Raw genomic sequence first — 72,089 nt, forward strand, 5'->3', positions numbered from 1 at the left:
GGGATTTCTTGGTGTTTGATTGCTCTGGGTTAGATTGCTAATGGCTGAATAGGAAAGACACGCCTTCAATAGGAAAGACACGCCCCCTCATTAACATACAGTTCATGAAATACACCCTTGGGGAAAGCAGCTTGAAATGCACATTTAAATGTGTATTTAAATGCACATTTAAACGTGCTTTTAAATGTGCATTTAAATGTGTATTTAAATGCGTATTTAAATGTGTACATAATTAAAACACATAAATACATTTAAATATGCATTTCTATATTTCTTTGCCTATTTTGTATGCATTTAATCATTGATTTATACATTTCTTTGCATATATTTATTTATTTTTGCACTTATTTATTTATATATTTATTTTTAGTTATGGCAGTTTTAGCCCTCCATACTACTAGGCTACTACAATGAGTGAGTCATGAGTTTGTGACACGATGTGCTTGCGCGCCCGCAGATCTTCCCTTCATGCAACGAACGTTGGTTCTATAAACGGCAGATGCACCATGCGTTGTGGATCTGTCGTTTAATGGTTCATAGAACGAACGTACCGGTAGTACCGGTATGCTGTTAGCTTGTTGCTAATGGGACCCCCCCCCCCCCCCCCCCCCCCCCCTCTCTCTCTCTCTCTCTCTCTCCCGTTGATTTTTACAGTCTATGGTTGGATGAGGATCATCACTGCAGTGTTGCACTGTTCTGATTTGATATTACCGGTATATGAAATAGCCTATCATACATTTTATTTGTATGTTATTATTTGCATCTGAACTTGTACTGTGGTAGTCTATCTCAGTTGAAGTTATATACCGGTATAATTGTGACCAGATTTGACTGAGGGACTGCCATTGTATTTTATTTTATTTTCATGTCATATGAAAGCAGGGAATCATATAGCTTCAAATGACAATGACAACCTGTCAACCTTGATTCCAATGACAATGTATTAATATCTGTACGCTATAGACATTTTATTTAAAGACATCTTTAATTTTTTGACTAAAACTGGACTAAAACCTTTTACTAAAATGACTAAAACCTTTTACTAAAATGACAAACTGACTAAAACCCTTAGGAGTTTCCGTCGACTAAAACTATCCAGGATAGAAATGACTAAGACTAATTAAGCATTTTTACAAATGATTAAGAGTGACTAAAACTAATAAGCATTTTGTCCAAAAGACTAAGACAAAAGACTAAGACTGACCAAATAAAAAAAATGCCTGCCAAAAACAACACTGGTATACAGTGCACAAAGACGTGACAGAGAAAGAGGACAATGATGCATTTATGCTGGGGGAAGGTGTGGGGAAATGTAATGTTTTGTTTTTTAAACAAAAAAAGATAAGATCACAATAAACTATTACAGTAGTCAGTATTCTATCATGTTCAGGTTCAGGTTTATTTGTCATGTGTGTATAGATACAGAGTATACATACAATGAAAATTATTTTGCTCAGAGCACTCTCAGTCTTACATACACAGGACATAAACAAACATCTATAGTGAAAGAAAAAGACAAAAAACAGGAAAAGAAAAGAAGTGCAATACAGTTCAAGGTCAGCTGTTCAGCAGCCTGACTGCCTGGGGGTAAAAACTGTTACTGAGACGGGTGGTACGAGATTTGATGCTCTGGTAGCAGTAGTTTGAACAGGGTATTTGCGGCTGGTGGCTGGTGTCTTCCATGATGTTATGGGCTTTTTTCATACAGCGAGTGGTGTAGATGTTATGGAGACTGGGTAATTCTGTAGTGCCGATGATTTTAGCTGCTGTTTTAATGGTCCTCTGCAACCTATTGCAATCCTGAGCGGTCATGTTACCGTACCACACTGTGATACAGCCAGTTAAGACACTTTCAATTATACAGCGATAAAAGTTCACTAGTCCTTTTGTACTTAAGCCAAAAATGTTAAGGCGCCTCAGAAAGTACAGTCGCTGCTGCGCCTTCTTGAGGATGTACTCGTTGTTGAGTGACCATGTGAATGTGTCTGTGATGTGTATGCCCAGGAATATAAAGTTATCAACTATGTCGACAGATGACCCTTTGATGGAAATGGGGGTGTGGATACCTTTGGACTTCCTAAAGTCTACAATGATTTCTTTGGTCTTATTGGTGTTAATTGAGAGGTTGTTGTCATCGCACCATAAAGTTAGATCCTCTATCTCCCTCCTATAGGCCCTCTCATCACCGTCGGTTATTAGTCCGATCACTGTGGTATCATCCGCAAATTTAATTATGATGTTATTCTCATATCTGGCGACACAATCAAACGTAAACAAGCTGTACAACAGAGGACTGAGGCAGCAGCCTTGGGGCGCACCGGTTCTGGTGAGAATTGTGGATGAGCTTCTCTCTCCTATGCGAACACACTGGGGCCTGCCCGTCAGAAAATCAAATAGCCAGTTACAGATGGAGCTGCCCACACCAAGGCCACTGAGTTTCAACACTAATTTAGATGGTACAATGGTGTTAAATGCGGAACTATAGTCTATGAACAGTAGTCTGACATAAGAGCTTTTCTTTTCTAGATGTACCAGGGTAGTGTGTAAAGCAAGAGAGATTGCGTCATCCACAGATCTATTTGAACTGTAAGCAAACTGTAAAGGATCAATACTAGCAGGAATGATGCTCTTCATATAAGAGATAACCATTTTCTCCAGGCATTTCATGAGAACAGAAGTCAAGGCAACAGGTCGATAATCGTTGAGACAGGTAAGAGGCTTTTTCTTGGCAATGGGTACAATTATTGTTTTTTTAAAACACAATGGCACCACGCACAATGACAGGGACAGGTTAAATATGTCTGTGTAGACCCATGACAGCTGGTTATAGCATGTCTTAATGACACGAGAGGCCATCCCATCTGGCCCTGCAGCTTTATGAGCATTAACTTTTTGGAACGCTTTACTCACAGTCCTCTGCGTCACCTGCAGGTCCACCGCCTCATGTCATGTTGATATTGTCAGATTGTGTAATTCCTCTGCTTTTGCATCATTGGTCATCCTGGATTAGACTGACTGATCATATGTCTTAAACTAAAGGCTTTCCACCTGTATGAGTCCTCATGTGTACATTTAGATCACCCATATGAATAAAGCCTTTACCACATACTGTACAAGTATAGGGTTTTTCACCTGTATGAATCATCATGTGTGTTTTTATATTACCCATCCGAGTAAAGCCTTTACCACATACTGTACAAGAAAACGGCTTTTCACCTGTATGAGTCGTCATGTGTCTTTTTAGATCACCTGTCTGAGTAAAGCCTTTACCACAAACTGTACAAGAAAATGGCTTTTCTCCTGTATGAGTCCTCATGTGTATTTTTACATGACCCGTATCAGTAAAATCTTTACCACAAACTATACAAGAAAACGGCTTTTCCCCTGTATGAGTCCTCATGTGTATTTTTAGATCACCAGTGTGAGTGATACCTTTACCACAAACTGTACAACAAAACGGCTTTTCACCTGTATGAGTTATCATGTGTACTTTTAGATTTCCCTGGCCTTTAAACATTTTGCCACACTCTGTACAACAGAAAGGCTTTTCACCTGTATGATTCCTCATGTGTCTTTTTAGATTACTCGTCTGATTAAAGCCTTTACCACAAACTGTACAAGAAAACAGCTTTTCCCTTGTATGAGTCCCCATGTGTCTTTTTAGATTACTCTTCTGATTAAAACCTTTACCACAAACTGTACAAGAGAAGGGCATTTCACCTGTATGAATCCTCATGTGTGTTTTTAGATTACGTGTGTTAGCAAAGCCTGTACCACATACTGTACAAGTATAAGGCTTTTCGCCTGTATGAGTCATCATGTGTGATTTTAGTTTTCCCTTTTGATTAAACATTTTGCCACACTCTGTACAACTAAACGGTTTCTTCCCTGTACAACTAAAAGGTTTCTTCCTTGTGTGAATCATTGAGTGCCTCTTCAGATGTTGCTTTAATTTAAACATTTTGCCACACTCTGTACAAGTAAAAGGTTTCTTCCCTGTGTGACTCCTCATGGAGTCAGTTTGTTTAGATGATTTCAGGTCCTGGGACAGCTTGTACTGTCCTCCCATATTCTGTGTGTTTTGTGATTTCAGTGTGTTTAAAGCTGACTGATCTCCCCTAGTCTCCTCCCACTCATCACTGTCTTCAGTGTCAGATTCAGAACAGTGTGAAGAGAGGAGCTGCTCATCACTAGTTGGTTGTGATGTTCCACAGTCCTCTACATCAGCTTGTGTTTTCATGTTTTCAGTTGAGGTGCCGGCTACAGGCTCTGTATCTCTGTTTTCATCATAATCATCTTCACCTTTCACTGCTAGTAATGTCAACGTTGACCCACTAGCCTCTTCTGCTCTTTGAAGTAGCTCCTCCTGTTCTTCTTTAATCTGTGGAGATTGTGGTTCCTCCTGGACCAGACTGGAGCTCCTCTCCTCTTCAGGTGGAACCTCCTCTTTACACACAGGGACGTGCAGAAAGTCTAAGAAAAATAATACAAAGAGACTCTATAAAAGGTTTGAATTTTCAACCTTCGTACCTCAGTGCAGAGTAGTGGATGGAAAATGTATCAACAGAATACTCTTTGTCCACGTATTCCACATTTTAAATGTGATTGTGTGCTGACTGACAAAACAGTAAACTTGGATGGCTGTGTTTTGCCACCAGGCACGTAAGGGCCATGACGCAGACAGCGCAATTTAATTGGGGCACACGGCCGCCCACCGTGCCGTCAGTCAAATAAATGTATAAATACATACAGAGATGCAAAGACTCAACTCAACTCAACTCAACTTTATTTATATAGCACATTTAAAACAACCATAGCTGCCACAAAGTGCTGTACAATACATAGGTAAAAACAGTAAGTAAACACATAGACTAAAAACACAGAATACAAAGACAACACACAAAAACAAGAAAAGGAGGGGGGGGGGAGCAAGTTCAGGAACAGAGGTCTCATGCTGTGTTAAAAGCCAAAGAATAAAAGTGCGTTTTCAGTGAGGTTTTAAAAATGGCCAGAGAGGGGGCCTGCCTTGCAGGGGAAGGTCGTTCCAGAGCTTGGGGGCAGCGATTGAAAAAGCTCTGTCCCCTCTAAGCTTCCGTTTCGCCCTCGGGACCTCTAGCAGCATCAGGTCAGCTGACCTGAGGGAGCGGGCGGGAGAGTAGGGGTGGAGGAGCTCAGAGAGGTATGGAGGGGCGAGACCATTTAAAGCTTTAAAAGTAAAAAGCAGAACCTTGAACTGGATTCTAAAGTTCACTGGCAGCCAGTGGAGAGAGGCGAGGATGGGAGTTATATGCTCTCTCTTACACGTGCCAGTTAGTAGTCGGGCAGCCGCGTTCTGAATTAACTGGAGCCGAGCAAGGCAAGACTGACTGGCTCCAAGGTAGAGGGCGTTACAGTAATCCAGCCGAGATGTAATAAAGGCATGGATTACTGTCTCAAGGTGCTGAGTGGTTAAAAAAGGTTTTACCTTTGCCAGTTGTCGCAGATGAAAAAAGCTAGACTTCACCACTAAGCTAATTTGGCGATCTAGCTTAAAGTCGTTGTCCATTTTAAAACCTAGGTTGGAGACTGTTGGCTTCACAAACTGTGCCAGGGGGCCTAGATCAAAGGGAGGGGGGTTTCCAGAACCATTTGGGGCGAACACCACCACCTCAGTTTTCTTGTCATTGAAGCTTAGAAAGCTTAGGGCCATCCAGGCTTTAATGTCATCCAGGCAAGAGAGAAGAGCTTTAGGATCAGCGTCTTTCTTCTTTAGGGGAACATAGATCTGACTGTCATCAGCATAGAAATGGAACGAAATGCCATGTTTTCTGAGGATGGACCCTAGCGGCAGGAGATATAAGGAGAAGAGCACTGGGGCTAAAATAGAGCCCTGTGGAACACCATACGACAACGGCGCCGGGGAGGATTCTGAGCCAGCAGCGCTGACAGACATGGTTCTGCCCGTCAGGTAGGACCTGAACCACCCTAGCGCAGTTCCACATATACCCACTAGGTGCTGCAAGCGCCATAGCAGGACGTTGTGGTCGACTGTGTCGAACGCAGCCGTCAGGTCCAGCAGGACAAGAATGACATAGTCGCCTGCATCATTAGCTATGAGGATGTCGTTAAATACCCTAACTAGTACTGTACTATGCCGGGTTTTGAAGCCAGACTGGAAAACCTCAGGGATCTTATGCTCCTCTAGGAAAGACTGTAGCTGGGCATAGACAACCTTTTCTAGTATCTTGGAGATAAACGGCAATTTAGACATGGGCCGAAAATGAGCCAACACAGTGGGGTCGAGGCCTGGCTTCTTAAGCAGTGGTTGCACTACAGCATGTTTAAAACACGTGGGAACAAGACCAGAAGAGAGACAGTTGAGTTGACCAACGTCTGGCGGAGCCCAACAGCTCTGGTGGAGTGTGTTGGCTAATAACAGTTTAAGGGCCTCAGACGGAGGTCTCCGTCCTATTAATTAGTACGGTGTGATGCCCTGGACGGAGCCCAATCGCCCAGGACGAAGTTCACCATCCTTTCAATTAGTAACACCCATCGCGCCCAGGACAAAGTTTGATCCAAAAGACTAAGATTATTGATATGAAAACTGATCGCATCACTCTAAGGCAGGGGTGCCCATTACGTCGATCGCGGTCGACCAGTCGATCGCAAGCGCTGCGCAGGTAGACCGCATGGCCCTGCCATGAAAAAACCCCCCAAAAAAACAATACTCGCCTCGGGCAGGCGGCGGCGCGGCGGTGGCTTTAAAACCCCCCACAATGCAGTGCCTTGTTTTCAAGTGTGGGGAACGTCGGGTCTGTTCTGTTGTTAAACAAACAAATTAAAAGGATATCTATCCATCATTGTTCATATAGCAAGATGCGCGCGGCAAAGAAGCCTAAAACATATCACTTCCATGCAGAGTGGGAAGAAGATTATTTTTTCACGATGTCACATTCCAAGTCCAACTGCGTTTGCCTTACTCGAGCCCATCACTACATTCATGTGCTTCCCATTCAGAAGCTGATGTTGATTCCATTGCCTCGAAAATAGCAACACTTTTTAACATGAACTCTTCTGCGTTGGAGAATGAGATCATGGCACTGCAGGCTGACATACAGTTAAAGTTGCGCGCCCGCGATGGAGTTTTGGAAATTACTCGTGGAGGAAAAGTATCCAAACATCAGGACTTGTGCAGCCTCCCTCACAGCGTTATTTGGCTCCACATATTTATGTGAATCAGCGTTTTCCCACATGAAGATAATTAAGTCCAAATATCGTTCCACGTTGACGGACGATCATTTGGAGGCCTGTTTAAGACTAGCTGTCAGCAGTGACTGTCCGGATTACGCAGCGCTGACGGACTCCATTCAGTGCAAGGCTGCAAGCAGTCATCTGATTAAAGGGATAGTTCAGATTTTTTTAACTTAAATTGTATGAAATACTTTCCATTAATATAGTGGTTGCAACTGTATTAATTGATTGCCAGAGTCCTGTGGTGGGAGTTCTGCTCTGGTTGAGTTGAGTGGTGCATTATTCCTTCATATGATTGTGTATGCTTTTTATGTGTGATACTTTTAATATTTGTAACATTTTATGAGCAATATGTTATTACAAATTGAAATTGATTGACGTTATTACAAAGAGTAACTTTAACAAAAAATCTCTTCTTTGCAATGTGGGGTAACTGAAAAGGTAAATAAATATAATTGATTTTGAAACAGTCCTAATGCCTTAATGTTATTTATTTTGAGTATTTTAAGCAATGGGATGATATTTTTTTGGTTGGTAGATCACCTTGAGCTGGCAATTTTAAAAGTAGACCTCAAGTCAAAAAAGTGTGGGCACCCCTGCTCTAAGGCCTAGGAGCGCCTGTTGCGCAATTCTCGATGTTGCACAACAGTGGGACGTCATCGAAAATGTTCCTCCCGGTTTAGCCAACGGCAACGAAAATCTTTAAATGTTAATAACTCGCGATCTAAATCATCCCGTCCAATTCTAAGAAAAGATAGTGTGTTAGACGGGCCCCCGCTGTCCAGTAAGAGTGTTTTGGCTACATTTAGCTGCTCCAGCCACATCTGGTATAACTTCCGGCCCGTCTGTAAAATTGCTCCGTTGCTATAAATCGATTGTGCACTATAATTGAATGGATTAAATAACCCCGGGCCATTAGAGTGTTTAATAGGACGGAGATTATTGATATCAAAACTGATCACATCTCTGTGTCTGTTGTGCAACATTGTGTCTGTTGCGCAACATTCAATGTTGCGCAACAGTGGGATGTCATCGAAAATGTTCCCCCCCTGTTTAGCCGACAAGACCGAAAATCTTAAAACGTTAATAACTCTTGATCTAAATCATTCCGTCCAATTCTAAGCAAATAGTATGTGTTAGACGGCCCACCGTGGTCCAGTCGCTAGTCGCGGTAGAATTAATCACACCTCCCGTTGTTGTCGATCAGCTCTAGAGTGTTTTGGCTACATCTAGCTACTTCAGCTACATCCGGAATAACATCCGCTATGACCAGCCTGCGTTGTTACGTCGCTGTTCGCCACGTATCGCTGCAAACTGAGGTAGGCTGACTAGGCTACTGTCTGCTTCAACTTCACTTATATCCAACTGTGATCTAGTTGGAATCTACAAGCCCACAAGGCATCATGGATGTGCCATGCTGTGGGCTTGTAGATCGACTGCGTTTGGCGTGACACCGTCGTACGACCAGGCACGAATCAGGAATTACAATCTTTGAGTCGCACTGCATAATGTGCCAATAATCTCAGTACTAAACTGTCACTGGGCCCTGACCCCAGAGCAGGCCATGGCTTTGCTGAGTTAACAAAGAGGTGTGAAATGGGACACATCGAGTAGAAGCACCAAACTAAAACTACTACAAGTAGTTACAATGTCTAATTATTGTAAAGCAGTAATGTCATGGGTTGAACTGATCTATAATCTTGAAGTACAGTCATACAAAGGACTATGAGGGGGTTAAAATGTCCTTTCTCAAGGAGCTTTCCCAAACCTTGCTCACAGCGGGGGATCTGATAAGGAACAAGGAACTTCCTCTCACACAGGCCAACTCACACAGCGGGGGTGGGCACATCTCCACTGTCCACATGATCAGCACACGGCGACCACATGTGAGTGGATTCACTTCCTTGGTACCACAGCCCAGGCTTCCTGGAGCTGACAAACAGCCAATCACAGGAAGAGCTGATGCAGACTGTTTAGACCCACCCTGGAGGAAGGTCTAATAGAACAGAGGTTTTAAAAAGGGCTTGCAACATGTATAATGCCAGATTCTACCAAAAAGACGAGCCTCCCAGTACTCAACTAAGGAAGAAAGGGACTTTGGGCGGGGAAATGGTAAATAATGATTATACTCTGCCTGCTATCTCTGTTCAATATCAATGATTAGAACGTATTAAGGGAATGTAATGTAACAAATGTATATATTATTTGTTCCTATCTGTTTCAGGTTTAATATCTAGCCATGCTAGCTATGCTAACTAACTAAGCCACTATGCCTACAACTAGCTAATATCTGACACTAACATCAGTCCAACTGCCTATAATTGGTTATAATAAGACACTTTTCACTGTCGTAAATAGCTCAATTAATCTGTTATTGTGACAATCTAAAACCAGGACTAAAGGTCAATACTGTGCAGATTAGTTACTACGGATGTGTTTACTAAATGTTGTTTGTTGTATCACAATGAATTAATAATACATTTATAAAATACACTCTGGTAGAACTTAAGTATTTTGGCGTGAATATTGACTGCGCTCTTCCGAGTGATCCCAAATATGGGCTTCTTCTGCCTTAAGCAAAGCGTGATACCCACGGAATGCTAGAAAGATGTACACACACTGAAAGCAAGAAAATGGCCATGGGCCAAATAGCAGCCGGCGACCTGGTCTCAAAACGTAATGCAACAGCCCCAGTTTAGCAACAGTTTGGCTTTGTGCCCAACGCGAATGGAGACCCAGATGACCTGGACAGGCCAGTATGCAAGGTCTGCTTGAACAGAATTAAGGCTACCGACGGCAACACGTCCAACTTAAAAGCGTATCTAAAAAAGAAACACCCGCTGACCTATAAGAGGATGTATCTCACGGCTCCAACCAACGTGGGCAGCCGCAAAACACCTACTGCAGCTGTTGGATAGACGGGAATCTCAGCTGCTTTTGCCAAATACACGCCATACAGCCAAGACAGTAGAAGGTGGAAGACATGCACCTTAGCTGTAACCAACTTGGCGAAGGGAATGGTGTCTTTCAACACAGTCGGAAAAAAAGAGTTCCAAAACATGGTGGGCAAACTGGATCCATGGTACGAGTTGCCTGATAGCAGGTATTTTTCAAAGACGGCTGTACCTGCCCTATACGGGAACTACCCATAAGTCCCGTTAGTCCGAACATGCACTGCTCCCGTGCTTGCGGTTAGGTTTAGGTTTGCTCCCGTGCTTGCGGTTAGGTTTAGGTTAGGGTTAGAGATAGGGATAGTAATTTCGGAACAATGAACCTTCTGACTAATGACACGGCACCCCCTATAACAGGGGTGCCCAAACTACGGCCCGTGATCCATTTTTAATTGGCCCTTATCAAATTCTAAAAATATAATAGAATATGGCCCGCAGCCCCGCACATGAAACTTGCACTTACAATACTACTGTATTGTATTTCTTAGTTTTAACACTAGGTGGAGCTACTGTCTTCTTCAGTGTCTTGACTCTTGAACAAGGCAGCTCTCCACAAATCCACACACGTGACACAAGTGATACCTAAGACACGTTTTCCCAGTTCCCACTCGAGACCAAAATGGAAAAGAAACGCAAGATAGCAAGTGAGTGCAGAAAATATCAGACACGGTGGAAGAATGAATATTTCTTCATAGAAGTCAAGGGGAAGTGTGTCTGTTTGATTTGCAATGAAACTGTTGCCGTGATGAAAGATTATAATGTACGGCGACACTACGAAACCAAACATCAGACCTACACATCCTACACAGGTGCCGAGCGAGACGAGAAAGTTAATCAAATGGCAGCTAGCCTGCTCGCTCACCAACAGCATTTTGTCCGTGCTAATAAAACACAAGAAAATGCCACAATAGCCAGCTACGAGGTAGCGCAACTCATTGCCCGACACGGGAAAGCCTTCTCAGATGGTGATTTCATAAAACAGTGCCTCACTACAGTTGCAGGAATAGTGTGCCCGGAAAAGATTCAGAAATTCAACGACGTAAGCATGTCCAGAAACACAGTTGTGCGGCGAATTGAAGACTCGTCAGCTAACTTAAAACATCAAGTGTCAGATAAAGCTTGTGCTTTAGATTTTTACTCGATTGCATGTGATGAGAGCACAGACGCCACAGACACTGCACAGTTGTTAATCTTTTTGCGGGGAGTTGACGATAATTTTTGCGTTGCGGAGGAGCTGCTTGATCTTAGTAGTCTAAAGGGCACAACAACGGGTATTTTTGAAGCTATGTCAGATGCAATTGACAAGATGGGACTTAAATGGGATAAGATGTGTGGCGTTACAACGGATGGGGCTCCAGCAATGACAGGCGAGCGCAAAGGAATGGCCTCTATGGTGTGTGCCAAGGTGAAAGAGGCAGGAGGTGTGGCTGTTTAAATGCACTGTATCATTCACCAAGAAGCCCTCTGTGCCAACAAAGTCCAGCTTGACGATGTGATGGACACTGTTGTGAAAACTGTCAACATAATTCGAGCACGAGGGCTCTACCACAGACAATTCCAAGCTTTCCTTTCTGATGTCGATGCTGAATATGGGGACGTGCTCTACCATTCTCATGTGCGCTGGCTAAGCCGTGGCTACGTGCTGCAGCAGTTTTATTCCCTGAGATCAGAAATTGACCAGTTTTTGAAAGAGAAGGACCGACCTCTTCATCAGCTGAGTGACCCACTATGGTTGGCAGACCTGGCATTTCTAGTGGATCTTACTGGTCATCTTAACACACTGAACAAGAGCCTACAAGGCAAAGACCAGCTTGTACCACAATTGATGCGCACATGAAAGCATTCTGTGTGAAGCTGCGTCTCTTTGAGACACACCTACGCAACTTCAATGTTGCGCACTTCCCCACACTGTCCGAAATAAAATCAGCTTTTCCAAAGGCCAACCTTTCTGCTAAAAAGGGGAAATATGTGTCTGTGATCACATCTCTCATGACAGAATTCAGTCAGCGCTTCCAAGATTTTTCTACCATTGAGAAAGAAATCAAGCTGTTCTCGACTCCCTTCCTGATGGATGCAGTGGAAGTGGACAGAAGAAGTGGAAGACAATCTGCAATTAGAACTTATCGAAATGCAGTGTGATAATTCTCTGAAGAATCAACATCAGCTTCTCCTTACCCGACTTCTACCGGAGCTTGGAAAAGGCAAAGTTTCCTCTGATGAGACGCCACGCAAAAAGAATGATGAGCCTGAACATACATATGTAAGCAAACATTTTCTCTGTTAACCCTGAACAAAAGCAGATTGAGAACCAAAATGACCGACAGCCATCTCTGTGATGTCCTTCGCATCTCAACCACCAAACTTACTCCTGACCTGCCAGCCATCCTTCAGTCCAAAGTGCAAGTTCACTGCTCCCACTAAGTGCAACTGCTGTTCCTATTATAGGTGAGTTAAAACTATATTACACAGTATTCGTGTTAACAAGCCCAATTACTTAATAAATTCAGTCAATTAAAGTTGATAACATTTTCTAACACACACACACACACACACACACACACACACACACACACACACACCTGGGTCCAAGATGTCTGTGCATCAAAGCATTGCAAGTGCTGTTAACAAGCCCAATAAATTATTTGCATAAGCTTAAATATACCCATCCCCTTTCCCCTTATTTTTCCCTCTTTATACAGGGCTGTGAAGGGGATCACCATCCTGACTAAGAAGATATGAGGCTGCACACACACTGTCAAAGGTGGCGATGCTCTGTCACAGTGTGAAAAGTCCCACTCCAGGACACACAAACACACACTGAACTTTTCCAGACTACAGGCAGTCTTTTTTTTCTTTTTTTTTGTCTGAGGATTGCTTTTTTTTCCCTTCTGGTCCTCTACCCACTACTAATGCTTTGGCCATATGCTGGATACAAAATAAATGAAAACCCATTTATGGAAAGTTGTGATGTAGGCTGTTTTATTTCTGTAAGCAAATTCAATTATCAAGCATAATTTACCTACATTTGATTGATTTTGCTAACTTTAATACACGACAGGTGAGGCGATATACCTCATCTCTAGTGGGTGGCCCAGCCCTTCCTATATGTTTCTGTATGTGGCCCTCAGTGAAAAAAGTTTGGGCACCCCTGCCCTATACAAACAAGAGAGAGAGAGGACCTGCAGAAGCTCGTGTCGGGATCAGAGTTCTATTCACTGACGACTGACATGTGGTCAGCCCGTAACATGGCACCATATATGTCGCTGCCATTCCATGCCATCACCCCGGAGTGGAAGCTAGAATCAAAGTGCCTCCAAAATAGCTTTTGGGGAAACACTAGTTTCCTCCAAGCCCCAGGGCAAATTGGGGCTTGAAGGAAGAAAAGCTTGTGGCAATAACAACGGACAATGCCAGCAACATAAAGGCTGCCATCTCAAAACTTGAATGGCAATGGTTGAACTGTTTCGGCTACAACTTAAACTTGGCTGTCACCAACTCAGTGGCACAACAGAAAAAGAGTGTGGATCGCACGCTTGTAGTTTGTCATTCAATCACAACTGGAGGCTTACACCCGCCGTGTAAACCACCACACAGTGCTGACCGCAGATTGGTCCGTGTCCGTCTACTATTGACGTCCCCCCGGTCCTTCCCAGTTTAATTCCGCCCTTTTCCTCAGCCCCATCTCCACTGGGCTCGGACCACAACACGCACACACCATTCCTGTCCCAAATAACAATAACAAAACGACATGACTCTTATCACTCCTGTTGACACCCATCCATACACCCTCCCAACAATGATAGGCAAAAGGAATCCCCCTACAGTAAACATCCACCATCACCCCAAACGCAGCGCCAAACTCCACCATCTACGCCCACTGAGCCGCGCCATTTCACCATCATCATCTACCAAATTAAACCTTGCATTACTTAACATACGTTCATTAACTAACAAATCCTCAGTCTGTACATTACATTATTTGTGAAGAGCAACTCGACATTATTTTCCTTAACTGAGACATGGCTTGGCTCCGATGGATGCTGTCATACTAGCCCCAGCATGTCCTTCGAACTATAGTTTCACTCACTCAATACATGAAGCTAAAGAAGGAGGTCAAACCTCTGACAATTGGCAGCTTTAGATCTTTTGAATGTCATGCCACTATACTGGAAAATAAATCTCCCGTGCCTTTGATTAATATCTATCGCCCCCCAAAGTCTAGTAAAGCCCTATTTTTAACAGAAATATCAGAACATTTATCCATTTGCTCCACTGACTATAACAGAACTCTCATTACTGGTGATCTAAATCTGCATCTGGACATTGTTTCCAACACCATAACTATGGACTTCATACAAATATTTGATTTTACTCAGCACGTTGTTGGACCAACACATAAGCATGGCCACACCCTGGACGTGGTAATATCTAGAGGCCTTAATATTACAATGGACAAGATTATGAATAGACCTGAGCTATCAGACCACTGCCTGACACCTGTTGTGTTTTAATATGACTATCTCTGGCTTAGAGAAATACAACCCAGAAGTTTCTGTAAAAAGAAAAGTTTTTTTAAGCTCATCTGTCAATGATTTTCCCCATCATCTTGCTTGTGCACCCCCCCCCCCCCCCCCCCCTGCCTGTTAACAATAGGAAGTCTGAAAAAATTTCACTCCTACTCAGTCTGGCTATTTCGGCCAAATCGACCGATCTCCCCCACTGTCTAAAGATCTTCAAAGTTCACACCTCCCTCTCCAGCTGGAGACGACATTGTTGTCTGCACGCACACACTTTTCTTTTTTTCTTATATATATTGTCATTTTTATATAGAGGGGGAAACATTATAGTAATGTAATTCATATATATTTGATTGATTGTGCCAAAGAATCGCATCGGGTCAAACCGGGAGGCATACTATGATCCGAGGTGCGCTGCGGGTCGGGAGAGGGTTGCGGTTAGGTTTAGGTGTCTGCCCCGGGGGAGGTTAGGGTGAGGGTTGAGGTAGGTTGTCGTTCGGACCAATGCTCCGTCGGATCAAAGTACTGCGCTCGGTCAAACCGACCATGCAAACGAAAAAGTTTGCATGTTGTTTTCGATTGGTCCTAGAGTGCCTTTGTCCTCAGGTTTCACGCTCTGATCACCGCCCATTAGCGTGCTTGTGTGTTTGTAAACACAGAATTATTCTACATGGCTATAGTATGGAGGAGCATTTGGGTTATACTTTAGTTAGCTAGCTGTCTGTGTGTTGTGTGTTCTTTTTTTCCCCTCCACCCCTCTTTTCTTTAAATCATAACTCGCTCATTTTTTGCTCATTTAAAAAAATTCAAAATACCATGTAAACTACGAAATTCGGGCTTTCATTTGGTATATAGATCGGTTGTGTAGGCCCTCTCTACGAAACGGTATCAAGTGAAAAGGAAATGTCGGGAAATCGGTTTATTAGTGTAAAAGATTAGATATCAAATACGGCCGTTAGCACTGTTAATTCAACATCCGGTGAGGGGAGGATACGGATCGTGTATGTATTGTGTATGGAAATCAGCGCATACAGTGGGTGGGCTTTAGACCGGATGTAAGCCTTGCACTCTAAATAGAAAAATATAGGCTACAGTCTGCAGCCTGGTGATACAAAAAATAAACTCCACACGTGAAATGCCACTGTTGAGGAGAAACCCCAGCTCAGCTGCTGTTTATAACATTGCGCAGTTATTGAATTCATGAACATTTACATGCCTCCCTGAGAGGGAGAGAGAGAGAAAAAAGAAAGTTCCACGGGTCTGATCGCTTGCAGAAAAGTTTACAGATAAAGAAGGACGGACAGGCTGAACTCTTTTGACTGACAAAGAGCTGGCGATATTTAGCCTATATGCCAGAATAGGCTGTGGAACAAATTAATCCACAGCAGCAGGCCTACATACGGGCCGTTATTTGCAAACTTAATCAGCCTCAGCCCTCATTTATATTATTATATGCGTGTTCACCGTGTTGAGTTTGCAGATCTCTGCACACCTCACAACAGCGCAACAGCAGCAGCAGTTGAGAGAGGGAGAGAGAGGAAAAAAAAACAAATAGCCTTGCGTGCAGGCAGACTTGCAGATCAGTTCCACGTCGCTTGCAGAAAGAACTGTTCTTTTGACTGACAAAACATTTAGAGGTTCGGGAGGTCTATCTGGTTGGAATTATTTCAAACACTTTTTATTTTGTATCACGCATCGGCAAGCATTCTCGTTTCATGGAAAGTAAATGTCGGTCGAGTCTAACCGAGCATTCAATAACAGCCCACCCTCATCATGGATAATAATCATTGTATTCATATTCCTATTATCTTATCAAAATAATAAACAAATTCCAAGTTAATTAACCAGCCAAACGTATATGATTTAATTCGTTGGACATGGAATGCAGGCTTGAACAATGCCGTCTCCAGCTGTCGGAGGTGTGAAGATCATTAGACGAGTGGGGGAGAAGGGGGGACGGTGGTCGATTGGGCCACGAAATGGTACAACACTTCAATGTTAAATTAGAATCTGCTCTTAATATAGTAGCTCCCATGAAGTCAAAAACAAAATGTAATAACAAAGTAACACCCTGGATTAATGAGCATGTGCATTCACTTAAGATAGAATGTCGTGTTGTATATTTTCTACCATTTATACACTGCAGATACTTAACCAAAAACTGGAGAGCACCGAAGAGAGTTTGTGAGACACGGCAGACAGAGCAGATGAAAATTGTTGTTTATTTCAACGAAGTACAGCTTACAGCATAAACTCACGCCAGCCAGCAGAGTGGCTGACGTCTCCACAAGGCTTGCGCCCCAACTGACCAAATTATACTAATCTGGTTAACCTTTTAAACAGTTTACATGGGTGTAGGGTGTCACATTTATTGCATATAATTTAGTGGCAAGTCTTTGATCAACCAGTCTGTCTCTTCAGGTCAACAAACTCCTTTGTTATACAAATAGCCACCGGAATTCGGCTCCTTCTCACTCTGAGAAGGCCACACCCACGTAGGTGACCACAGATGATCACCAAAATAGGTCTACTGTAGTATGTAAATTACACAAGGCACAATTTAGAACACAAGAACATAGAATATTGCAGAATTATGGAATTCCATATTCCACAGTCGCAGAACAGAACGGGTCTGGAGAAAAAACAAACTCAGTGTTCATTTAGAGATTTTAAAAAAGTCAACAGCGGCCTATAACAAAGCCCGGCGCCTGGCAAGACAGGACTACTTCTCTGGTATCATTAAGGACAACAAGCAAAACGGCAGAGTCCTATTCTCCACCATTGAGCGCATTCTCATCCCACCCGAGTCCTATAAGCAGTCCCTCCCTGCCTCTGCAGCTAAGTGCAATGAGTTTGCATCATTTTTTTATATTTGAAATTTGCAAGACCCAACCACAGCAAATGGTACTATGCGTAGAAGCATGGCTCGCCCCAGGGGAAGCCTGGGGACAGCTCTCCATTCCGAAACCTCACCATTCCGAAACCTCACCATTCCGAAACCCCACCATTCCGAAACATTGCCAATCCGAAAAAATTTTTTCGGAACACCACCTCCACCCACCTCCACCCACCTCTACAACCTCCACCCACCTCCACCCACCTCTACAACCTCCACCCACCTCCACCCACCTCTACAACCTCCACCCACCTCTACAATCTCCACCCACCTCCACCCACCTCTACAAACTCCACCCACCTCCACCCACCTCTACAACCTCCACCCACCTCTACAACCTCCACCCACCTCTACAACCTCCACCCATCTCTAGACTCCTCCACCCAACTCTACAACCTCCACCCACCTCTAGACTCCTCCACCCATCTCTAGACTCCTCCACCCAACTCTACAACCTCCACCCACCTCTAGACTCCTCCACCCATCTCTAGACTCCTCCACCCAGCTCTACAACCTCCACCCACCTCTACAACCTCCACCCACCTCTAGACTCCTCCACCCATCTCTAGACTCCTCCACCCAACTCTACAACCTCCACCCACCTCTACAACCTCCACCCATCTCTAGACTCCTCCACCCAACTCTACAACCTCCACCCAGCTCTAGACTCCTCCACCCATCTCTAGACTCCTCCACCCATCTCTAGACTCCACCCATCTCTAGACTCCTCCACCCAACTATACAACCTCCACCCACCTCTACAACCTCCACCCATCTCTAGACTCCTCCACCCAACTCTACAACCTCCACCCACCTCTAGACTCCTCCACCCATCTCTAGACTCCTCCACCCAACTCTACAACCTCCACCCACCTCTGGACTCCTCCACCCATCTCTAGACTCCTCCACCCAACTCTACAACTTCCACCCACCTCTACAACCTCCACCCATCTCTAGACTCCTCCACCCAACTCTACAACCTCCACCCACCTCTAGACTCCTCCACCCACCTCTAGACTCCTCCACCCAACTCTACAACCTCCACCCACCTCTACAACCTCCACCCACCTCTAGACTCCTCCACCCATCTCTAGACTCCTCCACCCAACTCTACAACCTCCACCCACCTCCACCCACCTCTACAACCTCCACCCATCTCTAGACTCCTCCACCCAACTCTACAACCTCCACCCACCTCTAGACTCCTCCACCCATCTCTAGACTCCTCCACCCAACTCTACAACCTCCACCCACCTCTAGACTTCTCCACCCATCTCTAGACTCCTCCACCCAACTCTACAACCTCCACCCACCTCCACCCACCTCTACAACCTCCACCCACCTCCACCCACCTCTACAACCTCCACCCACCTCTACAACCTCCACCCATCTCTAGACTCCTCTACCCAACTCTACAACCTCCACCCACCTCCACCCACCTCTACAACCTCCACCCACCTCCACCCACCTCTACACTCCTCCACCCATCTCTAGACTCCTCCACCCAACTCTACAACCTCCACCCACCTCCACCCACCTCTACAACCTCCACCCACCTCTACAACCTCCACCCACCTCTACAACCTCCACCCACCTCCACCCACCTCCACCCACCTCTACAACCTCCACCCACCTCTAGACTCCTCCACCCATCTCTAGACTCCTCCACCCAACTCTACAATCTCCACCCACCTCCACCCACCTCTACAACCTCCACCCACCTCTACAACCTCCACCCACCTCCACCCACCTCTACAACCTCCACCCACCTCTACAACCTCCACCCACCTCCACCCACCTCCACCCACCTCCACCCACCTCTACAACCTCCACCCACCTCTAGACTCCTCCACCCATCTCTAGACTCCTCCACCCACCTCTACAACCTCCACCCACCTCTAGACTCCTCCACCCATCTCTAGACTCCTCCACCCAACTCTACAACCTCCACCCACCTCCACCCACCTCTACAACCTCCACCCACCTTTGTTTTTTTACTTGGAAAAGCAAACGATGATGTTTTCATATATCCAGTTGCTTGGAAAGTGCAAAGTTGGCAACCTGGCTGAGTGGCCCTATTGTTTGTTTGCTTGTTTTTATTTCCGTCTAAAAGCAAGCATGCATGGCAAGTGTCAATGTTTCTATATACCAAGTTGCTTGGATGTCGAAAATGTGTCAACCTAGCGGGAATAGTATACTGTACTGTACTGTACTGTACTGTACTGTACTGTACTGTACTGTACTGTACTGTACTGTACTGGACTGGACTGGACTGGACTGGACTCCACTGTACTCCACTGTACTCCACTGTACTGTACTCAACTGTGCTGTACTGTACTCCACTGTGCTGTACTCCTCTACTGCTCTCTTCTCTTCTGTACTGTACTGTACACTACTGTACTGTTCCATACTGTACTGTGCTGTGCCTTACCATACTGTACAGTCCATACAGTACTGTAGCATACTGTGCTGTACCGTGCTGCTGTGCCTTGTGTATGTGTGTGCGCACGTGCGTGTGTGCCGTAAAAAGGGAAGGTGCCAGGGAATGAGAAAGTTGTGATGTAATTTGCGTCACAGCTAAATGTTGCGCAATAACAGTGTGTCTGACAAAAGTAATATTTGTACAGTAAATATGACAGTTGCGTCGATGCAATGTAGTGAAGCTGGATTCTGGGAGTGTGCAGATTTATTTTTGCATGGATAGATGTGTGCTAACCGTGTGGTTTTGTAGGAGCACGAATAAACGGCCATGTGCTTCTGTACCCCCTGTCCATTAGGGTAGAAGGATGTCACACACCAAGTGTGTTCAAATAAATTCACTCACACACATGCACACACACAAGTGAGTTCAAATAAAGTCACACAGTACACACACACACACACACACACCCCCACACACACACCCACACACACTCACACACACACACACACACACACACACACACACACACACACACACACACACACACACACACACACACACACACACACACCCACCCACACCCACACACACACACACACACACACACACACACATACACCACAAGTGAGTTCAAATAAAGTTTAGTTGAGAAGAATGTGGGACAGCTATGAGAACTTTGCTTTAATTGCTTTGTTATTGAATCAAATTAGATGTTCCGTTTGAAATGGATTTCAATCATATCACACTTATAGTTTACTCATCTGCTGCCCTAAATCATTAACATGGTGAAACACATCTTGATGATGTCATCAAGATGTGTTTCACCATGTTAATGATTGTTTTCATAATTACAGTATAGGTATATTAATGACATAGTATTTTTTTTTAAATGAGTGGAATGCCCCTTTAACTCTCTAAGACCCAGCGTTGCTTTTTAGCAACAATTTTATTTTATTTTATTACTATTTATTTTTATTTTTTTCTGTTCTTTTTTCACCTAAACGTCATCAGTGATGTTCATTGCAATGCCATTTCAATGCCATTGGTCATCATATTACTTATTATATTACATCGTTTTACTTTTAAAGACTTTTGACCTTTAAAAAAGTATGTAAAAAAATTGTAATATATGTTTTTTGTGATCATTAGAATGTCTATAACATGTTTTATTAATTATTGTGAAAGATAACCCCAAAATGTAAATTATTAATTTATTATATTATTATAAATGTTTCATCAAACTTTTTATTTTTATTTTTTTAACATATTTTCTAGTCTTAGTCCTAGTAGTACAAAGTAGTAGTAAGGTTGAAATCTATTTTTTGCAAGTAGAAATTAATGAGGGTTAAACACACTGGCTTGTCTGTCATGATGAGGAGCTGTCTGTGGTGCTGAACTGACTCTGGCCTAAAAACGCTCCCACGCAGATTTTGTTTGATCTGCGTGGGAGCTATTCTCAATCATCAACTACACATGTGTATCTCTGGAACTTCAAAGTACTCAATTAATCCAATCATAAACAAAACTTGGGTACTTCGGGAACTTCAAAGTACTCAATTAATGTGGGAGAGCTATGAGAACTTGGCTTTAATTGCTTTGTTATTGAATCAAATTAGATGTTCCGTTTGAAATGGATTTCAATCATATCACACTTATAGTTTACTCATCTGCTGCCCTAAATCATTAACATGGTGAAACACATCTTGATGATGTCATCAAGATGTGTTTCACCATGTTAATGATTGTTTTCATAATTACAGTATAGGTATATTAATGACATAGTAAAATGTTGAAAATGAGTGGAATGCCCCTTTAAACACACTGGCTTGTCTGTCATGATGAGGAGCTGTCTGTGGTGCTGAACTGACTCTGGCCTAAAAACGCTCCCACGCAGATTTTGTTTGATCTGCGTGGGAGCTATTCTCAATCATCAACTACACATGTGTATCTCTGGAACTTCAAAGTACTCAATTAATCCAATCACCTGTGTACCTCGCTAACTTCAAAGTAATCAATGAATCCTTTAATCTAAAGGCCAATAAAAAAGTAGTGGTATAAAAAGAACTCAATCAATCAATCAAACTGTAGGAGTAAGGAGTAAAGCAAACATGGCGTATCTGCAAGTGGCAAACAGCCGGGGGGGAAAAGCTCTCGTTATCGATAATTTTCGATATTTAAGAAATAGGTCCATTGTGGGCGAAAAAATATATTGGCGTTGCACCCAGTGCAACGTCTATGTTCACACCCGGTGGCTGGATGTCGACGCTGACCCACCAGCCGACATCGTCGTGTTGAGGCCTCCGGGGGACCACACACACAACGCTGAGGAGGATCTGGTCGCCAGCACCGCTCTAATTGAGCGGATGCTTGAGCGTGTGGCGGCCGATCCAACCATCCCCATAAAGCGCATATATGATGAAGTCGTGGCCCAAGCAGCAGTTGGGGAAGTGCGGCATATGCCGACTTTTAATTCAGTAAAGTCGCGGCTGGAGAGGCTTCGGGCGAGCCTCATGCCCCCCATTCCGCCCACCGTACAGGAGGTCAACGTGGACGGTGAATGGGCTCTAACCTGGGGGGGGCAGGAGTTCATGGACAAACACCACCGCCAGCATGGCTTTGTGGTGTTTGCAACCGACGATAATTACCTGAAATTGAGCCAGTATGACCAGGTAAGATCCAACCCCTCTCCCATAACACATATGCATGTTAAATTGCAATGTAGCCTAATAATTTATTTAAAATTACGTATTATGATATATTATATAATGTTTTTCTTTTTTTTTATTGTTGTAGATATATATGGACGGTACATTTAAGACCTGCCCAAGGCCTTTTTACCAGTTCGTCTCCATACATGGCCTATATTTGGGCAGGGTCGGACCTTTTATAATGATCCTTATGTCTGGAAAAACACGCCCATGTACCGCACTGTCCTCCGCCGTGTGAAGAGGAGGGTTGCGCGCATTACAGGAGAACCGTAAGTGTGTGTGTGACTGTGTGTGTGTGTGTGTGTGTGTGTGTGTGTGTGAGAGTGTGTATGTCACTGCAACTGTAATAGAAATATTTTGTGGAAACTAGAAAAATCGTTTTTTCTCATCTATCACATGTCTGTCTGTCTATATACAGATGGAGCCCTACTCGAGTCCTCACAGACTTCGAAATGGGGCTCATGAATGCGTTCCGGGAGGAGCTACCAGCGACACGGACCACTGGCTGCTACTTCCACCTCTGCCAGAGCATGTGGCGCAAAATCCAAGAAGTTGGGTTAGCAGGTTAGTGATGGTGTATTTACACAACCAACAAAGAGTCATTATTATTATTATTATTATAGTTTTCTTGGTTGCATGCAAGTTATTAGGTTATATCGTACCATTTAGGTCATATCCTTAAAACAGCCAACAAACACATTTAGCAGAATTAATGGGGTCATATTTTTTAATAGGGCTTACATCGCCACATTCTTAATTATTATTAAAACTGTTGGATTAATATTACCATTCATTCATTTTTTTTTTTTTTTTAAGATATTTTTTTGCGGCTTACGCCTTTTATTGATTTTTTAAGGGACAGACAGTAGGCTGACAGGAAACGGGAGAGAGATGGGGGGATGACATGCGGTAAAGGCCGTGTCGGGTTCGGGAGTCGAACCCGCGGCACACCGCGACTGGATCACCAGTCCGGTGCCCAGACCGTTACGCTACGGCCTGGGCCCATTCATTCATTCTTGGGGTTGAAGTTTTTTTGTTCATTTGTAAATATATATATAATTTATATATTAGCATTGAACACTGAGTGCTTATGAAATTAGTAGTAAATTAGATTTTAGTAAGTAAACATTCTTCACTCGTCTTCACACGTTTACAGGTCCATATAGGCACGACGCGGTCCTCAAGGACTGGGTGAGGAAGGCTATGGCCACAGGCTACCTCCCCGCTGACCGTCTGGTCAGGAAGTTCAGGGCCTTCTGCAGGAGCAGAGACCCGCCAGCTGGTCCGCCAATACCCCCCACTAGGTGACTTCATTCAATACATGGAGGACACCTATGTGGGGGAACAGGCATTGTTCCCTCCTGCAGTGTGGAGCGTCTATGATCGTCGCTCTGACAACAGGAGCAATAACTGGGTGGAAGGTAACCCCTAATGCTATTATTGTTGTTGCTGCTGTTGTTGTTTTCATTATAATTATTGGTATAGATTTCTTATTCCAAATCTGTTCCGTTTTCTTCGATAACACTGAGCAATGTGGGAATGAAATGTAAATGTGCCATGATATGTGTGCTTACTGCTTATGAATAATTATTTCAGCTTGGCATCACAGATGGAACTCCCGGGTGGAGAGGCGCCGACCCTCCCTCTGGGTGTTCATCAGAAAGCTCAAAGATGAGCAGAGGATGGTGGAGACAGTGTGTGGCCATGCCGACCGCGGAGATCCAGCACCCATCCAGCGGCGAAAATGGCGGCAACTGGAGGCCAGGTTTGAGAGTTTTTTATATATGAGAATAATAATGACCTAATAAATGGCTGTACGGGTCCAGGGAGCAGGTGGAGGATTTTATTAGATGGATTGATCCTTTGAAGAGCATCCACATTCATTAATTACTCATTAATTAAGCTACATCTGCTTTTATCAAACAGGCTTCGGAGGATCAAGAGGCAGTATCGCCGTCAAGCGAGAACACTGGAGCAATATTGGGAAGCAGTGAAGTTCTGCGTCCACAACTTCCTGTAGGCCCCGCTGTGTTGCTGTGTTGCGTCTGAGAAGGACGCACATCAGGCCTTTCTCCCTGCGGGATGCATCTCAGAGGACTTTTACTTTTTTTTAATAATAGGCCTGACATTTGTACTGTTCTGACCTTTTTGTATTATTATTATTATTATTATTGTTATTATTATTATTATTATTATTATTATTATTATTATTATTTTACTGATTTGTCTGCATTGAAATAAATGCCAGCTGTGAAAGGTCACTTAACAATTTAAGCCTGGACTTTGATTAATGTATTGCAAAAAAAGGAGCCTACTAATTTGGTTTGGAAAAAATGCTTTATTTGTCATTGTTGCATAAAACAAGTTTAAGAACAACGAAATTGGAGTAAAGCCCTAAAGTGCGTTTAGACAAGAAAATATGTTTAGATAAAGATATAAAAAGCATAGAATATGAAGTTATAAAAGTAAAAAGTAAAGTGGCCCGTGTCATAGCTAATATTAGTGCATTTAGAGCGCAGCTCTAAATAATAAAGTAATAAAGGTGTTTATTACTCGTTGTGGCATACAAAACAATGGGAAACGATATATTTACATATGTATTCAATATGAATTACATTGGTTTTTACCAAAAGACAAATGGAAATAATCAAAAGCATTCTAAAAATAACCTCTTGAGTTTTAAATACTAACCTAACAACGAAAATAAAGTGCCCTACTATTGCCTATAATCTAAGCTATAACAAACTGTACAAAAAGCAGGCTTCCGTGGCCCGGTGCTCAGAATATAGAATGACTGCATGGTTACAGCAATAAACGGGTTGACGTTCATATACTACTCTGTGCATGCTCTCTTTGCATGGAGGGCGCACTGCCTCTAGCCTACTCCACTCTGGAGTAGGGAATGAGAGCTGGGAATGAATGCCGTCAGGTGGGCGCAGGTGTAGATGGTGGTTGAAGCAGTGAGATACGGAGCAGGCAACCAACAGTGAAGCGTCGGGAACGCTCCCCACCAATGGCTGCACTGACGGATCTGCAGGGAGGGAGTAAGCAACTGTGCACTGTGCGCACCACGGCACCAATAGAGACACACGGCCCAGAACCAGACAGACATAGGCCTGCGGCCGTAACAGTGACAAAGACAAATAATTGTCCATAATGAATAAATCATAGATAAGTGCACAGGATAAATAGGGCTTTGAATGGGAGTGAAAGGCTTCAGTCGTATAGGATCAAAGGCAATTACGTTGGTTTGGACAGACGCATGCATATATGGAAAGAATGGACAGCGATCGACGAAAGTCTTTAATAGATAGTTAGCCTACTTCTGTCATTCAACATATAGTATTTTATTAAGTGGTAATCAAATCATGGTCGATACAGAAGTATTAGTAACATACGCTTTTCCATATAGGCCTACACACTGTGACACACGAATGGGATAAATGCGAGGCCCTGCAATTACTACTAATCAAAAACTATTCCCTCTATCAATAAGGCCAAACTTTATTTGAACAAATATTGATAGTTAATATGAAAGCCTTTTAAAATGTTTCAGAGAGAGGGGGGGGAGAGAGAGGGGGGGGAGGGAGAGAGAGAGGGGAGAGAGAAAGAGAGGAGAGAGAGGTAGAGAGAGGGAGAGAGAGAGCGAGCGGGGAGAGAGAGAGAGAGCGAGAGAGAGAGGTAGAGAGAGGTAGAGAGAGAGGGAGAGAGAGCGCGGGGAGGGAGAGAGAGAGAGAGCGAGAGAGAGAAAGTGTTGTTGCGGCAGCGGAGACATCAGTATGGGTGCGCACAGCCGCACGCACACACGCATTTTATGGACAGAGCAACTAGCGGAGGGAGTCCGAGGGACTCGGGGAAGCCACACAAATAACAAATAATAGGCTATATTCGGAATTCGGAATGCCGAGGTGTTATAGAAAAGGGTAAAACCCCGCCATTCCGAATAATGGAAGTCAATCTTCGAAAAGGCGATGCATTTTTTTTCGGAATGCCAGGGTGTTATAGAAAAGTGTAAAACCCCGCCATTCCGAAACATGGAACCTTCGGAATAGCGGTGTTTCGGAATGGAGGGGTGTACTTGGGAAGCCTCATGTCATTTTCTCTAGTAAATGAGGAGGAACTCCGGAAAACCATTTTGCAGATGACATCATCATCATCATGCTCATTGGATACAATTTCCACACTTTATCAAAAAGGTTCTAGACAGTATAATTAGAGATATCTTAAAAATTGTGACCAGCTCGATAGAATCAGGCCTCTTTCCCAATGCTCTGAAAACTGCCGTAGTTAGGCCACTTCTCAAGAAACATAACCTTGATCCTGCTGTACTGGGAAATTACAGGCCCATTTCAAATATGCCCTTCTTGGGCAAGGTTCTGGAGAAAATCATCTTCCATCAGCTGGAGGTGTTTCTACAGAACAATAAGGTTCATAATCAATTTCAATCAGGCTTCAGGAAAGGCCACAGTACTGAAACAGTACTGAAAGTATCCGTTCTCCTTCTCCTGGACGTAACGGCTGCATTTGATACGATTGATAATTAAATTTTAATTCACAGTCTGGAGCACTTGATAGGCCTGAGGCACGGCACTGTCCTGGTTTACCTCTTATCTATCCCATATAAGCTAATTTGTTAATCTAGCCGAATTTGTATCAGACAAACACGGAATCAGCTCTGGTATTCCGCAGGGCTCTATCCTTGGACCTCTACTGTTCTCACTGTACTGTTTATTGTCATATTGCACTGCTTGATTTGCTGCCGGTTGTATGCCCTTTTTTAATTGCCTCAACCTTATTTTGTTTCTGTTTGTTTGCTGTATGTTAGTGCTGCCAACGAATATTCCATATTCGAACGAATTTTCAAATCAAAAAAATAAATGAATAACTGAATATATAAAATTAAGGTTCGAATTTAAACTCTGGGCCACATAACGTTAATCGGCGGCTTGTCTGGTGAGATCACAGAACCTTCAGTCAGAGGCAGAGAGGGGCACCCAGCTGCTAGCCTGGCTTGGCCAGCCTCATAGCGGGATTCACTGAAGATTCTTCCGGGGAAGAAACATCAGTGAACCCTCGCTATGAGTCTGGCCAGGCTACCCAGCGGCAGCAGGTGAAGTCTCCCCTAAGCTTTTTAATAATACGACGGTGCCATGGGGAAACGAGAGCCAAGTTAAAAGTTAAAATGCGTCGTTATTGCAATGTGTTGTGAGCTTGTAGATTAGTTATATTTGCCACACGACATGCCGACACCGGCATACAATGAAGAATAAATCAGCTGCCTCGCATGGTCACACCGCTCCACTCTGCCTGCCTGTTGTTAACACCATGGGGCCACAGACAGCAGGCCCTACACAGGAAACAACAGGAGATGGAACTACCAGATCACCGTCTCATCACAGTAAGATAGCTCTACTAAATAATAGTTTATTTGGCATAGGCCCAATAAGCCAATATAGCCCAATTCTCATATTTTTATTATTTAATGGTTCATTAATAAGTAGAGTAGGCCAGCAAACGTATACCTTTCACTTTTGTTATTTTCGTGACTTATGTTTTCGTGTATTTTTTATTTATATGTCGACATATGTGTGTCATCCGCTGGGGTTCCCGACAAAAGATGATTGACCGTATCCTGGAGCAGGCGCCAGCTATTCGAGCAGTACTGTTGGAGGACAGAGCGGCGAAGGTGTCATTCACTTGGCAAGACACCGATGTCCTGACGGCTATAAACCAGGGTCTAAAACCTGTTGCGGATTTCACAGATATTTTGTCTGCAGAAATATATACTGTACTTTACTGTACTCCACACTGTACTGTACTCTACTGTACTGTACTGTACTCCACTGTGCTGTACTGTACTACACACTGTACTGTATTGTGCACCACTGTACTGTACTGTACTGTACTGTACTATGTTGTACTGTACTGTACTCCACTGCACTGTATTGCACTGTTATGTACTCCACTGTACTGTATTGTGTTCCACTGTACTGTGCTGTAATAATAATAATAATAATAGCTCAGATTTATATAGCGCTTTTCTAAATACCCAAAGCGCTTTACATGGGAACACCAGGAACAGACTTTATTAAGAAAAAAGATCAAAGCTAAAACATAACAGATACAGGGTTAAAAAGATAAAAGGATAAACGAGACCTCAACTGGGGAAGGCTATTCTGAAAAGGTGTGTTTTGAGTGAGGTTTTGAAGGAGAGGAGAGAGGGAGCAGCTCTGAGATGGTTGGGGAGTTCATTCCAGAGTTTGGGGGCCGAAACATAAAAGGCCCTGTCCCCCCAGGTACGGTACTTGGCCTTGCAGACCTTCAGGAGGTTAGCTTCACTGGACCTGAGGGAGCGGGGGGGGACATATGGTTCAAGAAGATCGGAGAGGTAGGGGGGAGCCAGGTTATTGAGAGCTTTGCAGGTGGTGAGCAGGATTTTGTAGTGAATTCTTTGTTTGACGGGAAGCCAGTGTAGGTCGTGGAGGACGGGTGTGATGTGGTCTCTGGAGCGTGTACTGGTGAGCAGGCGGGCAGTGGAGTTATGAACGTATTGTAGTTTGTTGAGGACTTTGGAGGTGGTGCCATTGAGTATGCTGTTGCAGTAGTCAATCCGGGATGTGATGAATGCGTGGATGAGGGTTTCGGCGGCAGTGAAAGACAGAGAGGGCCGGAGGCGGGCGATATTCCTGAGGTGGAAGAAGGCGGTTCTGGTGATCTGGTTTATGTGGGGGAGGAATTAGAGGGTGGAGTCAAATATGACACCAAGGTTACGGATGTGGGGGGAGGTAGTAACTGTGGAGCCATCGATATTGAGGGTGAAGTTCTGGGTGGAGCTAGTGAGAGTTAGGGCCGATGAGAAGGATTTCTGATTTGTTGCAGTTTAGTTTTAAAAAGTTCTTTTGCATCCATATTTTGACATCTGTGAGGCAGGTGGTGAGGGTGGAGTGGGTGGCAGCAGTGATGGTCTTGGTGGAGAGGTAGAGTTGTGTGTCGTCGGCATAGCAGTGGAACTGGAGGTTGTGGTGACGGAGGATTTGCCCAAGAGGTAGGATGTAGATGATGAAGAGGAGATGACCAAGTACAGAGCCCTGGGGGACGCCATGGGTGACTGGGGCAGTGGAGGAGTGACAGTTGTTGATGGAGATGAACTGGTGGCGGTCAGAAAGATATGATTTCAGCCAGGAGAGGGCAGTGTGTGTTATTCCAAGGGAGGACTGAAGGCGTGAGATGAGGGTGGAGTGATTGATGGTGTCAAAAGCGGCAGAGAGGTCCAGGAGGATGGAGAGGGAACCAGAGTCGGCAGAGAGTAGGATGTCGTTGGTGACTTTGAGGAGGGCTGTTTCTGTACTGTGCATTGAGCGGAAGCCAGATTGAAATGTTTCATAGAGGTTGTTTGAGTCCAGGTGTGATTTCAGTTGGGAGGCGACTGCTCTTTCTAAGATTTTGGAGATGAAGGGGAGGTTGGAGATGGGGCGGTAGTTGTTGGGGGTGTCAGGGTCTAGTCCGGGTTTTTTGAGAATGGGGGTGACAGCAGCCAGTTTAAGGGCAGGTGGGATGAAACCAGAGGACAGGGAGGTGTTGATGATTTTGGTGATGGATGGGGAGAGAGCTGGGAGGCAGGCCATAACTAGGGAGGAGGGCATGGGATCCAGGACGCAAGTGGATGCCTTCATGCCGGAGGTTATGGCGGATAGGTCAAATGTGGTGATCTCGGTGAAGGTAGTGAGTGGTTGAGCAGAGAACAGAGGGGGGGTAGGTTCAGGATCCGGGGGAGTGGTGGAGGAGGGGATGGCCAGTTCAGAGTGAATGTTGTCTATTTTAGTTTGAAAAAATGTGAGAAATGATTCGCATTTACTGGTTGTGAAGGAGGAGGTGGTGGTGTCCATGGGTTTAAGCAGGTTGCTGACGGTGGAGAAGAGCGTTTTGGGGTTATTGCTGCGATTGGATAATGGAGGAGTAGTGGGAGGTGCGCGCACTGTTGAGGGCTTCCTTATATTGCTGCTGGTGTGAGTTGTAGGCCTCAGAGTGAACAGTTAGACCGGTTTTGTTGGCTAGCCGTTCAAGCTTGCGGCCCTCAGCCTTAAGGTGGCAGAGGTGGTCTGTGTACCAGGGGGCAGAGTGTGTGTAGGAGACAGGTTTTGTTTTTATAGGAGCAAGCTGATTTAGGCAGGTGGAGAGGGCATTGTTATAATTATTGACTAGTTCAGTCGGGGAAGCATTCTGGGTGAGTGAGTCAGTCAGGAGGGAGGAGAGAGCGGGGGGCTGGATGGATTTGAGGTTGCGAAATGTGATGAGGCGTTTATGCTTGATGGCAGGGGTGGGGATGTCAATGTCAACGGTGAGGGCCAAGTGGTCAGAGAAGGTGGAGAGGGTGGAGCCGGAGTTGGATAGGTTGCTGATGGAGGTTCCGGTAGTGCATATCAGGTCTAGTGTGTGACCTTTTCTGTGTGTGGGAAAATCTACATGCTGGGTTATATTAAAACAGTTTAGAATGTCCAGGAATTCAATGGCAGGTGGGGAGTTGAGTGAGTCCATGTGAAAGTTGAAATCACCAAGTAATAAGACAGATGGAGAGATGGCACAGAGCTGGGTGAGGAATGTGGAAGAATCAGAGGGAAATGAAGGATTGGGTTTGGGGGGGCGGTAGATGACTGCAATAACCAGGGGTTTGGGGCCAGATAGTTTAAAAACCAGTTGTTCAAATGAGGGGGAGGTTGGAATTGTGACTGGGCTGGTTTTTATGTGTTGTCGATGTATTATGGCTAAACCACCTCCGCGTTTGTCAAGCCGTGGTTTGTCCATGTAGATGTATCCTGGGGGTGTGGTCTGGTTGAGTGAGATGTATTCTAGGGGTTTTTGCTTCAGTAATGCAGAAAATATCTATTTTATTGTCCGTTATAAAGTCGCTGAGTATGAGTCCTTTGTCTGTTAATGATCGGGTGTTGAACATAGACAATTTGAGACATGGATTGAGTTGGACGGATAGTGGCGCTTTGATCAGCTGCTGTAGACAGGCGGGGGCGGGGCGCACGTGTGGTGTGTTGTTGTGATGACGTCGTTCATTTGACCAGAGTGAGGGAATAGTGGAGTGATCTGACCGGGATTAAACAAACTTTCTACGGAAGCTTCGGTGGATGTATTTGGATCGGCGTAACAGTCCGTGTGTTTTGATAGCTGAGATAAAGGATGGAATGACGATGTAGTTGTTGAGTTTGAGCAGTTGTGAGGTGGAGTAAAACAAAGAGCCCATGGTGCCATCCGGGATTGATGTTGTTAGCCTGGAGCTGTTGTTAGCCGCTGGCAACACGTTTGTTGACCAGAGGAGATGGAAACACAGACACAGCAGGGTAATCCACAACATGGCAGTTTGACGGAGACGTAGACAAGAAAAAGAGATAATGGATGAATGGGCAGATGAGACCAGTGGGAGCTGTAGGAGCGGTGGTGGAGCCGGGTAGACAAAAGAAGGTCGTAGCCAAATGATGGCGTATAGTCGTATAGCCTTTATTCCACTTTGCCACGCGTGCTGTGGCACTGACAGCGGGGAAAACTGACTGCAGGTTGCTGGTTGCTAGCTAGCCCTAGAGCCGCCAGCTAATCAGCACAGAACACGGGGAACAGCTGCCTATGTTGTGGTTGCCAGCTAGCCCTGAAGCCGCCAACTAACCACAACGTAGAGAGGCAGCCGAACCGAACCGGCTGCCGGCTGCCTATGTTGTGGTTGCCAGCTAGCCCTGAAGCCGCCAACTAACCACAACGTTGAGAAGCAGCCGAACCGAACCGGGGGACAGTGTTGTAGAGTCCAGGTGTTTCCGAGGTGGACGTCGGAAAGTGGTTCTGTTGCAGTGATTCCTTCCACGGCGGTGGGACAGTGGAGCCAGCAGCGGGTGAGTGAACAGCTTTTCCCAAAGTTGAGGTCCAGTTGGATGTGACAACAGCTCAAACTAAAACTAATACAAAACTAAAACTAGTAGCCTACTAAGGTCACTTTGCACAGTTGCACAAAGTTCAAGATCTGGGACAAATAAACTAAACTAAGCTACCACGGATGGAGAAGCGGCGAACAAGCAGACGCCAGCGTCCTCTCACATCCGGGAATGAATGGGTTGATACGACCTGGGTTTGGAGTACTGCACTGTACTTTACTACACTGTACTGTACTACACTGTACTGTACTCCGCTGTTCTGTACTACACTGTACTACACTGTACTGTACTGTACTTTACTCCACTGTACTGTCCTGTACTCCGCTGTACTCCACTGTTCTGTACTGTGCTTTACTGTGCTGTACTGTATTCCACAGTACTATACTCCACTGTGCTGTACTGTACTTTACCCCACTGTACTGTACTGTACTCTGCTGTACTGTACTGTATTCCACAGTACTGTATTACACTGTACTGTACTGTACTGCACTCCACTGTACTGCACTGTACTTTACTCGACTACACTGTACTTTACTCCACTGGACTGTACTGTACTTTACTCCACTGTACTGCACTGTACTCCGCTGTACTGCACTGTACTCCACTGTACTGTACTGTAATACACAGTGCTGTACTCCACTGTACTGTACTGTACTGTACTGTACTGTACTCAACTGTACTGTACTCAGCTGTAATGTACTGTACTCCACTGTACTGTACTCAACTGTACTGTACTCCACTGTACTGTACTGTACTGTACTCCACTGTACTGTATTCAACTGTACTGTACTGTACTCCACTGCACTGTACTCATATGTACTGTACTGTACTCCACTGTGCTGTTATGCTCTCTTCTCCTCTGTACTGTACTGTACCGTACTGTATGGTTCGGTACCATAATGTACCGTACTGGACCCTAATGTATCAAACTGATCTGTGCAATACTGTACTATACGTTACTGTACAATACTGTACTGTAATATTGTCCCATACTGTACCATACTGTACTGTTCCATACTGTACTGTGCTGTGCCTTACCATACTGTACAGTACAGTACTGTAGCATACTGTGCTGTAGCGTGCTGCTGTGCCATGTGTTTGTGCGTGCGCATGTGCGTGTGCGTATGTGTGTGTGCAGCGAAAAGGGGAGGTCCCGGGGAATGAGAAAGTTGTGATGTAATTTGCATCACAGCTAAATGTACTCAACTGTACTGTACTCCACTGTACTGTACTCAACTGTACTGTATTGTACTCCACTGTACTGTACTGTACTCCACTGTACTGTACTGTGCTGTACTCCACTGTACTGTACTCCTCTGTTCTGCTCTCTTCTCCTCTGTTCTGCTCTCTTCTCTTCTGTACTGTACTGTACCGTACTGTATGGTTCGGTACCATAATGTACCGTACTGGACTGTAATGTATCATACTGACCATACTGCACTATATGGTACTGTACAACACTGTACTGTACAATAATGTTCCATACTGTACCATACTGTACACTACTGTACTATTCCATACTGTACTGTGCTGTGCCTTACCATACTGTACAGTACAGTACTGTAGCATACTGTGCTGCAGCGTGCTGCTGTGCCATGTGTATGTGTGTGCGCACGTGCGTGTGTGTATGTGTGTGTGCAGCGAAAAGGGGAGGTGCCGGGGAATGAGAAAGTTGTGATGTAATTTGCATCGCAGCGAAATGTTGCGCATTAACAGTGTGTCTGACAAAAGTAATATTTGTACAGTAAATATGACAGTTGCGTGGATGCAATGTAGTGCAGCTGGATTCTGGGAGCGTGCAGATTATTTTTTGCATGGAGAGATGTGTGCTAACCAAGGGGCCAGCTAGGCACTCCAATGTTGAAGCACTGGGCCCTAGTGGTAAGAGGAAGGACTGCAGCCGGACCTGTGGATTCTTGACGAGGAAACCCCGTGCAACCGAGCGCTCAATGTTAAAGCCCAGCTGCACTTCCGCATTTGGACACCAAAATTTGGTGTCCAAATGCTGAATCAGCGAAAAAATGCGGAAATAGACGGTACTTCCGGCAGCCTTCCGGGTGCTTCAAAACGCCACTGAGCAACTTCCACTGACATGAATAGCGGAGGGGGCGGAGCTTCGCGCCAGTTTAGTCTCTATCCTGTTAATACTCTATGGTGCTAACAGTGTGGTTTTGTAGGAGAAGGAGCACGGATAAATGGCCATGTGCTTGTGTACCCCCTGTCCATTAGGGTAGAAGGATTAGGGTAGAAGGATATGGTAAACTTTACATTACAGATCAGCACAATATTCAGTCACATAACTTTGAACTGCTCCTCCTCCAAAATAAATTAATACAAATCACACCTGTGTGAGGGGCGCACTTATAATCATACATCATATTCCGTGCTCAACCAATCAAATAATCACAAATGTCATTCCGGCCAATCACTTTTCTGCAATCATATGTGACCAGTCTTGATCGAGAGACTGCCATTGGATTTTTTTAATTTTTGTTTTTATCATGTCATATGAAAGCAGGGAATCATAGCTTCAAATTGACATATTGGTTGTGCAGTTTGACCCACTAGTTTTTGAGATATGGCTTATAGTGTAATGTCTTGCAGAGCTACAGCAATCTGAGAATTTGGTCTTCAAAGATGCAGTTCCGTGGTCAGTGGCATTTGGGGGCGCTGTTTCCTCTTCATTGCTAAACTGCGGTACTCTACCCCCCCAGGTGGGGCAGTATTGAGTCGAAAACAAGAGTGAAGCTATTATATTTAATTCTGGGTCAGGGTATAGTAAGGAAATTAGCCTTTATAAAAGTGTCAAATTAAAAAAGTAGTAGGCCTATAACCTACTATAAATTACCCAATTGATTTACTTAAGTTAAGTACTACTACCCTATTCATACTAATGAATATAAGGTTGAAGTGGTTAATGCATGTTTTATAATAATTATCAAAATCTATAAAGTAACTATAGTAACTGGAAAATGACAATGTTTTTAGCACCCATTATGTTATTGGGGTAGATTCAAATAGTAGACAAAGATGAATACATAATACAGTTACCACATAGTTTTAATTAAACGTCCCTTTGTTCTCAATAGAGGGGAACAAAAACAAAGATACACAGCGTATTTGTAGCTTTGAATCTTTGTAGGTGAAGTTGAAACCAGTTCATCTTATTTGTAGCTCTGTAGATTTGTGTCTTTTGCAACAGCTACAAATCGTTTAGTTTTTTAGCTGGGATTTGAAAATCCTCTCACGGGAGTGAGAATATCTGCGGGCTTTGGAAGGGACATCCAGGGCTACTGGACTGTTAGCCGTTAGCTCCTGCCGCTAGCCGAATAGTAGGCTACTAAGCCCGTTTTCAGCTAAATGCGGAAATGTCCAGGCTAAATAAATTATCGACGGGAGTCGTGTTAATATTTATATTTATATCATTGTCATGTTCACTCCTAATAAACAAGTATTATGCACTTGTGCGGAGAGCCAGCTTATAAAAAAGTTGGTTTGCGATATTGAGGTGGCAGAAAACAGCCCGGTCACGTGGTTCATGTACTTGCAAGTAGGGACAAAGAAGGCTATGTAGAAGAGCTGCCATTGACTGACAGACTAACAGACAGACTGGCCCCATGACGTAAACGGAGGTTGCTTAACTCTTATGAAGCTTTAACGTTAATCATAATAGCATAATAATAATATAAGTTTCTCAAACAAATCTGAGAAATCCCATCGGCAAATATTCGGTAAAACAGCGACCCCTACTGTTCCAACAAAACAATCAAGGAAGAAGATTGAGGCCTTAATGTTTATTAAATAAACATTTTTGTAATGTACTTAGGCTAGTATTTAAGGTAGAAATACATAACGTGACTCACGTCGATAAGGCCATTTACCTTATATATATATATACATACACACAATATACAATAATTACACCAGGAATAATTAATAAAAAAAATCAAATCACAGCAAACATTACAATCCACACAGCAAACAACACAGCAAACAATTCCTGGTATAACATCCTATTTAAATTCTACAATCTACAATCTTGCTGGTGTCTTTGACTTTGTTGGGCGTGATGGTGGGCTGGGTGGTGGTTTAGGACATGTTGTGTCTTTGGCATAGTCCTCACAAAACTCTCGGATGTGTTTGTACAGATAGGCCTGCCTCTCTCTGTCCAGTCCTGCTGGTTGTAGAGTGGGAAAGCCATGCTTTGGTGGCAGGACGTTGACGTCACGAAGCAGTTGGAACTTCACCTCTTCTTCATCGTTGTGTTGTTTCTTGGCAAACACCATGCCAGGCTTGTCGGCATCAAACCTGCATGTGATGAAATATAAAATTATGTAAGTAGTGGTTGTTATAGGGTTGAAAAGACAATAAATTCCCACTAGAAAACACAAGTTTTTATATAATTGAAAAGTGTCAATAAATACATGTTTAAATATAAAATAAACCCACCGGAAATGCTGGTACTGTTTGATGTGCTCCAGTGGGCGGAAGTATGGTTGGAGGAATTTCTGCCAGTCATAGCAGTGCACCATCACACGGCCATCCTCTGTTCCAACCAGCTGTGCAATGTTGGGCTTTGAGCTGTTGTTCACCATTGCAGCGATGTCAGCCAGGTTGTGGGCGTCTGACTTGTGGAAGATCTTCTTGAACTGACCGAAGTAGCAGTCAGGAGCAAATTTTGTGTGACCTACAATCAAAAAGTGGAGCCCGAGTTGATGATGCAGTTTGTGTATCGTGCGCCAGGCACAATACCACAAGACAAATCTGTTTTTATTCTGGCCACAGCAGTTGTCACAGTGAAGATCCACGTCCGTCTCTCCCAGTCCATAATCACAGAAGAAGTGGTGTACATAGCTAATGACTGCATTGCTCCCTTTGCCACATGTCATGCCTTCATCGACAAGGTAATTGACCTGTTCTGGTATCCCTTCACAGCATATACCAAAAATTCCACACTTGCGTGGAGTTTTGAAAAATATCTCTCCTGGCTGGTGATGGCGATGTGGATACAAGACCTGTAAGAAAATAACAAAAACAAGAAACACATTAACTTTAATTCACTGCCGTATTAACTGTTGTACTTATATTAGATTAGGCTGTTATTATTTTGTTGTATTATGAGACAGACAAATCTGTTTTATCTTTTGTTTTAATTGAGTTTACCTGTTGAGCAAAGTCAAAGGAATAGTGCATCTTGAAGTCCCTGCTTGCAGGTGGAACAGGGCCGTTCAGCAGATGCAGATCCTGATCTGTGCAAATCTCTTTGCAGTCTCTGCGCATGTCGTTGTAGAGATCTCGCTCGCCCTTAACCAGGGCCAAGTGCTTTAGCTGTACATTCAGTGTGTCACGTTTCTCTTCCTCTGCCACACCGTTACTTCGGTAAACCTGTACAAAAGGATGGGCCATAATGTAGTAACTTTTAAGATAATAAAGTGACAGGTTGGTAATTTCTCTTAGGGAAGGGCGGGTCGGCCCGTGCACAGTGAAATAAACTCGAAGTTAGGGAAGGAAAGGGGACAGGCCTAGCACCAAAACTAACTAAATTCAAACAATAAAATCAATACAAAACATGCAGTGCAGGGGGTTAACAAATACACACCAATAAACCCAAATGTCCCACAGTGCAGTCCCAACAGAAGAGAAAAGTGCCGTGTGCAGCAGGCGGACCCAGCCTTTAACAAGGTTACTCTGTAACATAAATGGAGAGAAACAATTAAAACAAGCCAGTAAGAACGTAATCAAATATGCCTAAAATGCCCAAATCAACTCAAATAAACCCTATAATTCATATTTGTGATATTGAATCATTTTGACCATTCATAATGATTTACATACCTTGTAGTTGTTCTTTTGACACTGCCAACATAAGTCTGACATAGGCTTGGTACACTTGATGTCTGACAGAAACGTCTTCCAGATGTATCTGAATGAACTAAGAGACAAAACACGGACATCTGGGGAAAAAAAGGACAGATTATTACAGATTTCCATCATAACAGTCATAACGCGCGCACACACACACACACACACACACACACACACACACACACACACACACACACACACTTTGTTGTTTTTCACATAGCATCCACCCCTAGTGTTTACATCATAACATGCTTTCTTTTTAACCTACCAGGCTCATATTTCTTTGATGTCTCCTGGTATTTACGCCAAACTTCTGCCCTGGTGGTACTAGAGGAGAGGACTTCTCCAGAAAAGTTTTTCTGGTTTGCTTGGCGCCCTGGCAAAACCACAGCATACTCTGCAGCATAACCTGAATGATTGAAGTATTAACAGATTACAGTACATTTCAAGCGCAACTCAATACAAAGACTGTTATTGTGGACGGCACCATAAAGCATTACACTTGTTTACAATACCTCTTATGAAGGATATGACCCGCTGAATGTCATCTGGCTGCAGATAGCGCTTCTGTCGAGGTTTCTTCACAGAGCGTGGCACAAATCCATAATCTCTGAACTGCTTGTGGATAGCGATGAGTGTTTTCTCTGCCAAGCTAGAATGAAAACATTGATTAAAAAAAATGCAAACAATAATGTGACTGGTCTTTTAAAATGTGAATTCTAAAATGTATGTTCATCATGCATGTATGATGAATGTATGTAGTCTAATGTATAATGTAATGTAAGTAGAATCAGAATATAATTGTAATTTATATACAATGAAATATCATATAGGCTACATGAAATTAGCTATAGCAAATCTACAAGCTTACCAATGCATAAACATGTACGTTGTCCTGCAGATTTTTATGTCATTGATGATGTATTCTGTCCATGGAGTCTTCCGTTTGGTTGGCGTTTTTTTGTTGCTACTAGTCATCTCTGTTGTTCTTATGTGAGTGTCATATTGTCCCATAATCAGCATGTCTCTCATGTCTGCCGCCAACATGGATATCTGCTGACGTCTGTCATAGACATCTAATGGATCTAACTTTAGCATACACGACTGTGCGGAATTGTTCTCTTTATTTGCCTGGCGCTTTGTGCATCTACACTTGAAGTTTCGGATTGTATCGAGTTCATTTTCTCTAATAGGATGGACGACCTCGTTCGCTAATGTCTCCTCGTGGATATTTTCCTCCACTGTGACAATGTTACAGTCCGTGTCATCATTTTCAAATACACGAACATCGTCAATATCTCCTGGCAAACTGGATTCTTCGTCCGAATCATCTTCCTCTGTCAGACTTCCAACATCACCGTCATCCATATCCAAAAACTCCTCGAGCTCCTTATCCAATTCTAATTGATGGCTTGGTCTCAAACCTTCTGCCCTCAACATGTTAAGTAGCGTACAAATTCTTTTAGCGATAAAATCACGTCTAGCAGCAGGGTCCATCGTGTTCTTTTCGGCTTCCATGTTCATTAAACGCCACACACCCAAGCAGCTGTTTCTGTCGCTGAAATAAGGATCAATAAGGAAGTAAAACACAGCCAAAGCCAATCACAGGCGCCTGCGTCTTACGGCATTAGCCAATCTCAGGCCGTCACTCAACATTTCACAAAAACAAAGAAGAAGAAAATGCGGATTTCCCCTTATACAAACGAAGAAGAAAAATAATGTTTCTTATTAATTAAACTGATATAGCAACATAACGTGGCTAATAATTGTTTATTTGGAATGTACTCTGGCTGGTATTTAAGGTAAATATAACGCGACTCACTTGTATAAGTAATTTACCGCGGACATGACGCATTTACCGCAATACATTGGCTTTAGTAATGCGGTTAGCTTATACTATTAGCTTTTTAAGCTAACGGCTGGAGGACTACGGATAATCCGGTCAATAACATCATTACACTTAAACATTAATACAATTATGTCATGTTTACATGCATAGTCAAGCTCTGACATTTATTTCAGACCTGCTCAAACATTAAATGAATAATAATATAGCTTCAGATCATTTTAGACAGAAAAATAAAAAAGGAAAAATAAAAAAGTTTTTCAGCTGTCCTGAACAGTTGCAACTTGCGCGATGGCAGTCTGTACATCGTGTGGGGTCACATATGTACTTTGCTCAGCCAATCAAATCATCGCTATGGGGTGATCAGTGCTCAGTGATCAGGGTCTAGTAGTGCATCTAGTGGTCATAGGAGGGTCTAGCGCCTCTAGTGGTCATAGGAGGGTCTAGCGCCTCTCAAAAAAAGAGGAAAAAGGTTTGCCAAGACTTTCTATAATGTGAAACAAAGGGCGCTGCGTGATCAAGTGTGTATCTAGACAGGAGCTCTTTGGTGGAACAGGTATAGGTCTACATAGACACAAAGTCAAAGAGATGCTGCTTTCTCTCCCCAGTGACATAAACAGCAGTCACAGACTTGTGTCGAAGGGCGTTTTTCAATTCAGTCTCCTTGTTCAATGTTTTTACATTAGTAGTAATGCAGTTCTTACCTGAGGGAGCGTCAACCCCATCAGCCTCCTCTGGTTTTAAAAGTAGGTCCTCTTGTTCATCTTTAATGTGTGAAGGCGGTGGTTCCTCCTGGACCAGACTGGAGATCCTCTCCTGATGTTCAGGAGAATCCTCCTCTTTACACACAGGGAGGTGTGAGAGGTCTAAGAAGGAGGAGAGAGGAGGTAAGAACGAACTACTAGTATTAAGTGTGCATGCCTGTTGGAATATGATCTGTATTGTGTATATATGAAACCTTTTATTCTGAAGTGCCCGGAGTGCTACCCGGAAGTGCCTATTACTGAGTGTATAAATCTGCCAAATAAACACCTCGCTTCAGTAATAATATAATAATTCTGGGTGCCTGCCATGCAATGGCAGAAACACAGGTTGAAATCCGCAACACATACTTAATCGTAATCATCAAGACACGAAACTTTGACGTCTACGGCCTGGGTGCCTGCCATGCAATGGCAGAAACACAGGTTGAAATCCGCAACACATACTTAATAATTATCGTAATATATGTTCCGAAACTTTGACCTCTATGGCCGGCCGCACGGTTTACCAAAGCCCCACAATATATACATCGAAACGTGCGGCTCGGCCGGGAATGGTGTGCTTGTGCTTTTCTTTCCGTTTGGGGTTACCGTGCCGACGTAATTCGCAATAAACGACGCGAAAAATGCCCCATGCAAAGTCAATGGGGAAACGCGGGTAAAAACAGAAAACGACACGTTACTTTGGAGCCACATTGCTCTGGCATAATGTTACGTAGAAACACGATTTAAACCTCAAACAGCACACGAGGCCATCGACTTTGTTGTGGTTCAGACGGAATTCTAATACGTTGCACGGTTTGCCCGCTACCGCAGTTCAAAGTGTGTGTGGTCTGAGCAAAAATCTCGATTTAGAGTGTCGCACGGCCAGAGAGAGAGCGGGTCAGAGGGACAAGACATTGTGAAGACTGTAGCGAAATTCTCCGAACAAATCGTCATCACGGCCAAAATATTAACTTTACACGCATGGGTTTCGGTAATTTTGTAGCCACACTCGTCCTCTTTCACCCAATGTCACAACCACTGCCCAGATTCATACGGAACGTGAACTACAGCCCTGAAAGCGACAGGTGTACCATCATAATGTGTCATACAACTCCATATTAAATGTATGAATGAGTCAGCAATTTTTTCATCACAAACAGAATTTCTTAACTCGCTCTCATAACCACGTTCTTTATCGTACCAACACCACGATCGCACACGGCGTACCTCAATGTCTCGGGTCACTCACGGCGAAAACAAAAATCGCATTTGACGTTTACTTTTTGCGATAGAGCAATTTGTTCGGACATACGTTCTCTCACTGAGTCAGTGTGGTTTTAACTTTCAATAGTGTTTGCATTCGCATAGACTAGCCCTAGCCCAGGTGAAATTGATACTTTGTTAATGATTCAAGGTCAAGTTGACCACCTCTCAAACACGCGCACACACGAACGCACATGCACGCACATGCACACATGTGCACGCACACACACACATTGAAAGTCAATGGAGAAAATCGGGGAAACACGTAACTCTGTCATTTCTCGACCGTTTCAGAAGCAAGGCGGCTCGCCGGAACCGGGCCGCCCCCCTGAACGAAACCAAATGGACCCTTACAGCTCAGACATCTTAGCATTAGCATGTTAGCATATTAGCATTAGCATGTTAGCATGTTAACATGTTAGCATTAGCATGTTAGCATGTTAGCATGTTAGCATTAGCATGTTAGCATGATAGCATTAGCATGTTAGCATTAGCATGTTAGCATGATATCATTAGCATGTTAGCATTAGCATGTTAGCATGATAGCATTAGCATGTTAGCGTTAGCATGATATCATGTTAGCATTAGCATGTTAGCATGTTAACATTAGCATGTTAGCATGATAGCATTAGCATGTTAGCATTAGCATGTTAGCATGATAGCATTAGCATGTTAGCATGATAGCATTAGCATGTTAGCATTAGCATGTTAGCATTAGCATGTTAGCATGATAGCATTAGCATGTTAGCATTAGCATGTTAGCATGTTAGCATTAGCATGTTAACATGATATCATTAGCATGTTAGCATTAGCATGTTAGCATGATATCATTAGCATGTTAGCATGTTAGCATTAGCATGTTAGCATTAGCATGTTAGCATTAGCATGTTAGCATGTTAGCATTAGCATGTTACTATTAGCATGTTAGCATTAGCATGTTAGCATGTTAGCATTAGCATGTTAGCATTAGCATGTTAGCATGATAGCATTAGCATGTTAGCATTAGCATGTTAGCATGTTAGCATTAGCATATTAGCATTAGCATGTTAGCATGTTAACATTAGCATGTTAACATTAGCATGTTAGCATGATAGTATTAGCATGTTAGCATTAGCATGTTAGCATGTTAGCATTAGCATGTTAGCATTAGCATGTTAGCATTAGCATGTTAGCATGTTAGCATTAGCATGTTAACATATTAGCATTAGCATGTTAGCATGTTAGCATTAGCATGTTAGCATGATATCATTAGCATGTTAGCATTAGCATGTTAGCATGATATCATTAGCATGTTAGCATGTTAGCATTAGCATGTTAGCATTAGCATGTTAGCATGTTAGCATTAGCATGTTACTATTAGCATGTTAGCATTAGCATGTTAGCATGTTAGCATTAGCATGTTAGCATTAGCATGTTAGCATGATAGCATTAGCATGTTAGCATTAGCATGTTAGCATGTTAGCATTATCATGTTAGCATTAGCATATTAGCATTAGCATGTTAGCATGTTAACATTAGCATGTTAACATTAGCATGTTAGCATGATAGTATTAGCATGTTAGCATTAGCATGTTAGCATGTTAGCATTAGCATGTTAGCATTAGCATGTTAGCATTAGCATGTTAGCATGTTAGCATTAGCATGTTACTATTAGCATGTTAGCATTAACATGTTAGCATGTTAGCATTAGCATGTTAGCATTAGCATGTTAGCATTAGCATGTTAGCATTAGCATGTTAGCATTAGCATGTTAGCATGTTAGCATTAGCATGTTACTATTAGCATGTTACTATTAGCATGTTAGCATTAGCATGTTAGCATTAGCATGTTAGCATTAGCATGTTAGCATATTAGCATGATAGCATGTCAGCATTAGCATGTCAGCATTTTCATGTTAGCATGTTAGCATTAGCATGTTAGCATTAGCATGTTAGCATTAGCATGTTACTATTAGCATGTTACTATTAGCATGTTAGCATTAGCATGTTAGCATTAACATGTTAGCATTAGCATGTTAGCATTAGCATGATAGCATATTAGCATTAGCATGTCGCAACGCACATTCTGGGTGCCTGCCATGCAATGGCAGAAACACAGGTTGAAATCCGCAACACATACTTAATAATTATCGTAATATATGTTCCGAAACTTTGACCTCTATGGCCGGCCGCACGGTTTACCAAAGCCCCACAATATATACATCGAAACGTGCGGCTCGGCCGGGAATGGTGTGCTTGTGCTTTTCTTTCCGTTTGGGGTTACCGTGCCGACGTAATTCGCAATAAACGACGCGAAAAATGCCCCATGCAAAGTCAATGGGGAAACGCGGGTAAAAACAGAAAACGACACGTTACTTTGGAGCCACATTGCTCTGGCATAATGTTACGTAGAAACACGATTTAAACCTCAAACAGCACACGAGGCCATCGACTTTGTTGTGGTTCAGACGGAATTCTAATACGTTGCACGGTTTGCCCGCTACCGCAGTTCAAAGTGTGTGTGGTCTGAGCAAAAATCTCGATTTAGAGTGTCGCACGGCCAGAGAGAGAGCGGGTCAGAGGGACAAGACATTGTGAAGACTGTAGCGAAATTCTCCGAACAAATCGTCATCACGGCCAAAATATTAACTTTACACGCATGGGTTTCGGTAATTTTGTAGCCACACTCGTCCTCTTTCACCCAATGTCACAACCACTGCCCAGATTCATACGGAACGTGAACTACAGCCCTGAAAGCGACAGGTGTACCATCATAATGTGTCATACAACTCCATATTAAATGTATGAATGAGTCAGCAATTTTTTCATCACAAACAGAATTTCTTAACTCGCTCTCATAACCACGTTCTTTATCGTACCAACACCACGATCGCACACGGCGTACCTCAATGTCTCGGGTCACTCACGGCGAAAACAAAAATCGCATTTGACGTTTACTTTTTGCGATAGAGCAATTTGTTCGGACATACGTTCTCTCACTGAGTCAGTGTGGTTTTAACTTTCAATAGTGTTTGCATTCGCATAGACTAGCCCTAGCCCAGGTGAAATTGATACTTTGTTAATGATTCAAGGTCAAGTTGACCACCTCTCAAACACGCGCACACACGAACGCACATGCACGCACATGCACACATGTGCACGCACACACACACATTGAAAGTCAATGGAGAAAATCGGGGAAACACGCAACTCTGTCATTTCTCGACCGTTTCAGAAGCAAGGCGGCTCGCCGGAACCGGGCCGCCCCCCTGAACGAAACCAAATGGACCCTTACAGCTCAGACATCTTAGCATTAGCATGTTAGCATATTAGCATTAGCATGTTAGCATGTTAACATGTTAGCATTAGCATGTTAGCATGTTAGCATGTTAGCATTAGCATGTTAGCATGATAGCATTAGCATGTTAGCATTAGCATGTTAGCATGATATCATTAGCATGTTAGCATTAGCATGTTAGCATGATAGCATTAGCATGTTAGCGTTAGCATGATATCATGTTAGCATTAGCATGTTAGCATGTTAGCATTAGCATGTTAGCATGATAGCATTAGCATGTTAGCATTAGCATGTTAGCATGATAGCATTAGCATGTTAGCATGATAGCATTAGCATGTTAGCATTAGCATGTTAACATTAGCATGTTAGCATGATAGCATTAGCATGTTAGCGTTAGCATGATATCATGTTAGCATTAGCATGTTAGCATTAGCATGTTAGCATGATAGCATTAGCATGTTAGCGTTAGCATGATATCATGTTAGCATTAGCATGTTAGCATGTTAGCATTAGCATGTTAGCATGATAGCATTAGCATGTTAGCATTAGCATGTTAGCATGATAGCATTAGCATGTTAGCATTAGCATGTTAGCATTAGCATGTTAACATTAGCATGTTAGCATGATAGCATTAGCATGTTAGCGTTAGCATGATATCATGTTAGCATTAGCATGTTAGCATTAGCATGTTAGCATGATAGCATTAGCATGTTAGCATTAGCATGTTAGCATTAGCATGTTAGCATTAGCATGTTAGCATGATAGCATTAGCATGTTAGCATTAGCATGTTAGCATGTTAGCATTAGAATGTTGGTGGCAACGTAATGCGCAATAAATAAATTGAAAGTCAATGGGGAGACCTGGCTCACATGTAACCATATGGACCCTTCTGAGAGGCTAAATGTCATCAAATGGTGGTCCGTGGCTCAAATGCTGCACAGTCTTGGCGAGCTTCAGGCACCCAGTAAAATTTCTTGAAATTTTGTTTCTAGTAATAATAATAAGCTTTATTTATATAGCACCTTTCATACAGGGTTGCAGTTCAAAGTGCTTCACAGGCAGGATATACATCAAGTGCTTTACAGATAGGTCATATAGGTTACATCACACATAATACAAGACAAGACAGTTAGTGAATGTGCATGACATCATACGTTGAGATAAAAATAGGCATGAGAAGGTCCAGCATTTAAGATATTTGTTAAAATAAAAAATAAAATGTAGAATAATAATAAAATACATGAAGCCTCAATAAAGTGCTACGGCAGGGTGGAGAAGGCTAATCTGAAGAGGTGTGTTTTTAGTTTGTGTTTGAATATGTTGGTGGAGTTGGCCTCTCTGATTTCCTGAGGAATTGTATTCCATCATTTTGGTGCGTAAAACGAGAATGCTGCCTCTCCTATTTTCTTTCGTGGTTTATTTTTTTCTTTTGTGGTTAGTAAACCTGCTGTTGAGGATCTTAATGTTCTAGATGGAGTGTATGATGGTAAGAAATCTGTTATGTATGCAGGGCCTTGGCTGTTGAGTGTTTTGTAAACTATAAGTAGTACCTTAAAATCTATTCTATGGGAGACTGGAAGCCAGTGGAGGGTGTGTAATACTGGTGTGATGTGTTCTCTTTTCTTTGTTTTTGTTAATAATCTAGCAGCAGTATTGTATGAGTTGTAGTCTGTTTATGGCCATTTTTGGTAATCCTGTGAATAGAGCGTTGCAGTAATCTAGGCGGCTGGTGACAAAAGCGTGGATGAGTTTTTCGGCATCTGGTTGTGTTAGGAAGGGTCATATGTTATTTTGTTGATGTGGGATGTGAAGTTGAGGTCTGAATCTATTATTACTCCGAGGCTGGTTACTTGTGGTTTAACCCACGTGGCTAGATGTCCTAGAGAGTTCATCACCTGATCTCTTTTTAGCTTAGGGCCTACCAGTAGCACCTCTGTTTTATTTTCGTTTAGTTTTAATAGGTTTGCGCTCATCCAGTCGGTTATATCCCTGAGGCAGGCGGTGAGGTGGTTTACTGCATCTGTGTTGTGAGGTTCTATGGAAATGTATAATTGTGTGTCATCTGCGTATGAGTGATAATTGACGTTGTGCTTTCTAATGATGTCTCCTAGAGGGAGCATGTAGAGAGAGAACAATAGGGGAGCAAGGTTACTCCCTTGAGCTACACCAAAGGGGACAGCATGTTTGCCAGATACACTGTCTCCCAGGCGAACACAGAATTGTCTCCCTGTGATGTAGGTTCGTATCCAGTTTAGGACTTTCCCATTTAGACCAACAATATGTTGAAGACGGTGGAGTAAAATATTGTGGTCTACCAGGTCAAATGCCGCGCTTAAATCCAGGAGGACTAGCACCGACACCTTCCCAGCATCAATGTTGACCCTGAGGTCACTGACTATTTTTGTCAGTGCTGTTTCTGTGCTGTGATTTGCCCTAAATCCGGATTGAAGAGGGTCTAGGATATTGTTATCTGTGATAAATTGATTTAATTGTAGAAATACTGTTTTTTCAAGGATTTTGCTCAGGAATGGGAGGTTTGATATGGGTCTGTAGTTCTCCAAGTTGTTGATATCCAAGTTGGGCTTTTTCAGTAGTGGTTTTATGATGGCTGTTTTGAGTACCTCTGCACAGACTCCTGTTGCTAGGGATGTGTTTATTATCTGCAGGACTATGGATGAGATACTGTTAAAAACATTCTTAAAAAGAGTGGCAGGGATTGGGTCAAAAATGTATGATGATGGTTTGATTTAGCTAACTATCTTGTTGAGTTCCTCTATTGATATGCTGTTAAAATTGCTCATGGTGTTATGTCTGACTGTCTGTGTGCTGGAGTGATCCCTAATTGATGACGCTATATTGTTCCTTATGGATGTTATTTTATTGCTAAAAAAAAGTGCAAACTCTTCACAGTAGTGCACAGTAGTGCTGTTGACATGCTGAGCGAGTGTATGTGATGGAAGCTGCTGCCTACTCGTCTCTTTATTTCCTCATATATCAGACCAGTCTCTCCTAGTTATCTAGATTCTCCTTGTTGCTGTAATGGCAGCTCTGCTAACAGGTTATGCGCCCAGCAGGACGGAGGATAATGGAAGCCGGTGGAGTGATTTGTTTTGATGGAGATGAACGGAACTTTGAATTATTTTCGGGTAATAATTTCTCGTGTATCTACGGCTGAAAGGGCTTAAACACACCATACTGAACGAGCCTGATATCGACGACAACAATGTGCTCGATGAGGAAGAAGCCGCAGCGGCAGTGAGAAGCAAGAGCCGTAGAGGACGCAGAGAAAAATGAGGACGCATACGCTGATAAGTGCTCGACGATAAAAGTTTGTCTTTGATTATGCGTGATGCAGCAGATGATGGGAGGAAGGCGTTACAAATTCTGAAGGATAACTATATGCTGGCAACGGGAAACCAAGAGTGATTAGTTTGTACACAGAGCTTACGTCGCTCCAGAAGGCTGCTAATGAAACAATTACAGACTATATTATACGGGCTTAAACTGTCATCACGGCACTGAGGAATGCGGAAGAGACTTTGAGTGACGGCTTACTGACAGCTATGATTCTGAAGGGGCTCCCAGAATCATATAAGCCATTTTCCATCCACATTGCACAAAGTGACGACAACGTCACCTTCACCGAGTTTAAAACCAAACTGAGTAGTTACGAGATCACTGAAAAGTTCAGTAGCAATTCCGGGGATGACAGCGTGATGATAATAAGAGGCAAGGACAAAGACGTGAGACTGTCTTGTTACATCTGCGGCCAGAGGGGGCATAAAGCTTTCGAGTGTGAAGGTGCTGCCGGTCAGAGAGAACAGAGACAGTGGTGCAGTCTTTGCAAAAGTCCCACGCACAACGATACCAACTGCCGGCGGAGAAGACGGAGAGACAACGTCAACGTGACGCAGGATGAAGAGGAGCACACGTTCACCTTCAAGGTGGGCCAGGTGAACCGCGACTTGGACGGCGCCGGGAGACAGAAGCAGAGACTATGTCAGGCTGATGGTCGACACCTGGGCTACGTCACACATTGTGACCGACGTGAAGAAGTTCTGAAACTTCGACGAGAGTTTCGAGCCACAGAAGCATGTTCTGGAGATGGCTGATGGAGGCCTCTGGCATAGCGCTGAAGAGAGGTGCTGCAATAGTTTGCCTGAGAGATGACAAGGGCCGAGAGGTGGAAACGATGCTGAAGGGGGCGCTTTATGTTCCATCCTTTCCCCAAGACATTTTCTCAGTCAACGCAGCTATATCCAACGGAGCCACAGTCTTATTCAAAGAGAGACAGAACAAGCTCATCCAAAAAGATGGTACGACATTCGACATTAAGGTACATGACAGGCTGTTTTATTTAAACACTGTTGATAAGATTACCAATGTTGATGAATGTCATGGGTGTTATGATATCAAAACGTGGCATGAAATTCTAGGACATTGCAACTACGAAGATGTGTTGAAATTGCAGAATGTAACTGAGGGTATGGAAATTAAAGGCAAGGTTGATATTTCCAAATTGTCATGTGAAGTGTGTACAAAAGGTAAATTTGCTCAGAGCCGAAAAAGAGAGCCAGACCAAAGAGCTAAAGCTGCACTAGAACTTGTACACACTGATTTATTTGGACCAATCGATCCAACAGCAAAAGATGGATTCAAATATACTCTAGCATTTACTGATGACTATTCAGGAGCAATTTTTGTTTATTTCTTGAAATCTAAGAGCGACGCAGTCAAAGCTACAGAGAAATACATTGCTGATGTTTCAGCTTATGGGATAATTAAGTGTATTCGATCAGATAATTGTACCGAGTATGCTTCTGGTCTATTTCAAGCATTGCTAAGTGTTAGACAGTCCGAGTGTACTTGACAATGCAGGTTCAAGTTCGGTCAGTCACTCCTTCTGTCTGTAACAGTACGGTGAAGTTGAGTTGAGTTGAATTGTCGCGGTCCCCCTCCACCGAACAACGGTGGAAGTTCCAGGTATATTATATGGTGAACTCAGATCCCAGGACCCTACAGCGACTCGCCTGTAAGGCCTGGGTATCTATTGAACTGCTGATGAAGAGAGAGCACCGCCCTATACCCCCAGCGTCTCGCCTAAAGGATAGTGCGGCCTCTGTTATTAGGACACCCTCAGCGGTTCGCCTGAGGAGTCTGGCCGTTGAACACAGAGGTCATAGCGTATCGCCTGTGACATGAGTTGGGTTGAAATGCAAACTTTAGTAGATTTCTTCTCTTTGTCCTGACCGTGCATAGCAATTGAGGCAACTGACACATCGCTCACCCAATAGTGCATAATTATACCCTGGAAACATAATTCAATATTAATCGAACAGGTTACTCACCAAAATAGACGGATACAAGACCAGGGTGTTGATTTTCCAAAAATGTGAAGATTTATTATACAGTTGTAGTTGCATACAAAAATTATATAATCCAAAAAATAAAGGAAAGAAACTAGGAAAAATAAAAAGTCGTTTAGGAAAAAAAAAAACTTGACCATACAAACTTTACAATAGATTTATACAAAAACACTTTGGCGAACAACACCAAAGATCTCATCACAGTGATGACATCAATCACCACCAAACCGCCGACTTCCTTGATATATCAGTGGGCCTGTTGTGGAACTTCAAAAGTCCCCAATCCTGCAGTCCGCCCTGGCCTCGCCGCCTTTGGATCTTCTCCTGGGGTACTGGTCGTTTTGACATGTGGTCAGCTATCAGATCTGTGTCCCTGGCCAGAACGTCATTGTTCTGCACATGCTCTCTTGAATGTAAACATGCCCATATTCATTCTTCTGGACATGCTCTCTTGAAAGAAACTCATAACGCCTTGGGTAAACATTATATCTCTTGTGACCCCAATGCCCATATTCATTCTTCTGGGGCCGCCCGGTCTGCATTCTGGGGACCTTTTCCTCATACTTTGAAGACTGCGTCATCTGCTGGGGAGGCGGCCCCTCCACAAATGATTGCCCTGAGAAATCACCGGCCCTTGACCCTTGACCCCAGCCAACTTCACAACCTACTGGCGGCCTGTCGACACTAAGCAAAAATGCCATCAGACATGAGACCTCAGCTCAGAATGGGACAGCTGAAATAAATAGGAGAACACTGTTTGAAATGGCCAGATGCATGCTGATTGAAAGCAGTTTACCAAAATAATTGTGGACATATGCAGTAATGACTGCTGCTGTTATTCGAAACAGGTGTTTCAACAAGCGTGTAGGACAGACCCCATATTATATGCTGACAGGAAAGACGCCAAACCTTTCGAGAATGAGAACATTTGGGTCCCCATGCTATGCATACAAGCAAGACAAGAAGAAGTTGGATTCACAATGTGAAAAGGCTATCTTTGTAGGCTATGACAAAAACAGCCCAGCTTATTTGGTGTTTTATCCTGACACAGGGAAAGTAGCTAAACACAGATTGGTAAAGTTCATTCAAAGGGGTGTCACTGAGAGTCAGACTCAAACTGAGCAAGTAATGGAGGAGGATGATGATTGCAGTATGAGAAGGGCTGTAAACCATCTGCCTGAAGTTGGGAAGACCAGTGTAACTCCAAAAGAGACACAAGAACAAGATGCAGAGTCAGAGATGAGTGATCTGGTTGACATTCAGGCAGGTGAAAGTAGCCAGAGTACAACTTATCCAAAAAGGGAGAGGAGACCACCTCAATATTTAAAGGATTACGATTGTCAAGCTAAATCTGATGACCAGGGAAATGTAACCTTTGGTTAGTGTTATGGAGTTATGAGAGAAAATGATAAATTTACCCTGACTATACTGCCAGAGGGCAAGAATGCAGTGGGGGGGTGAAAAAAAAAACAGGGTGATGAAGCATTATTGTCACAACAGAGTAAAACAAAAGGAAAGAAGGAAAAATAAATGTTAATTTGTGTTTGGGTGATATCTGATTATGTGATTTATTTAATCTGCTATTTATTAATGAGTATTTGAAAAGTAACATGGATTTGAGAAATTACATGGGTATTTGAAGTTTTATGATTGCAACCAGTAATGTGATGACAGATGTAAAAGAGATGCTTACATTTTGCACATATTTATTGAAAACTTTTATTTGTATTGAAATGGATTGTTTATTTTGAACAAAGTGATTATGTAAAGTTTTAAGGTTGTATTTTATTATTTACCAATATTCGATCAAGTGGGGGTGTTGGAATATGATCTGTATTGTGTATATATGAAACCTTTTATTCTGAAGTGCCTGGAGTGCTACCCGGAAGTGCCTATTACTGAGTGTATAAATCTGCCAAATAAACACCTCGCTTCAGTAGTGCTGTTGACATGCTGAGCGAGTGTATGTGATGGAAGCTGCTGCCTACTCGTCTCTTTATTTCCTCATATATCAGACCAGTCTCTCCTAGTTATCTAGATTCTCCTTGTTGCTGTAATGGCAGCTCTGCTAACAATGCCGGTAGGCCAGTAAGGAGGGAATTACAATAGTCAAGTTTTGACCATTGACTATGACTGATACCATGTTACATTAGTGACATGCTGAGACTGAGGCTTTGCGCAGTGCGCACCAAGAGAAAAGAAAAGACAAGGAAAGGACAATATTTATCAGGCTTGTCATTCATTAATGCATCAAATACATAACCACGGTATGGCGGTATTGTGGTTACCGTACCCTGTCGTGGAAATTATACTAACACAAGACCACTTAAACTAAAAGATAAGGTGAGGACAAGATGAGATGAGGCATTCAGTTCAATTTAATAGAGATCTCCAGAGCACAACCATCTTCCAGCATGTCGGATGACTGAACTCTAGAACAATAAGTTATATACAGTGCCTTCGGAAAGTATTCACACCCCTTCACTTTTACCACATTTTGTTTTGTTACAGCCTCATTTCAAAATTGATTAAATTCGTTTTTTTCCTCATCAATCTACACACAATACCCCATAATGATGAAGGGAAAAAAGTTTTCTCAAATATTTTGTTAATTAATAAAAAATAAGAAACTGGAAAAACACATGTATATAAGTATTCACACTCTTGACTTAGTACCAAGTTGAGGCACCTTTGGCAGCAATTACAGCCTTAACACTTTTTGGGAATGATCCTACAAGCTTGACACACTTGAATTTGGGGTATTCTCACACTTTTCCTCTGCAGATCCTCTCAAGCTCTGTCAGGTTAGACGGGGAGCGTCGCTACACAGCTATTTTCAGGTCCTTCCAGAGATGCTCAATGGGGTTCAAGTCTGGGCTCTGGCTGGGCCACTCAAGGACTTCCACAGAGTTGTCCTAAAACCAATCCTTCGTTATCTTAGCTGTGTGCTTGGGGTTGTTGTCCTGTTGGAAGGTGAATCGTTGACCAAGTCGGAGGTCCTGAGCGCTCTGGAGCAGGTTTTCATCCAGAATGTCTGTACACTGCTCCATTTATCTTTCCCTTCATCCTGAGAAGTCTCCCAGTTCCTGCCGTTGAAAAACATCCCCACAGCATGATGCTGCCACCACCATGCTTCACCGTAGGGATGGTATTTGCCAGGTGATGAGCGGTGCCTGGTTTCCTCCAGACCGAAGCCTCTCCTCAATAAAAGGCACATGACAGCCGGGCGTCACATCACACTTGGAGTTTGCCAAAAGGCACCTAAACGACTCTCAGACCATTATTAACAAGATTCTCTTGTCTGATGAAACCAAAATAGAGCTTTTTGGCCTGAATGCCAAGCGTTACGTCTGGAGGAAACCAGGCACCGCTCATCACCTGGCAAATACCATCCTTACGGTGAAGCATGGTGGTGGCAGCATCATGCTGTGGGGAGAACAAGTCTCCCAGGAACTGGGAGACTTGTCAGGATAGAGGGAAAGATGAATGGAGCAGTGTACAGAATCATCCTGGATGAAAACCTGCTCCAGAGCGCTCAGGACCTCCGACTTGGTCAACGATTCACCTTCCAACAGGACAACGACCCCAAGCACACAGCTAAGATAACGAAGGATTGGTTTTAGGACAACTCTGTGAAAGTCCTTGAGTGGCCCAGCCAGAGCCCAGACTTGAGCGACGCTCCCCGTCTAACCTGACAGAGCTTGAGAGGATCTGCAGAGAAAAAGGGGGAAAATACCCCAAATTCAAGTGTGCCAAGCTTGTAGGATCATTCCCAAAAAGTATTAAGGCTGTAATTAATTGCTTCCAAAGGTGCCTCAACTTAGTACTAATTCAAGAGTGTGAATACTTATGTACATGTGTTTTTCCAGCTTCTTATTTTTTTATAAATTAACAAAATATTTGAGAAAACTTTTTTCACTTCATCATTATGGGGTATTGTGTGTAGATTGATGAGGAAAAAAACGAATTTAATCCATTTTGAAATGAGGCTGTAACAAAACAATGTGGTAAAGTGAAGGGGTGTGAATACTTTCCGAAGGCACTGTATATGTATGTCAATTTTATACAGTCTTACTCAAAGGAGGAGGAGTAACTGTTGGTCACATGACCAGACAGCGAGTCTCCATATCAGACAATGGGACAAATCTAATTAAAATGACAAGTGGTCGGAGTCTAGTAACCTTGGATGGGTTCGAATAAACTGTGATGAATAAACATGACCTATACAAAGACAGAGGCTTGGCTGGTGTTGTTACCCAGCTGGAGTCCAGGAACCGTCTCACCGACACTTTGGTCATAACAAAAGCCTATTGATGTGCGAAAACGGTTGATTAAGAGAGAGGCCTAGTACTCAGTGTAGACCACACCCAGTTAGACTAGACATCAGGATATGCAATTTACAATTAATGGTGTGAATGCACAATTTCATATTTCTAATTACAACCCAGCCCTACATTGGATGGAGTCTAATGTTATTCCTGAGCATTAAAGGACAACAAATATGTCTTCTCTTTTTTATTCTATGTCCTTGTTCTTTTCTCTCTCTCTGGATGAATTTAATTATTTGTTCATTCTCACTGAACGTTTTACACAACAATTATTTGTAATTACTACAAATAAATAATTGTTACTTTGCAGATTTGGATTAGTATGGTATTACAACACATTAAACACATTTCATACTGTGGTTATTCAAAAACGGCCAGGTCACAAGGTTAAGATTTGAATCGATTAAATTAATTATTTTGTTGTATTTACCTGAAAGAGTGTCACAGTGTAGTGATGTCAATATTGACACATCAGCCTCCTCCTGTTCCTCCTTAATGTGTGGAGGTTGTGGTTCCTCCTGGACCAGATGTTCATCAGCAAACTCCTCTGTTGAGTCGAGGAAGACTATGGGAAAAAAATTAAATGAGGAAAAAAAGTGAATGTTTTTACTGACACTTTCTGTCTCTCTTTCTTCCACTGGGTTGCCATAGTCTTATCGGTTGAGTCATTTAAAAATAATAATTCCACATTTTGGTTATAACTGATAACTGTGACTGACTGGGCAAGGAGTCTGGGAGTCCAACGATCATTACATCCTGGTGTGAAAAAGAAAAAAAAAACGTATAAAATAGAAGGTACAAAATAAAGGTTATGTACAGCCTGTGGACTAGTGGTTTTCAACCAGTGGTCCGGGGACCACCAGTGGTCTTTGAGGGGGTTCCATGTGGTCCCCAGCTAAATGGTGGAGAGTTGCTGTTGAAAACCACTGCTGTGGACAATCAAAATCAGTTGGAAAAGGGAAATACATTTTGATGTGGTGTCATAATTAAACTTACACTACGTTTTAACAGCGGGCGACAGCCAGATGAATTTTCCGGAGGTGGATTATTTGTCAATGGGATCCGGCAACTACTGGCGATAGAGGCGATAGCAGGCGAACAGGCGATGATCGAAAAGTGGGCAGAGGAACGTCGGACGAAAAAATAAAAATAATTAATTTTTTGGTCGCCCGGCGATAGTGTGCGATAGCCAATGAAATTCAAGCGACGCTCGCCGTTGGTCTCTAAGGTCTCCCGCTGTTAAAACGTAGGGTTAGTGACGACATGGCACACTGACTATCAGGAAAATGAAAACATGGAACTTAATGTCCAAAAGGACATTAAGTGGATTTAGGTGGATTTTACCTTTAGATAGGCTATAATTGCGTGGGGGACGGCGACGCAGATTTATTCATTTATTTCCCCCAGATGGTCTAACAATGTCATGATTTGACCAATTTATTACCGATCTCGTACACTCACGAAAGCAAGATCCTTCACCTTGACTTGAACCCCTGGGGGTACCACACGTTGAGAAAACTGGTCTAGCAGTACTGTTTTTATTAATTTATGAATTGATTTATTTAACTTTTTGTGCCCATCTTGGCACACCATAGAGGATGTCAAGGCAGATATATTCCCTAGGCTAATGGTTCTCAAAGTGGGGTCCGGGGGACACACGCGCGCACGCACACACACCTGCAGCGGTCTCTAGCAGTGTGTCCATCTCTCTCTGGAAGAGGCTGCACATGAACTGTGCGGCCGCGCTGAGGCGCTCCAACATAAACACCCTGAGCCGACCAACATCACAGCTTGTAATGTGTTTCTCCAAAACACACAATATCTGCTCTCCTACCGACGTCATGTGTCCGTTTATCTCCAGCCGTACAGACTCCATTGCATTCGCTTTAACTGCTTTATGAGACATTCAACTTCTTTCAGAGACGTTTTAACTTCTTTAAGAGACGTTTTAACTTATTTATGTGACGTTTTAACTCGTTTTATGAGACATTTGACCTCCTCTTGTTGTGAGACCGTCTTGTTAGTTCATTTGGAGAAACCTCTTGTCAACAGGAATAAGAACTACATGACCTTCTACTTCCTGGTCAACGTGTGTCACTCATGCAACACAGGATCCAGGGCACTGTCGCCTTAATGCCTTTCGCCCCCTGGTGGAGGAGGTGTGTAACTGTCGCTGATAGATTTAGATAGACTAGAATAGATCAATGTGGAGAGAATGTGAATTGTGAATCAAAATAATGTTAAAATAAAACCATGGATGGAAACATTAAACATAGTCTATGGATATCGTTGCTGCCGGGTAGAAATCTCATAGGGCTATGTCCAAAACTGTTACTTTTCAGGATTCAAATTCAAAAGCATGAACAATTTTACAAGCTCAAAACACTTCACTTGGAGAGTTTCAAACTCCTTCCGATGCTTGTGTGATGCTATGATTGATTTAATAATTTATTAACAGATTGGAGAGTTACAGTACATTTCAAGCACAACTCAATACAAACGGTTAACTGTGGACCACTTGTTTACAATAGGGTCCACCATGTTCAATTCATCATAAAAACGCTGTAGCAACATCAGGTAGGATATTATGAAAAAACACAGAACGTTTCAATATGGAGATAAGAGGTTTCTGGCTGCAGTAACAACTAGAACTGCACTCTGTCGCGCGCCCCGACGCGCGTGTAGCCGGTGCCTCGCTTCTCTGCCGCGACTTGAACGTCAGCTACCGACGGCAGCAGCAGGACAGCGTGGAGCTGTCTTATGACACCCCCCCCCCCATATATATTGCGACCCCGCACCCCTCGATCCTCCCCCATGCTCACCTCCCTCCCACATATTTATAGAAACATAATTAAGCAGCAAATGTATACTTCATTTTGTTTCTTTATTAGGAAAAAAAAAGGTTACAATGAAAACATTTAGACAGCCATTAAACATAAAGGCACATAGAACATTAAAAAAGCATGGAAATATGTAAACAACCAAGTTTAGAATACAAGTGGTTGATTTTGATGTCATTTTGCTGAGAATGCACTTTAGGACCACTCTTTGAGAACCACTGGCAAAACAGTAAAACAGCAACTTTCCTGAAACCACCAGAACATTGTTAGATAAGATTGTGTCCACAATTCCACAGTTTTCTGAAAAAGTTATGTTTCTATATCAGTGGTTCTCAAATTATGTCATGTCAAGGACCCCAGAATTATTATGAAATCTGAAAATATGTTGTTCCAGGGACTACCCAGAAGCAAAGATGAGTTAAAAACGTTTGCTCTGAAATAATATATATTCAAAGATTTGCACATTTTCAGGATAAAACAAAATAGACCTACAAGCTCATTGTCCCTGGAACAACATATTTTCAGATTGGAGTAAATCGTTTGAACACCAATGATACAGAAACATCTAGGGTTTTCAGAAAACAGTCATGCATTTAAACACTTTAACCATCATTTTAAAAGCAGTTAGATTGTTGGCAGATCTACAAGCTCACAAACTTGTAGATTTGCTTTTTTTTTTTTATCGTGAAAATGTGGCCCAAACCCAGTGAACGTTTTAACTCAAATCTGCGAGGATTTAGAAGACATTTTGTGGAATCAGTTCTCAAGTTTAATTTCTTATGTCTATAAAACACCAAGTCTATTCTGTGTGGTTAGTTATGTAGGCCCAGTAATGTTGCAATAACAGTTACACAGCAATAAACAGAACACACAATCGAGATTCACCTTTTGAGCAAGAAATCGTGCAGCATACATTTGAACCCTTTTCATGCCAAAGTTATTCAGCATTTGAGCTACGGACCACCGTTTGATGAGCTGCCTGGCTGCCTGCTGTGCCTGGCCATTTCCTTCCTTTATGAAGCCTGACTGCCTGACTGCTCTCATCATGACAAGACGTGTTTACGTTCGCTCCTGCCCTCCGACGGACTCAAAGTCGCTGATTTTTATCAATTTTGTTTTTTTCCTCTTCTGGTGTATGGACCCCTACCTCAATACACCCAAGGGACTATATCGAGTTGTTTTGGAGAAAAACGAACCGGTAAAAGGGGAGTTTCAACATCTTCCCCATAGCGAGTTTTACCTGGTCAGAGACAACGAGATCAACGTGAACCACGGGAAGCACCCTGGATACGGCTTTGAAACTATTCAATCCTATTCAGCCCGAAGAGACAAGCTCCAGCTTAGCAAAGTGAAGAGATTTTTCTTTTTCTTTATTTTGTTACTGGCTGGCGACATCGAAAGTAATCCTGGTCCCGTGATCACTCGACAAAGGACTAGACTGCTCGAACAGGTAACGGTGGAGAACAACGGACTCGACACAGCAGCAACAGCGAAGAACAACAACAACACTGCTTGCGTGGAGAACAAGACTCGCGGCCCTCACCGCCGACACAGCGATGAACAACAACACCGCTGGTGACCTGCTACCGGCGACAGTCAAGGCCCAAGACACGGTCAACACCCCCATCTACAGGCATGAAGAGTCCCCGCATCCAACCACGGGGGACATCGCATCTGGAGACGGACCTTGTCGGCCTCATCGGCGTTCTTTCCCGGCTTTTTTTCCAGTCGGGACCATGGCTCAATCAACCCCACCAGAGCCCTCAACGCCCTCAAACTTTGACGAGGGACCCCTCCCCCCACCCGCAGCCCCACTCCCGGCACCCCCCACCCTCCCCCCACCCGCAGCCCCACTCCCGGCACCCCCCACCATCCCCCCACGGCAACCCGCGGCCGCAACTACTGCAGACATCAACAATGGACCTCCCTATTTTAACATGGAGGACATTAACAGTATTGCCAGCGTCAAAGCAATCCATTTGTTTCACCTGAACATCAACAGCCTTGGACCCAAACTGGCTGAGGTCAGACAAGTGTTCCAAAGCGGTAAGGTAAACATCCTAAGTTTCTCTGAAACAAAGATGGACGAGTCCACCAGGGACCCAGAGATAGAAATAGAGAACTATACTATCATTAGGAACGACAGAAACAGGCATGGCGGTGGCGTGTGCATGTATATTCACAAAGACACTGAATATGTTACTCGTACTGACTTACAGCATGATGAAATTGAAACTGTGTGGGTTGAATTAATTTAAAAAAATGCTAAATCAGTATTAGTTGGCACCGTCTATAGACCGCCCGATCAGAATGGGTTCTATGATATACTTGAGGGGTGCTTAGCTGGGGAGGAATGTTAGAGAAAATCCTGATTGGCGACTACAATACGGATATGCTTCGTAAGGAAGCACCTGTATTTAAGTCATTTAGTCGGTTTTGTGATCTGCATGGTGTCAGTCAGCTAATTACCCAACCCACAAGAGTGTGTGATTCTACTCAAACTGTCATTGATCTCATTCTGACCTCGGACAAATCCAGAATCTCCAAGAAAGGGGTTATTGTATGTGGGCTCAGTGATCATTTTATGATTTGCTGTACCCGCAAAATACAAAAACTAAAGTTTGACTGTCACAAATCAGTCATATCTAGGGACCTCAAAACCTACTCTAGTGAGGCCTTTAACCTTGAACTGGAGAGTCTGGATTGGTCCGATGTGCTCAGGAGCTCACTAGTCGAAGAAGCATGGCTTGGCTTTAAAACCAAATTTACATCAGTACTAAACATCATGACTCCTTTGAGAACCGTCAGGGTCAAAACCCGCTCGGAGCCATGGATGAATTCGGACATACTGACTGCAATGAAAGCCAGAGACAACAAATGCTCTGAACTTCTTAAATGCAAGTCCATGCTAGCCAAGCGCTTCGACAGTAATCTCCAAACCAAACTGTGCGACCTAAAAACCCAGTGTAACAAGCTAAGAAACGGTGTAATTGCCATGACCAAATCTGCCAAATGTAACTTTATCAATGATAAAGCCGAGGAAATCAAATCAATCCTCGGGAATTCTGGAAGTTACTAAACAACCAACTAGGCTGTGGTCAGAAACTAAAAACCAGGTTTACTAACATAAACATCAAATCGAGTAACACCCTCATCACTGACAAGCTTGATGTAGCCAACCATCTGAACATCTTCTTTACAAACATTGCAACAAAGCTGGTTAGCAAACTGCCCTCCCACTCTGGGCGTTTTGGTGTAGAGCACACCAAAGCCTTCTACCAAAACCTTGGTGTTTGTAAAGATGATTTCAAAATGGAAATGGTAACAACCGAGGAGGTACTTAAAAAACTGAGTGCCCTCCAACCCCACAAGGCCACTGGCCATGACAATATCCCCTCCAAATTTCTCAGAGACTCAGCCTTTTCCATAGCTCCAGTCATCACCCACATAGTTAACCTCTCCATCAAACAGGGACAGGTCCCCCAAGATTTTAAACTGGCCAAAGTAACCCCCCTGTACAAAAAAGGGAGTAAATTAGAACCCGGCAACTACCGCCCTATTTCTATTCTAAGCTCCATCTCGAAAGTGATGGAAAAAATAGTCTATGAACAGGTTGAAAAGTATCTTGCCACTAATAAATTGCTGTACGAGTTCCAATCTGGTTTCAGAACATCCCACTCCACTGACACATGCCTCCTCTATTTGAGCGACCACATCAAACACGAGGTGGACGCTGGAAAATACTGCGGCATGGTCATGCTGGACCTCCAAAAGGCTTTTGACACCGTGAACCACTCCATACTGGTTAACAAGCTTAAAGCTATTGATTTTGATAGCACATCAGTGAGCTGGATGCAATCCTACCTGGAGGGGAGAGAACAGATGGTGGAGGTGAACGGAACACTGTCCCCTCCCCTCCCAGTGAGCTGTGGCGTCCCACAAGGAAGCATACTAGGGCCTTTACTGTTCCTAATATATGTTAACGACATGACTTCAGCTTGTGACTGCAACTTGTTCCTGTTCGCAGATGACTCAGCACTGCTGGTATCGGACAGGAACAAACTGCAGGTTGAAAAGACCCTCAGCTCTGAACTCGGTAGAATCTGCACCTGGCTCGCTGATAACAAACTATCCTTACACCTGGGAAAAACTGAATCCATCCTCTTCGGATCAAATAGTAATCTCAGCAAGGCAGATGGCTTCTTGGTTAGAGTGGGTGACAATATTATCACACGAAAAGATCAAATTACCTACCTAGGTTCCATCCTGGAGGCCAATCTTTCCGGTGATAAGATGGCCACCAACGTAATCAAAAAAGTCAATCAAAGAACAAGATTCCTTTACAGGATCTCCTCACTGGTCAGCAAAAACACCTTGAAGACCTTAACAGGAGCCCTCGTACAAGGTTTCTTTGACTATGCATCCACCTCTTGGTACCACAGCACCTCAAAGGCCCTTAAAACAAGGCTCCAGACCTCCCAAAACAAACTGGTCAGGCTCCTACTTGGCCTCACCCCCCGAACCCACCTCACCCCTGCCCACTTTGACAGGCTGGGATGGCTTAGGGTCGACGACAGAGTACAGCATCTTGCAATGGGTCTGGTCCACAAGATTCGACACACCACCAAGATACCCATGTACCTGTCTAAATACTTCCTTAATGTAAACGAAGTCCACACCCACAACACCAGAGGGAGTGCAACAAACCATGTACAACCCAGATTCGGCACAAACAAGGGACTAAATTATTTTCGCTCCTATGCCACCAAAATGTGGAACGCCCTACCAACAGTCATTAAGACATGTGAATCCCTTGACTCCTTCAAAACCGCTCTCGAAGGGCACCTACGGATGGCTGCAATTCAAAACGGGCCTCTGTAAAATCTGAATCCCCCCCCCCCACCCCATTTCCCCTCACTGTATATGTATCCTTTTTGCTTCCTATATGATGAATTCCTGTTCTGTTCTTTAGCTACATAGAAGTGTCTATTTGTATGTCTCTAAATGTTTTGATGAATTGAACAATGTGGACCCTGTTGTAAACAAGTGTAATGCTTAATTGGGTCGTCCACTCACAGTTAACAGTCTTTGTATTGAGTTTGTGCTTAAAATGTACTGTAAATTCTACAAACTGTTAATAAATATTTCAATCAATCAATCAAAACTGGTGGTGGCCGCCAGCAGAAGTTCCAGAATGCACCCTATCCAACGTCTCCGGCTCTCAGACCCCAGGTCCCCGTCACTGTCACAAGTCCAAGATCCCCTGGTTTTAGCCACTTTAACCATTATTTAAAAAGCTGTAAGCTGTTGAAAACGAGCTTGTAGATTTGCTAATTTTGAAACATTGTGAAAATGTGGCACAAATCTGTAAATATATATTCTTTTGCAGCAAACGTTTTAACTCAAATCTGTGAGGATTTAGAAGACATATCAGTTCTCAAGTTTAAGTGCTTAAGTCTTAAAGGGTTGGTTCGGATTTTTGGACATGAAGTTGTATGAAAAGCTTACCATAAATATCGCGGTTGTAAATGTATTAAATGACTGGCCGAGTCCCTCTGCTCCTGTTTGGGGAATATCAAGTAGTTTCCAGGGTCACTGGGGGCCACGCATTAAAAATAAACCAATCTACAAAACTAGCGTAATTCGTATTGTTGACATATATCTACAATTACAGACCAACTTTCGCTCAACTTTGACCCCTCTGTCTTATGGTACTATTTTCTTTGTGTCAAGTATCACTGCGCCGCATAGAACACCATTGAGCTGCCGCGCCGCGGCGGGATACACTAACAAAGCTAGGTGCTGTGCAGCTGCCCCAGGTCACTGCTAGTTAGCTATAGCTACAGGGTTTCAACGCGACCCGCATACATTCATTTCATTCAAAACATTGACTTTTGACTCGTACCAGTTACTTTATAAGTTTTGTTTTGTGTCATAGAGGAAAATAATAGTTGTTTTAATTCTTTCAAAGTAGATCTAAAAATCAGCGTCACTTCAACATGTCAGAATCAGACACTTCAAACCCAGAGTCAGACAACGACAGTGATGAAGATATTGCTTTCACTGCACAGCCGATGGGATATATGTATGAACCGGAATATACCGATGATGAACTCCGTAATATGGACATAGAAAGGGCAGAGAGAGAGGAGAGAGCTAGGGAAGCCGGGCCAACAGCTGCAACGAGGGCACGAGAGAACGTTACCTGGTGGTGTACTTGTACTGAGTGCGAGCCAATGCCCAAAGAGGTTGAGAGCTACTGCTGCCGCGAATGGGAACTAGCCATGCCACTGTTGCTACAGATGCAAGATCTCTCTGTGTCAGAGGAAGCCAACGCATCTGCATCTCTCCCGGTGTCTGATGAACAAACCAGCGCATCTTTACCTGCACCTTCTTGCTGCATTATCAAGCACCCAAACTTTCCAGCTATCGTGAACGCTGGTGTGTTGCAGACCTTTTTCCACATACCAAAAATAAACTGGAAAAAACGTCCCGAGCCTGCTGGAGCTGATGGCCAGTTGTCAGTCGAGTAAGTTATATATCTCATGAAGATTATGGAATTATTCACCACATGCCTCTAACTGTAAATTGCAATACTGTAGTTATTGTACACCAGTGGTTCCCAAACTTTCATGTCAAGGACCCCCAAAATGACACTCATTAGCCTGCAGACCCCCCATTTGAAAATATATGCCAAAGACCCCCATAAGAGAAGATTTTTTACAGCTCTAGCAGTGATTTTCAACCATTTTAATTTCAAGGACCCCCAATTTGATATGAAACAGGCTAGGGACCCCCCATGTAATGGCATTTCTATCTGAGACCCCAGTTTATATTGGAAAATCAATGTAAATGTAACTGTCCATTTGGTTCCAAACTATCATGTAGCTGGGGACCCCCTGGAACTCCCTCAAGGACACCTGGGGGTCCCCGGACCCCACTTTGGGAACCGCTGTTGTACACTAAGAGTAGGCCTACTTGGCCTAAAGCAGAGAGCTACAGACAATATCAAGATCTAACTACAATGTATACATGGGTGTAAATGTTCCACCTTATATACAGTAGGCTATGCAAATACTAAAAATGTCATTCTTTGTTTCAGTCAATACAGGCTGGTGGGCTACAGGATGGTCTTGGAATGGGTCCTCCAAGGAGAACGGCTTGGTGCCGGAAATCGAAAACCTCTCCCTTCATGTGTTGTGAAAACCATTAGATCACTGTATCCATCAGCAACTGGAGAATATGTTGGATACAAGGAATCAGAGGACTTTCTGGATTTGTTTTAGTTCTTTGTTTATTTTCTGACTTCTGTGTTATATTATATTGCTCCATTGTTTTTTTGATATGTGCAATAGTAAAATATAAAACTAATAAAATAAATCACACCCGTGTGAAGTGAGGGGCACTCTTATCATCGTACATCATTATACATCAACTCATCAGGCCAATCACAATTTGCGTCTTCATCATGACCTAAATTGACACTGTATTTGCTTAGCCTCAGACGTAATTGTCCATTCATTGTCAATGGGAATTTAAAGTTTGTGTAAGAGTTTGTGGACATACCAAAAGCTGGAGGGGTGCTAACCCTATCCCATCAAAAACTAAATTTGGTCTGGACTGAAATGTGTATAAAGATACACAAATGAAGAAATGATAACAATGATAACACATTTTGGCTCACTCAGTATCAGTATCAGAAACATCTGTACTCTCCAACAGATTTTGCACTGGAAAACGTGTTGTATGTTCTAAAATCATAGTATCTTTATCGGGCTTTGGAGTTCGAGCTATATTGGCAGGTAGATCAACTGGAGGATGGATGTGGAACCGATCATCTCCAAGCTTGATGTTGTTGTCAAGTCGCCGTTGAATGACTCGTTGTACCAAGTCGTTTCGAAAGTCCTGGGAGGTAGGCTCATAGAGGTTCCTAGAACGCCATTCACCTGACAGCTTGGAGTGAAATACACTGACCCTCTCTTTTCCTGGGGGAGTAATATTACAAAAACACAGCATATTCATTTATAACATTAAAGTTGTAATATGAATCCATTCCATGTTAATCCCACTTAGACCTGAGGCCGTTTCTAAAAATGCCTTCTAAATAATGACCTAAGTTTTCTGAAAACTTCAAATATTTATTCAATAATTACAAAAATGTTGCTATTATTCTGTACATAGCATCACCATCAGCAACCCCAATAGGGGTTCCCGTCTTGAAGGGTAAAAGGTTAAAACCCCAAAGGGGTTCCCATCCTAAATGGGTTATTTTTCATTTTAAAACATTTTGGTTTGGGAATGCATAGCACACAGACACCTTCCTGTCAAGTTCAAGTCTTTTTTTGTTTCAAACATGCTTACCAGCTTGAGTAGTGGCATGTTGACGGCCAACATTGTGGTTGTGGTCAATGACACTCAGTTGGATTCTTGCCTGCATGGTGACATATTTGAAGTGCCTTCTCTTCTCAGCATACTTCAGCATAGAACTGTGGTACACTTCAAGAGCTCCTGAAAAAAATACACATCAACACATCAAATAATAGTATTCTTTGTAGTTTTCTTTTGTGTGCCACCTAACAACGCTATTGTTGGGTGTGCTTGGAAATGTATAACCTACAAATATCAATATCATAGCTTGGGTACCAATATTCATGAACTGATTCCATCTTACCAGTGTGCCTGAACAAAGTCATGTGATCCAGGTCTCTCAAGAGTCTTTTATCAAGTACAATAGCCTTGAGAGTGTCGTATGCGGCACTGTCCTTCTGAAGCCACTTCTTCCTTCTCTGTTGGTCAACACTGAGCTCATCATGGTAACACTTGTACTCCTGTCCATCATCTTCCCACCGGTGGATGCCACATACATGAAACAAGACAGAGGTCCAACGGCGTTTCAATTCCTGGACACATTTGATTTATAAATTTAGACATTTTGCAACATAACGCCCCGATTAAAGTATTTCAGTGACATGCTTTGCTCTGCAATACAGCATTTTATAACAAATACAATAAAATCAGAATCACCCTTTCATCACCACCACAAGTGCTGCAAGACCACCAAAGGTGATTGCTTATAGACTTGATCCATGGCTGCAATTCACGGTTGCATTTCTTCTTTGATAATGCAGCTACCTTCTTCTTCACGCCTACAGAACAGAAGACAGACATGGAATTAATGGATAAACTACACAAACGTAATAATTAACAGTACAATCTTCACAACAAAAATATACTTTTCTATCAAATTTGAAGCGTTACTGTAGATAAGGCAAATAGATATATACTTTTTATTACCCCTGAAGGAAATGTGTTATTTTCAACAGCTCCAGTTGCAATACATTCATAGTGTCAATGAAAAGCATGGTGAACATGTAAAATACATAGAATGCAGTTTACATATATATATATATATATATATATATATATATATATATATATATATATATATATATATAGAGCTGTAGCTGGTTCAGCCTACTCCAGCCCACAATGTCCTTGATCAGCTTCCTGTACTCCCCCCTCCTCTCCCCATTGCTACACCTGGCAATAACTGTACACAATAGATAAAAAAAGAAAAACATCAACACAATTACCTTTTGCAACATGCCATGGATCATACTGATGTCTAAGTTTAGGGTACTGCACCCTCATGATCTTCCTTATGGATGGATGACGATCTGTGGTGACAACATCAATACCAACTCCTCGACTCAGCAAGCCATTCAGCCCCCTCTGGAAACCTTCTGCCTCCATCGCAGATGAACTTGTAGTCTCAGATACCTTTTCGAATCAGAATTAAACAAACAAAGTACACACAAAAGTAAGTAAAGGCTAATGGTGTATCCATATCTAAAATATAATAACAATAACATGGGGTGAAAAATGTTACCTGGACTAATTCTGACTTTATTATCTTCTTGGTTGTGTCATCCATGAAGTTGTAAGAAGTGTATTTAGCACTGTAACCTGGGGAATCGGATCTGTACAGAAAAAGAGAGAATCAATTATACAGTTGGGTTAGACGTGGATTTCAAGATACAATTATATTCCAAAATGTACAATTTGATCATAATACAAATTACCGTATTGTGCTGAATATGAGGCGACTCTGATTATAAGACAACCTCCATTTTTCAAGACTAATTTGTGGAAAAAGAACATTGCATGTCAAATAATATAGTCCCTGATTATAATATGAACCCGTTTTTTTAGGATATTTCCATTGGGAAAAAATGTAGCCTTATATTCAGCACAATAGGGTAATACACATTTGTTCATGCTTGTTGGTGCTGTATTCAGAGGGTTAGCACCAGAACCTGCTATGAAACGATATAATTTGATACATTTAATTTCAATAGTAGTGCAGCAGGCAGCACTTTATTTCAAGACTATATAGTCGTCACTCTTCAGTGATGCAAATAGCCAGCATCCTTAGACTAGATTCACTACATTGAGAAAGGATGCAATCATGTCACCCTCCGGGGGTCCTGGGATACAATACTGTACTCCAACGTCATTGAAGTAGGACTCATAAAATGTCCCTGGGACCCATCTAAAAGACCACCATTGGGTCCCGAATGTCCACACATTACATTGAAAACCTATTTACATCACTGAGTCTGTCTGTGTGTATAGGTAGTACATAAATCAACTGCCCACATTCATTGGACTAAAAATATATAACTACCTGGCATCACCTCCAACGTCAATATGTCCACCATTACATGTTATTTCCTGGAGATTGGACATAATTTGTTCCTGCATTTCAGTGTAGGCTTCATAGACAACTGGTATAAGATAGGTTGACTGCAATGAATAATAAGCTGTCTTTCTAGGAAGCTGTAAATTGACAAGATCAGCCCACTCTGTAATTTCAGTCTGTGTTGTCCCAGTGAAAAGAATAGCCGCTGAAGATAACAAGTTGTTCTCAGGCATTCCACGAGCATCAGGACAAGATTGCCATGCTCCACTGTGGCCACCAATGCAAGTCCACTCAATCTTGATCATGGATCCATTACAAGTAGTTTTTCTCTCAAACTCATCAATGATTTTCCCACATGTGTGACAAGTGGCAAACAGTTTCATGAGGGCTGTTTCATTTACAATCCACTTCCTTTCGGACCAATCACTGCTATGTTGATGTTCTGCTACATGAATGCCATCATCTGAGAAAGACGTTTCCACAGGAGTACATGTACTGCTTGGTGTATGAAATGTGCTGTCCTTTTCACATGGCGTTTCCACTGAACTCTGGCTCGTCTCCAGTGCCTCAGGTGCAACTGCTGAGCTTGTGCTCTGGAAGACATACATTCAAATGAACTTAGAACTAGATTTTGTGTACATATAGTATACACACAATTACCAAATAACAATTGTATTTTGTACATTATGTTTAATGTGTTCATGGTTTCTACGTTTACTGGGCCTAATCAGAATTGTATCTGTTTTGAGCTACTGAATAAACTGTACATATCAGCAACTACCTGTGACTGTGTCCAGGTGGGAGGCAAAGCAAGGTAGGTTCCTGAAGATGATGCCCTTGTTCTTGGAACAGCATGGTCATACTCAGGGCTGGTGAGAAGAAGCTTCAGGCAGGAATCTCCCACATTCTGAGGGGTACACTGAGGCGTAGACTGTACTAAATCTGAAAACATTTTCCTAGCTTCTTCAGGGCTGGGATCCATTATGGCCTCCAATGTCGTATCCATCACACCAGCAATAGATCCCTATAAACAATAATTGCATGGAAAGTTATGACATGCTCAGGTGTGACTGTGTGTGTGTTTACGGATGCACACACACCTCAAAATGGAGCACTAAGATCACACACAAATGTGACGTGTGCGTGTGTAAAAAGGAGCACTAAGATCAATTACATAGGGTCATCTAAGAAATACATTTGTCATAGATGCAGTCATGTAGGCCTGCATTTACTTTCATAATGTTGTTTACCCTACCCAATACAGGGTTTGATCCAACTTTACTAGTTATCTGGTTCACAGTATATCACACACGTGCATCAATTATAATTCTTCATTCAAAGTGAACATATTAGCCAAGTTAGAAGTAGTATGGTAGTAGCCTATAGGCTACAATTACGTAGTTGAATGATGGACAAAACATATTACCATCAGGTTATTATTACCGCTCCATCCTCCAATTCTGATCTCACAGATAGTGAGTCTAATCGAACAGCTTTCTATTAGGTCAACAATCCATTCCATCGTCTTTTATTATTATTATACGATGTGTTATATACAGTACATGTCTGTCCGTCTGTCTTACCTGGGGTGTTGTAGAACTTGTAGAAGCAGAAGCATGGGTGCATGTGTTTGGACCGACGACCCACGCATGAGGTACAGCGCTAAACTTCAGAACATGTTTCTTCCCTGTAGTACTAGGGACATAATCTTTTGCATCGAAATGATCACTGCATATGCGAAACTGTTTTATTTTTCTCAAGTTAGTATGGACGTTCAAACCCACTGCAGCAAGCCAAAGTTGTCTCGTTCTATTTGTATTAGGGAAACGGTGGAAGAAATGTTTTGATCCAGACGTACTCTTATTAGGACATCCCGGAAAGTTGCAACTTCGTACCATTTTGATCTATAAGTAACCGGAACGAGTCAAAAGTAAATGTTTTCGCGTTGAAACCATAGAGTTATTACTCTATGGTTGAAACCCCGTAGCTAGCTAACCTGGGGCAGCTGCACAGCACCTAGCTTTGTTAGTGTATCCCGCCGCAACTGCCGCGGCGCAACAGCTCAATGGTGTTCTATGCGGCGCAGTGATACTGGACACAAAGAAAATAGTACCATAAGACAGAGGGGTCAAAGTTGAGCGAAAGTTGGTCTGTAATTGCAGATATATGTCAACAATACGAATTACGCTAGTTTTGTAGATTGGTTTATTTTTAATGCGTGGCCCCCAGTGACCCTGGAAACTACTTGATATTCCCCAAACAGGAGCAGAGGGACTCGGCCAGTCATTTAATACATTTACAACCGCGATATTTATGGTAAGCTTTTCATACAACTTCATGTCCAAAAATCCGAACCAACCCTTTAAAAACACCAATTATCTTCTGAGTGGAGTCAGGAGTTTCTGAGCGTAGCAATGTGTGTATGTCCCCGTGTCTGTATTTCCGAGCACGGAAAGCTGGGTGCGTTCCTTGAGGTCTGGATGTTGCGGGGACCCCCACACAGTACAATGCAGGCTGGGTATAGACTGGGTTCCTCTTTATCCATCACCATCATCTCCACTTCCTCCACGTGACCTCCTCATCTGTAATTTGAACAAAATCAAATACAAAATTGATATGGATTGCATTTGTATAGGGCTCACAACACGTGAGCTTGTAGATCGACTATTTTCACCATGCAATCAAGTGTAAATTCAGGCATTCTGAAATAGGCCTACCTACCATCACTGCTGTGAAATGTGGGATAACGTTTTGATGGCTGTGAGAACCACTGCCTTAACCCATTTAGACCTGAGGACGCATCTGTGTCGCCTCATAGGTTTTAAACATTATTTTAAATGCTGTTAGCTGTTGAAAAATAGCAGATCTACAAGCTCATAGTGTGGCACAGAGTGCCACTGTACTCATCATAATCATTTCACTTGACAGCTCACCTCTGTATTGTCCTCGTCCTCAACCGGCTTTTCTGTGCCGTCTGCTTCAACAAGTTTGCCTGCCTCTCCTAATCCAACATCCTATAATGTAAAAACAAATAAAACAAATTGACATAACTCAATGCTTTCAGACAAACAAATTATAGACAAATCTTTATTTACAAAATGTTATGATGGTAAAAATGGTACACAGTTACACATTGTTGGGTGCCAATTTTCTGTCCTTGGTAAAAATGAAAATGAACAATTACCTTAAATTAAAGAAAGATGTCT

General features: G+C 43.0%; 2 protein-coding genes across 2 annotated transcripts; both read right to left on the reverse strand.

Moving 5' to 3' along the window:
• Positions 1-2,970: 2,970 nt before the first annotated feature.
• LOC310877873 (uncharacterized protein) lies at positions 2,971-57,309 on the reverse strand. The gene is made up of 4 exons (XM_083791854.1): positions 57,019-57,309; positions 55,772-55,906; positions 41,066-41,227; positions 2,971-4,473 (listed from the first exon to the last, which is right to left on the reverse strand). The coding sequence occupies exons 1-4, from the start codon at positions 57,245-57,247 to the stop codon at positions 3,029-3,031; spliced, it is 1,971 nt and encodes a 656-aa protein (XP_083647980.1). The 5' UTR covers positions 57,248-57,309; the 3' UTR covers positions 2,971-3,028.
• Positions 57,310-65,407: 8,098 nt separating this feature from the next.
• Positions 65,408-70,701, reverse strand: LOC310877811 (uncharacterized protein; the record flags this gene model as incomplete). Its single annotated transcript, XM_083791761.1, has 10 exons — positions 70,467-70,701; positions 69,665-69,907; positions 68,869-69,476; positions 68,071-68,161; positions 67,775-67,961; positions 67,206-67,327; positions 66,853-67,081; positions 66,543-66,689; positions 66,013-66,166; positions 65,408-65,414 (listed from the first exon to the last, which is right to left on the reverse strand). Exons 2-10 carry the CDS (start codon positions 69,887-69,889, stop codon positions 65,408-65,410), a joined length of 1,770 nt encoding a protein of 589 aa, XP_083647887.1. The 5' UTR covers positions 69,890-69,907; positions 70,467-70,701.
• Between the last annotated feature and the right edge of the window lie 1,388 nt (positions 70,702-72,089).

This window comes from Protomyctophum parallelum (assembly GCF_964188405.1).
Source record: "Protomyctophum parallelum genome assembly, chromosome: 20".
In the NCBI taxonomy this organism is placed as follows: domain Eukaryota; kingdom Metazoa; phylum Chordata; class Actinopteri; order Myctophiformes; family Myctophidae; genus Protomyctophum; species Protomyctophum parallelum.

Excerpts from the sequence above, each read along its gene's own strand:
- LOC310877873 (XM_083791854.1), bottom strand. The coding sequence starts at position 57,247 with ATGTCTCATAAAGCAGTTAAAGCGAATGCAATGGAGTCTGTACGGCTG. Across the intron at positions 55,907-57,018 it reads ACTGCTAGAGACCGCTGCAG|TCTTCCTCGACTCAACAGAG; the intron begins GTGTGTGTGCGT and ends TTTTTCCCATAG. Across the intron at positions 4,474-41,065 it reads TGGGGTTGACGCTCCCTCAG|ACTTTCTGCACGTCCCTGTG; the intron begins GTAAGAACTGCA and ends TATTTTTCTTAG.